This window comes from Equus przewalskii, chromosome 19 (assembly GCF_037783145.1).
Source record: "Equus przewalskii isolate Varuska chromosome 19, EquPr2, whole genome shotgun sequence".
Lineage (NCBI taxonomy): Eukaryota > Metazoa > Chordata > Mammalia > Perissodactyla > Equidae > Equus > Equus przewalskii.
This window is the reverse complement of record NC_091849.1, coordinates 25,853,654-25,925,742: the sequence shown is the minus strand read 5'-3', so window position 1 is coordinate 25,925,742 and position 72,089 is coordinate 25,853,654. Positions and strand designations below refer to the sequence as shown.

The 72,089-nt window shown below is 38.8% G+C and overlaps 7 non-coding genes across 7 annotated transcripts; 1 reads left to right on the top strand and 6 right to left on the bottom strand.

Moving 5' to 3' along the window:
* Positions 1–13,836: 13,836 nt before the first annotated feature.
* TRNAM-CAU (transfer RNA methionine (anticodon CAU)) lies at positions 13,837–13,909 on the bottom strand. The gene has a single exon. It is a non-coding gene; the product is annotated as a tRNA-Met (tRNA).
* Positions 13,910–30,185: 16,276 nt separating this feature from the next.
* On the top strand, positions 30,186–30,259 carry TRNAI-AAU (transfer RNA isoleucine (anticodon AAU)). Its single transcript has one exon. It is a non-coding gene; the product is annotated as a tRNA-Ile (tRNA).
* A 9,163-nt stretch (positions 30,260–39,422) lies between these two features.
* TRNAA-AGC (transfer RNA alanine (anticodon AGC)) lies at positions 39,423–39,495 on the bottom strand. Its single transcript has one exon. It is a non-coding gene; the product is annotated as a tRNA-Ala (tRNA).
* A 7,034-nt stretch (positions 39,496–46,529) lies between these two features.
* Positions 46,530–46,602, bottom strand: TRNAM-CAU (transfer RNA methionine (anticodon CAU)). The gene has a single exon. It is a non-coding gene; the product is annotated as a tRNA-Met (tRNA).
* Positions 46,603–50,679: 4,077 nt separating this feature from the next.
* On the bottom strand, positions 50,680–50,752 carry TRNAA-AGC (transfer RNA alanine (anticodon AGC)). The gene has a single exon. It is a non-coding gene; the product is annotated as a tRNA-Ala (tRNA).
* Positions 50,753–64,634: 13,882 nt separating this feature from the next.
* On the bottom strand, positions 64,635–64,707 carry TRNAM-CAU (transfer RNA methionine (anticodon CAU)). The gene has a single exon. It is a non-coding gene; the product is annotated as a tRNA-Met (tRNA).
* Positions 64,708–68,578: 3,871 nt separating this feature from the next.
* On the bottom strand, positions 68,579–68,651 carry TRNAA-AGC (transfer RNA alanine (anticodon AGC)). Its single transcript has one exon. It is a non-coding gene; the product is annotated as a tRNA-Ala (tRNA).
* Between the last annotated feature and the right edge of the window lie 3,438 nt (positions 68,652–72,089).

Here is a 72,089-nt window from a genome sequence, read left to right as displayed (position 1 = left end):
TCTCTCCTTGATGAATGAGATGGGTAGGGGAAGGCAGTTGGTCTTTTCACCATAGAAGTTCAGCCTCTCAGGATGAAATCTCAGGCCCACATTCAGTGCTGGCTCCAGTTCTCTGATGAGACTGACTAAATTGCCCAATGCAGTTTTTCCCAGATTTCATTTTTTCTAGGATGTCTGAAAGTATTCAGGGAGGTGAAGAGCCTTATGTCAGTCTCTATCACCAAGAAGACAGGGTGCCTGAGACAGACCTGTGTCCACACATAGAGTAGGGCTCCTCAGAGTAGTCCTTGCAACAAGGACAAGTCAATGCTTTTCAGCATTCAGCCATGGATGCTGGGGCAGGAGAAACACACAGTGGTGAGGGTATGCCACTGCAAAAGAATCCCATTGATGTCTGGGAATCTTTCATCCCTTTGTAGAGGGTTTGGTGCCAATTATGTGGCAGTACAACACCTTGGTGCTTAGACCAAAGGACCAAAGTAAGTACAGAAGAAGTTCAGTCTTCAAGTGAAGTGCATTTATAACTAGAGTGAACTCAGTATTTCACTTTCTTTAAAGAAAACTCTATAGAAAGGACCAATTGTGTTTATTTATTTAATTAATTTTTTAATTGAGGTATAATCAACACGCAAGATTATGTTTGTTTCAAGTATACTACATAATGATTCAATATTTGTATATATTGCAAAATGATCATCACAATAAGTCTAGGTAACAACTATCATCATACATCGTAATGGAATCTTTTTCTTACTTGTGATGAGAACTTTTAACATTTATTCCCTTAGGAACTTTCAAATATGCAATACAGATTATTAACTATAGTCACCATGCAGTACATTACATCCCCATGATTTATTTATTGTCTCTCTTTACCCATTTTTCCCACCCTCTACCCACCACCTCTGGCAACCACCAATTTGTTTTCTGTATCTATGAGCTTGGTTTTTTGTTTTTTTCTTTTAGACTCCACATATAAGTAAGACCATATGGTATTTGTCTTTCTCTATCTGACTTATTTCACTTAACATAATGCCCTCAAGATCCATCCATGTTGTTGCAAATGGCAAGACTTCATTCTTTTTTATGGCTGAAAAATATTCCATTGCATATATATACACCACATCTTCTTTATCTATTCATCCATTGATGGACACTTAGGTTGTCTCCATATCTTGGCTATGACAAATATTTCTGCAATAAACATGGGGGTCTATATATCTTTTTGAGTTAGTGTTTTTGTTTTCTTCAGATCAATATCCAGAAGTGGAATTGTTGGATCATATGGTTGTCCTATTTTTAATTTTAATTTTTTGAGGAATTTCCATACTGTTTTCCATAGCAGCTGCACCAATTTACATTCCTGCCAATGATGCACAAGGGTTCCTTTTTTTCCACGTCCTTGCCAACACATGTTATTTCTTGCCCTTTTGATAAAGCCATTATAACAGGTGTGAAGTGATATCTTTTTGTGGTTTTGATTTATATTTCCCTGGTGATTAGTGTTGAGGACGTTTTCATGTACTTTGTTGGCCATCTGTATGTCTTCTTTGGAAAAATATCTATTTAGATCCTCTGCCCATTTTTAAATCAGATTGTTTGCTTTTTGCTATTGAATTGTATGAATTCTTTATATGTTTTGGATACTAACCTCTTATCAGATATATGATTTGAAAATATTTTCTCCCATTAAGTAGGTTATCTTTTCATTTTGTTGATGGTTTCCTTTGCTGTGCAGAAGCTTTTTGGTTTGATGTGGTCCCACTTGTTAAGTTTTGCTTTTGTTGCCTTTGCTTTTGGTGTCAAATCCAGACTCATGTCAAGGAGTTTACTGCCTGTGTTTTGTTCTAGAAGTTTTATAACTTCAAGTCTTACATTCAAGTCTCTAATCCATTTTAAGTCAATCTTTGTGTATGATGTAAGATAGTGGTCCGGTTACATTCTTTTGCATGCTGCTGTCCACTTTTCCCAACACCATTTATTGAAGAGACTATCTTTTCCCCATTGTATATTCTTAAATCCCTCATCATAAATTAATTGATCATATATGCATGGGTCTATTTCTGGGCTCTCCATTCTGTTCCATTGATCTATATGTCTTTTTTTTATGCCAATACCATACTGTTTTGATTACTATAGCTTTGTAATATAGTTTGAAATTAGGGAGCATGATGCCTACAGCTTTGCTCTTCTTCCTCAAGATTGCTTTGGCTATTTGGGGTCTTTGATGACCAATTGTGTCTTTATTTAAAGTGATTTCCACTGTAACTCCTGTCTCCTATCTTTCAACAGGTATAATTGGGCATAACAAAACTTCAATGGTTCTGGGATGTGGCACAAATATGTACACTTTTTAAGAGTATTTTCTTGGAGTCCTCATTAATTATGCCTCTAAAATATCCTCATGGTTGGACTCCCTTGAGTCCAACTCCAGACACATTGGCTCCCTGAAATCAGTGCCAATTTTTCCCAAAAATATCCAGTGAAGAGATGTGTGTGAAGCAAATCCAGTTCCACCTTGAAGCAAGACTATTTACTATCCTGCTGTGTGCCTCCTTCCCCACAGTCCACACACTCCTCTTTGAATGATAAGCTATGCTCCATGGTAGCTATACAAAGAAAAAAGGGAAGTTTACTTTAAATTGGGGACCTCTTTTTAGGCATCCAACTCTGAAGATTCCCACTTGAATCTCAAGGGCTCTGGTCTGGATCTGTCCTTTTATTGGGACAAGTGGGATCACACCTTTTGCCCACATCCTGAAGCACTTATCTTAACTTCTCTCTCCTTGATTGAATTTCCATTAAAAAACAATGATAGTATGATGTCAGCAACATGGTGGAGGGAGTTGTTCCCTCTGTTTCTCCTCTCTAAATTACAAGCAGTAGGACATCCCTTAACCAGCAAAGAACTCTTTGCATAGCCCACTAGAATGCCTGAGAAATCCATACATCTATACATCTTAAGGTGGGTGGACTGGACCTCTAAGAGGCAGTGGAACTAGGGGACCAGCTTCCCTCCATCTCCTCCAGTGGTGGCAAGCCTAACACCAGCCCTCTCAGCACTGGGAGGCTGCATCCACAATATGGATAACCCTGGCAGTGGCAGTGGTGGCCTGACATGAGGTTTCAAAAAGTGCACTGGTGCCAGAGACCAGAGGTTGCAGGATCAACAATGGAACTTGCAACTCAGTCCCTATTCCTCCTTCAGCAGTGGTAGGTAGCACCTGCAACCTGAGGCTTCAGGAGTCATAGCAGTACCTATGACACAGCCACCACTGGCAGCATCCCTGTACCAGCTCTACCAGCAGCGGGAGTTGCATGCAAAACTCTGGGTCTCTGGCAGTGGCAGTGACACCCATGAATCCAGCACTCCAGCAGCAGTGCTGCCAGCACCCCCAGATAACCTGGGAGCAATAGTGCAGGTGGTGCACATGGCAGCAGCAACCAAACCTGTGGAGATCCTGCTGAGAGCCAGTAGGGAAACATGAGACCCAGGAAATCCTGGAACCAGCAGAGGTGTTCGCAGCCTAGTGACCCTGGTGGTGACACCCACAACTACGGTGACACCATAAGCAGCAAGGCACTAGCAACATTGGAGGCATATGCAATGCAGAGAGGGTACTGACAATGCCTCTGGCAGAGGCAATGGAGAGTGGAAAGGGTAGACTCTCAAATACAAGCAGAAGCAGCTCAGAATCAAGGTAACTAAAGTCTTACCAAAGTAAGAAAGGTGTTTACTACCACAAATGCACTGGCAGAGGGACAACTCATCAAGCAACATGAAAAACTACAATAACACAACAGCACAGAAAGAAAATGACAACTCTCCAGAAACCGAACTTGAAGTCACAGAAGATTGTGATCTAACTAACAGAGAATTCAAAAGTAGGTGTCATTGAGAAACTCAACAAGTTACAAGAAAACTCATAAAGAGTTCAATGAGCTCAATAATAAAATTAATGAACATAAGGAGTACTCCACCTAAGAGACTGAAATATTTAAAAAAAACCAGAAATTTTGGAGATGAAGAAAATAATTAATGAGATGAAAAAATAGAAAGCATTGGAATTAGGACAGACCTATGAAAGAGATAATTTGCAATCTTGAAGATAGAAATCTAGAAGTTATTCTTGTGGAAGAGGAAAGAGAACTAAGTTTGTTTTTTTTTTTAAAAGAAATAAGAAATTCATGTGTCTGTTGGCCATCCGTATATTTTCTTTGGAGAAATGTCTGTTCACGTCCCCTGCCCAGTTTTTGATCGGGTTGTTTGATTTTTTGTTGTTGAGCTGTGTGAGTTCTTTATATATTATAGACAGTAACTCTTTGTCAGATAAATAACTTGTAAATATTTTTCCCAATTAGTTGGTTGTTTTTTTGTTTCAATCCTGTTTTCCCTTGCTTTGAAGAAGCTCTTTAGTCTGATGAAGTCACATGAAAAGATGCTCACCATCACTAATCATCAGGGAAATGCAAATCAAAACTACACTAAGATATCACCTTACACCTGTTAGAATGGCAAAAATATCCAAAACAAAAAGTAACAAATGTTGGAGAGGTTGTGGAGAAAAAGGAACCCTTATACACTGTTGGTGGGAATGCAAACTGGTGCAGCCACTATGGAAAACTGTATGGAGATTTCTCAAAAAATTAAAAATAGAAATACCTTTTGACCCAGCCATCCCACTACTGGGTATCTATCCAAAGAACTTGAAATCAGCAATTCCAAAACTCCCATGCACCCCTATGTTCATCGCAGCATTATTTACAATAGCCAAGATGTGGAAGCAACCTATTGGATAAAGAAGATATGGTATATATACACAATGGAAAAAAGATAAAATCATCCCATTCACAACAACGTGGATGGACCTTGAAGGTATTAAGTGAAATAAGCCAGATAGAGAAACGAACTCTGTATGACTCCACTCACAGGTGGAAGTTAAACATAGAGACAAAGAGAATTGATTGGTGGTTACCAGGGGAAAGGGGGGTGGGGGGAAGGCACAAAGGGTGAAGTGGTGCACCTACAACATGACTAACAATAATGTACAACTGAAATTTCACAAGGTTGTAAACTATCATAATCTTAATAAAAAGTTAAAAAAATAAGAAATTCTATGAGCAGTGGCCAACTCAATTAGGAAAAGCAACATAATGATAATGGGTATCCCAGAAGGAGAAGAGAGGGAGAAAGGAACAGAGAGTTTATTCAAAGAAATAATAGCTGAGAATTTCTCAAGCCTGGGGAAGAAACTAAATATATAAGTACATGAAGTTAATAGAACTTGTGATTATCTCAATTCAAAAAGACCTTCTCCAAGGCACATTATATTAAAACTGTCAAAAGTCAATGACAAAGAAAGAATATAAAGGGAAGCCAGAGAGAAAATAACTTAGAAAGGAACCCTTATCAGGCTATGAGTGAATTTCTCAGCAGGAACTCTATAGGGTAGGAGAGAGTGGAGTGATATAGTCAAAATATTGAAAGATAAAAACTACCAGCCAAGAATACACCATCCAGCAGTCATCCTTCAGATGTGGAGAAGAATTAAAGTCTTTCTGTGACAAACAAAAGCTGAAGGAGTTCGTTGCCACTAGACCTGCCTTACAAGAAATGTTGACAAGAGCCCTCCTACCTGAAACAAAAAGTCAGAGGTATACAAAGCTTTGCATAAGCTGATAAATAGACAGACAAAAGCAGAAAATTGCAACTCTATATACAAATAGGTTAGTAAACACTTAATTATAACCTAAAAGCTAAAGGGAAAGAAAGCATCAAAAATAATTATAACCATTTCAACTTGGTAACAAACTCACAATACAAAAAAAAAGGATAATTTGTGATAACAAAAACATAAAAGGAAAAGAGAAAAAAGATGGAACCTGCATAAGCTATTGGAGATAAGATGCTATCAGTAGAAAAAAAGGACTATTTCATCTATGAGATCTTTTATACAAACCTCATGGTAACCACAAAGCAAAAAATCAGAGCAGAGTCACACAATAAAAAGAAGGAAACTCAGAAAGATATCACAGAAAGCCACCAAACTGAAATGGAAATACAAGGAAAAAGAAACAATGGAACTATAGAACAATAAAAAAAACTAAAGATAAAATGGCAGTATTAAGCCCTCATATATCAATAATCACTCTAAATGTAAACGGATTGAATTCACCAATCAAAAGACACAGAGTGGCAGGATGGATTAAAAAACAAGACCCAACAATATGCTGCCTCCAGGAGACCCACCTCAGCTCTAAAGATAAGCATAGCTCAGAGTAAACAGATAGAAGATCATACTCCAAGAAAATGGCAACAAAAAGAAAGAGAGTGTAGCTATTCCTATATCAGACAAAATAGACTTCAAGTCAAAAATGATAACAAGGGACAAAGATGGACATTATATAATGATAAAAGGGACTTTCTGTCAAGAAGACATAACATGTATTAATATATATGCACCTAATACAGCAGCACCAAAGTATATAAAGCAACTATTAACAGACTTAACAGAAAATTTGACAGCAACACAATAGTAGTAGGGGACTTTAACACTCCACTTACATCAATGAATAGATCATCTGGACAGAAAGTCAACAAGGAAACACTGGCCTTAAATGAAACACTAGACCAGACAGACTTAATAGACATATATGGAACATTTCATCCCAAAGCGGCAGAATACACATTCTTCTGAGATGAACATGGAACATGCTTAAAGATAGACCATATATCTGGAAAGCAAACAAGCCTTAATAAACTTAAGATTGAAATCACATCAAACATCTTTTCTGACCATGATGGTATGAAACTAGAAATCAACTATAAGAAAAATGCTGGAAAAGTCACAATATGTGGAGACCAAACAATGCTACTGAATAACTACTGGAGCAGTGAAGAAATTAAAGGAGAAATTAAAAAATATGTGGAGACAAACAAAAATGAAAACACAACATACCAAAACTTATGGAATGCAGCAAAAGAGGGAAGTTTATAGCAATAGAGACCTACCTCAAAAAAGAAGAAAAATCTCAAATAAAAATCTAACACTGTACCTAAAAGAATCAGAATAATAAGAAGAAACAAAGCCCATAGTCAGTAGAAGGAAGGAAATATAAAACATCAGAGGAGAAATGTATGAAATAAAGGTAAAAAAAGAAAAGAACAATATAAAGGATCTATGAAACCACAAGCTGGTTATTTGAAAAGCTCAAAAAATTGAAAAACCCTTAGCTAGACTCACTAAGAAAAAAAGAGAGAAGGCTCAAATAAATAAAATCAGAAATTAAAGAGGACAGGCCAGCCCAGTGGTTAAGTGCACACATTCTGCATCGGCAGCCCAGCGTTTGCTGGTTTGGATCCAAGATGCAGGCATGGCACCACTTGGCAAGCCATGCTGTGGTAGGCATCTCACATATAAAATAGAGGAAGATGGGTACAGATGTTGGCTCAGGACCAGTCTTCCTCAGCAAGAGGAGGATTGGCAGAAGACGTTAGCTCAGGACTAATATTCCTCAAAAAAAAAAATTAAAGAAGAGAAATTACAGTAGATACCACAGAAATACAAAGCATTATAAGAGAATACTATAAAAAGTATTTGTATGCCAACAAATTGGATAACCTAGAAGAAATGGATAAATTCTTAGAATCATACAACCTCTCAAAATTGAATCAAGAAGAAATAGAACATCTGAATAGATCAATCATAAGTAAAGAGATTGAAAAAGTAATCAAAATTCTTCAAAAAACAAAAGTCCAAGACCAGACAGATTCACTGGTGAATTCTACCAAACATTCAAAGAAGATTTAATAACTACCCTTCTCACTCTTCCAAAAAATTGAAGAGGATGGGAGACTTCCTAACTCATTTTATGAAGTCAACATTACCCTGAGATTACAACCAGACAAGGCAACACAAAAAGGGAAAATTAGAGGCCAATATCTCTGATGAACATAGATGCAAATATCCTCAACAAAATGTTTGCAAAATGAATGCAACACTATGTTAAAAGGATCATATACCATCACCAAGTGGGATTTATTCCAGGGGTGCAGGGATGCTTCAACATTCACAAATCAATCAATGTGATACACCACATTAACAGAATGAAGAACAAAAATTGCATGATTATCTCAATAGATATAGAGAAAGCATTTGACAACATTCAACATCTATTTATGATTAAAACTCTGCATAAAATAAGTGTAGAAGGAAAGTCTTTCTTGTCTCAGCACACTCAAGGCTGTATATGACAAACCCATAGCCAACATCATACTCAAAAGTGAAAAAATTAAAGCTATTCCTCTAAGACAAGAACAAGACAAAGATGATCACTATCATCACTCTTATTCAACATAGCATTGGAAGTATTAGCTAAAGCAATTGGACAAGAAAAAGAAATAAAGGAATTCAAATTGGAAAGGAAGATGTAAAACTGTCACTATTTATGAATGACATGATTCTGTATATAGAAATTTTAAAGAATCTGCGAAAAACTATTAGAAATAATTAACGAGTACAGTAAAGTTACAGGGAACAAAATAAACATACAAAAATCAGTTGCACTTCTATACACTAACAATGAAATAGCAAAAAAAGATACCAAGAATACAATCCCATTTACACTTGTAACAAAAAGAATAAAATACTTAGGAATAAATTTAATGGAGGTGAAAGACCTGTACACTAAAAACTGTGAGACATTATTGAAAGAAATTGAAGAAGATATAAAGAAATGGAAAGATATTCCATGTTCATGGATTGGAAGAATTAACATAGCTAAAATGTCCATATTACTTAAAGCAATCTACAGATTCAGTGCAATCCCAATCAGAATCCCAATGACACTTTTCTAGTGCATAGTGCTGAAAGAATCCTTGTATGTGAAGTATTTGCTTCTCAGGAAACTGTTCACAAGATCTGATGAGAGAATCTAGTGCAGGTCTTTTGCCACATGCTGATTTGTTTTCTCATTTAGTTTGTTGTAGCAGGCTTCTTGAAACATAAAAAGAAAGGTGAAAGAATAAAATATATTCATTGAAAATAAGATATGATTGTCCAGGCAAAATGGCTTTGTTCAAGGATCCAAATACAGTATTTGTATCTGGATTCTTTTGTCATTGCTTTCAATATTTCTTAGGCTGTATTCCAAGTCCCAATTATTGTCATCATTCTCACACAAGCTCAGTGAGATGACAAATGGAAAGAGAGAATCTCCCAGGAACCACTATGGTGCTTTCTGCAGCCTGTAGATGCCTCCTTTCATCCAACCTTCAAGGGGAAGCAGTAGCACAGTCTGAGCTTCGGAGAGCAAGCTAACCTTCAGAAGTCTATTTCTGGGGGTCATTTTGGTAACATGTAAATAAGAAATGAAACAGCACACCATCTCCCTTCTACCACTAAAAGAAAATGAAGGAGGCAAAGTTGGAATCCTACAGCCCAGCATCAGATATGTCAACATTTTGTCACTGGTCCACAAAGAATGTAATGTTCTCAAAGATACTTTATCCAGAAAGAGTTAATGCACTGTCTGCACTATCACCATTCTGGATGTGATTACTGTCTACTCTTCCTTCCTCCAACTTCCAAGTCTCAGAATGTTAAAGAATTTTGGTTTACCTAGCCTAAGAATGCTCACAAGCCTCATTAGTCAAATCCTCTAAGCCTCTGCATTCTGATACTCTCTTGAAGAAGGAAAAAGTAGAGGGTCCCATGTTAGGGCTTCACTGTTTCAGAACAGAAAGAAACTGGAAATTAAGGATACATGTGGAGAAAATGGTTAAAAGAAAATATATGCAAAAGGAACCAGGCTTTGAATTATTTTCTAGTTTTTATCCAACATTCAAATGACTATCAGCTGTGACTGGCTTACAAGGGGATTCCAAAACATCTGTGGTCGTTATACCTTTTTTTGTTGTTCCCTAATTATAAATAGAAAATTCTGTTTGGGAAAAATAAAAATTATGTATTATAAATAAATTGCCATTCATCAGTAAAATTCAAAACACTGGTTAAGGTGCAAAGAAAGAGAAAAATTAATTGGCAGATGCAGAATTTAACATTTTGCAAGTGTGATAGGTCAGTTTATTGAATTATTAATTTGTATTTGATTATCTATTCCCTATCCTTATCTATTACCTGCATTTCAAGGTAGAAATCATATCTATGGCCTTACTCTACGCACTGAGGATACAGTAAGGTCAAAACAGTGATATGAGCCTCATGAAGCTTATCTTCTAGCGCAGAGAGAGAAAACTTGGAAAGAGAAACTTCATAAGACACTTTCTAAAACAAATAGTGATTATGAGGAAGATAAAATAAGTTGATGTGGTAGATACTGAGTTTATGGCTTTCACTAAGGAAGTAGTCTCTGTACCAAAGTGACATTTGATTTGGGGACTAAGTGAAAAGAAGTAGACACTTTACTAAGTGTGAGTCAAGATTAGAAGAGTTATTAGTCAGTAGTTGGCAGCCAAAGAAAGGGTCTCTCAAGACAGCTGGAAAACTAGCCCACACGGAGCCCAGTTACCAGATACCCAAAGCAGAGCGAAAATATAAGAAATTTCTCATCTCATTTCAAGATCATGAACCACTGGCCTAACGAAATGTTGATTTTCTGAAGGAACACCCATACACAGGGTCTCCAAGAGCATCATCCATAGGACTGATGTCTGAAAGAGCTTTAGCTCAGGGAATTCTTCAGTGAAGAGGAAAATGCAAGGACTGTTTCATAGCTCTGCATGGCAGAATCACGACTCTTTCTCTTCCCTTCATGTTTTTGGGCTTCATCATGTTCTGATCACTAATGGGAATCAAATACATTTCTAACATTGCTTGCTGGGATATTTTCCATATTTTAATCAGATTTCAGCTGCCTTTGCAAAGAGAGAATTTTCCTCGGGTTCTATCTGTGGAAATTAGACACCACCTAGTTGTTTCATAATTGTGCAGGCACCTCTGAAGGTTTTGATCTGCGCTGTCATTACAGATACGTGATGGGTGGGTCCCAGCACATAGATAAGGAATGTCCTTAAGGAAGGACTTCATAAATATCTTACTTTTATTCTTCTTTCATGAGTTTTCTCTAAGAATTCCCCTGGTTTCTCAATATTCTTTTTTCTGACCGTCTGGGACTTTATGATCTACTTCCAGACTCATGCATCCCTGAGTTGTCAGACCTACAAATTGTCTTGTACATCTTATCTTTCTAGGTGTTTGTCTTCAGCTTTCCTTGTTTATTACCAGGCTAAATGACTCCAGGAATCTCAATTACAAAGAGGCCTTTTTTTCACCAGAGTGTCTCTGTTCAGAAAATAGTGGTGGGTGGCCCACTTTCCCACCAGCCGAAAACTGTGAATCTTGAGATGAAAATGCCCAACACAGCCCAGCAGAGATGATGCTTACTGTCTCCACAGCATTTTTCAGGCCTTGTTTTCCTTGTCTATAGCCCATTGACTGTGGAGTATTTGTCAAAGAGTGAGCCTGAGCTGACTTGTGTATGAAATAAGAAAAGGATCAGAAATGTAAAAATTGCTATTTTTTAAAGAGGTCTAGTGTTTCCTAGAGTTGAGTTTTGGAGAGAAGACCTGATGATAGCAGGTGCCTCTCAAAAAAGAAATGAAGAAGCAAAACTTGAGAAACCGGGTCTTTTCCACTAGCTCTGAGGGCAAAGAAGGTAGTGTAACATTTGACCTAATTCCCATGCTTAACCCACTTTTTGACCTGTGGTCATTCTAGACATGTGTCCAAACCAATTGCATGAGTCTAACCCTGTACCACAGGGTTACTTCACTGTCACTGAAGAGGATCTCACTGAGGGCAGAGCATCTTAAACAGGAACTCAACAAAAGCACAGTGAAAAACTATTGTTTCTGTCAGCAAGTGTGGGGAGAAGGAGACCTATAGTATGTGACCATGAGAAGGATCCAGGTCTGAAACAATTTCTCCATCTTGAATTGCCAGAAGGTAAGTGAAGGTCCCAGCTGAGTTGGGTTCCCAGTTGGAATTTTGGGACTGTTACACAGGTCATGTATCTCACCATAAAAATAAGGTTGCAATTGGTACTTGACTTTGGAAATATGGCCACTAGGAGGAGGAGGTGGGGCAGTCTCTTTGGGCCTCACATCTTTACCATTATTCCCTCCCAATGTGGCCTAGGTCACTTGGTAAGGCTTGGTACCTCCTCCTATCTTTCAGGAGAAAGGTGGCATTGGCATAGGAAGTCACTAGGCCCCTAGGAGAAGAATAAGGTAGGGTTAGCAGGAGAAAGAATTTTTCAGAGAACATTGGAAACTGGATACCAGGGGTTTTACTCAGCATTTCATTTTAAAAAAATTAAGGAATGATCAGGAAATATCAACAACAAAAACACTGATGCTCTAGGGATCAGAATCCCTTCTCATTCTGTCAGAAATTTTGAGGTTTTGAATCAGAAATAATGGGAAAAGACTTTTCTCCACCTTGAAAGACATGACAACTTTCTTTCCTTCCTTTCTTTTTTGAGTTCAACAGGCAACTCTGGTGCAAATGTGTTTCAAATCATGGATATGAAACCAAGTTATTTCTCTCTACCGTGGACATTCTGGTCAGATTCACTGCTTAACCCTTTTGATCTTCTGAGCACTCACCTGTGTACTGAGACTCTGCTGTATGCTCAGATTATGCTCTTCCACAGCAGGGGTTCCTGCTTTTCCCAGAGAACATTCAAGTTTTCAAGCTTGTTTTGAGTTCTTTTCTTACCCAGGTACGATGTAAAATCATAGAGGAAAGGCTACTTTTTCCTAGAAGAGAACTCTGGTGGATTATAACCTCAATCTGTAAATCCACTCTTCATGCTTCTGATGAACATCTATGACAGAAGCTCAGTGGAAGGGGCCATTCCACAGGGAAAAGGCAACTAGAACAGTAGCTAACACTTGCTACTCAGTTCCTATTGCACAGGCTCAGCTCCACATGCAGAATCCCTTAGTTTTCATTTTCCATATGAAGAAACATGTGAAGGATTTATAAGGTACCACTATTCATTCAACTAAGCATACCTGCCTTACGTGCAAAAAGCTTTCAAAACCTCCAGTTGCCTTGATAGGTGAAAATTTCTCTAGTGACAGTGTTAGAAATTTTTTTTTTTCTTTGGGCATAAGGACCTCATCGAGTGAGCAGGAAGGAGAGACTACTAGGTATCTTCAAGGTGACAACTTTCCTGACTCTTCTCTTGAAAGCTGAACATGCCACCTCCACATTCCAGATCCCTTTCACTATTTAATGATTACCTGACAGTAGGCATTACCACCTAGCATATTATGCATTTTTCTTATTAGCTTCTTGTCTGTTTCTCCCACTCTTTTCAACTGGGATGTAGCTCCAGGCAGGAAGGAATTTTTGCATTTTAATCACTCTTGAATTACTTTACCTGGAATAGTCCAATAATAAGATATGTGCCCAAGAAATATTTGTTGCATGATTAAAAGAACCAATGATTTTATACTTCCTCCACCCCCTAACTGTGGTTGACAACCTTCAGAGAACAAAGTTGGAAGAGAAATTTCTCCTGATTCTTCCCTCTGATGGAGAGGAAGAGCGAAAATATAGTATAGCTGGTAGTTTCTGACTAATGTAAATTTCTTCACCACTCATTTTGCTGAAAGTAGGAGGCAGCCCAACAAGGTACAAAGCTGATTTCTCCATCCTCAGCAAATATTGGATGAGTCTTCAAATCTTTATCTGGCACTTTTGATAATTTTACTTTGTGTTCCTTTTTTTAGTAATTTGAGCTATGCTTTCTTTTTACCAAGATAACATTATGCCAGGCCACTGTGAAAACACAGAAAAAAACTTCTGCCCTCTCTGAGGCTTGAACTCAGGACCTTCAGATTATGAGACTGATGCACTGCCAACTGTGCTAAGAGGGCAGCTTCCAAAGTTCTTTTTATATTTATAGGAAAATATGAAATATTGTTTTCCAAGTACCCATGCTTTGTCAATTCCCAACTTTTAGAGAATACAATCAATACTACTTGAAAATCGCTCAAACTCCGTGAACTTAGAGTATGAGAAATGGGGATTTCTGAAGAAGGTCATGGGGAAATGCCTCACTCCTGCTTCCCAATTTCACTTTCTTGATCTCCCAGAAGTAACGAATGCACGTTGCAGATGTGGAAGCCCCATCTGCAACTTCCTGGGTTGCTGGCACAGCTATTCTAACTTGCTCCAGAGTTGTGATCATCACCTGCTCATCGTAGGCATTGTTACCCAAGAGAAGCAGTGTGCTACCCTCTGCCAGCCAGGGCCTCAGGTTTCAGGCCATCCGTGCCACATCCTTGGGCCAGACATGTTCTCACCTCCTAGAAAAGCCCTGGAAAACCTAAGACCTAATTCTTCTCAACTTCCCAAAGGTGCAAACTTGAGGCCCAGTATGAAGATAACAGGAGAGGAGGGGAGAGAATTTTGAAGCCATTGGGTCTAAGTGAAAACACAGCTCTGCCTTAGTTGGACTGAATAATAGTTTTAAGGAAAGGTAGAGAAGGCAAATGCTGGTGTCAGTCAATTCCCAGTACTGAATATCCATTGGGATATTGAGTCTAAAGTAGCAGTTTACCTTTAGCCTGAAAGAATGGCCAAGTTTTTCCCCCTCTTCTCCTTTCTAAGTGAAATAGGCACTCTTCCACATTCCCCTCCAATTGTGAATAAAGAATCAACGCATTTTGGCCTTAGTATTTTGTCTACCACAAGGCTTTAGCTCTGATCCAAGTCTCCCATTTAGAGATCTTGACCTTCATCTCATCTTTGATCTAAGCCTCAATGTGATCCCCAGATATGCTTGCCTGTAGTGGAGATTTCTTGGATTTTCCAGTGAATGCACAGTTCCTAAGGCTACACACAGCGCTTTTCTCCCATAGGGCTCAGAGAATGATGAAGAACCTTGGAGGAGAGCCAGTGTTGTGGAGGAAGAAAAAGCTTGAGAATTTTATTCTTAATGTGTAAATTCATTCCTGAAGCATTTACTGAGCACCAGGCACAGTAGATGAGGCCACTGACCTATCCAGAAACTGACAACAGCAGTTAATATTTACTGAGCAATTACTGTGGTCTAGGCTCTGTTCTAGATGCTGTGCACGTGTTAACGCAGGTAACACGCCTAGAGATAGCTTACAGTCTTCATTTTTGATATGAAAAAACTTACGAAAATTTCTTGCCACCGACCTCTAGAATCTCATTGCCAAAAGGGAAAACAGATGGAGGTTATACATTGTTCTTTGAAGTCTTCTGCCTCCATCCCCACACCCCATTTCTCTTGGTCCATTGGGCAACCACACTCACCCTGGCCTTTCTTATGCCTGTCTAGACCTTTAATTCCCCAGGCCAACAGAAGAGGGCTTTACCTTGTGATTTCAGTGAAGGCTATTTTAGCTCAGTTATCTCAGAGTTGTAGTGGTTACTAGGTCTGTTTTCCACTCAAGCATGATTATTCTTTAAGATAGGAATACAGTTATTTCCTCTGAATATAACTAATATCAAGTAGGGATTTTGCTTAATTAACATTTGCTGAATGGAGAAATGCTATATAGGTAATTGGAAGCTCAAAGTAGAGAGTAGTTCCAGAGTGGTAAAGACTGAACAGAAAATGAGAAGCTTGAGCCAGGCCCTGACAAATCCACAGGAATTCCTTTGTGTGAGAAGGAAATGTGGTTGGGGGAGTTCAAGAGGGTGTTATCTGCAGAGAGACTGGTGGGTACAGGCATTATCCAATGGCTTTTATGGAACTACAGGTGGTTTGGGGCAGCTTCGGGATCCTCCTTCATGGTCCCAGTTTATGAGGAATGCACACCCGAAGAACTGGAATTCTCATATGGGACACAAATTCAACAAAATGCTTTATTATTTATAACATTTATTGTGTTAATTTCCAAATAAGGAAATGATATAGAAAAACAGATTTAACCAGTGTGTTTCTATCAATGTTTTTCTATTATGATCAATATAAGGCGATGCTGAGAGGAATCAAGTAGTGCCAGAGAGAGAGATTTGGGCAATGGAGAAGAAAGACAGATGAAAAGACAGGCAAATTCTGACAGTAGCCCGGGACCTATAGGATCTCTTAGAACCCAGTGCATACAAAGATCAAATGCCCCCTTCAGCATTTTAAGCTCTGCTCTGGGCAACTGATCTAAAAGCCATATGACCTGTGGTTAATAGAGAACCTCATACAGTTTCTCTGAAAAGGGGATAATATTGCAATTTCAAAAACACATTTTTTAATGTGGTTCTTCTGGGTAGTTAGAGAAAGATCTGATTCCCTATTTATTTTGAGCACATTTTTGTTAGAAAATGCAGGGAGATGAATAGAAGGAATGACTGTCACCTCCTTAGTGAGGGCATATCTGACAGTGAAGTTAACATGCTAGCCCAAATCTTCCCCCACCATCCTTCCAAATCTCTCATCTCTGCTTTGTTTTTCTTCTTCATACCTGCAAACTCTCAGAGAATCTGATAGAAGGAAAATTTATATCCGCTACCTGACCATGGGTTGGCAATGTGAATAAAATTAAAAAGTTGGCACATCCAGACTCTCATGCTTCTGCCTCCTGACACAATTCCCAGACTGTTCCTCATTCTTAGTACCCCAAAAAGGAAAGTTTGATTTTCCCACAAAAAAATATTTTTATTAACTTCAAGTTGAGGCCCCAAGACCTGTGTTTGTAAAAGACGTTTTTGACTAATCTGTTCCTTTTTTTGTTTTGGTATGTAATATTTCATTTCTTTTCTTTTTGGACATAGCATGGAGGCATGGAACAGGTGGCACAGAGGCAAAGAGAGGTAAATCTAGCGAATTTATCTCCTGAATACCATTGATATCCCAGGAATTGGGAGACAGAAGGGACAAGACTGGAGAATGCAGGCGTCAATCCCGCTACCTCTCACATGCTAAGCAGGTGCTCTACCACTTGAGCTAATTCCCCTTTACAGCCTTAACTTTTGGCCTATTTTTAGAACCTTGACACAAATCTCATTCCAGATTCCACCAGTTTCCAGGTTGCTCAAACTCTCCGGGAACTTCACTACCAGGGCGGAGCCAGAACTGGAATTTCTGAGAATCAGCCTCAGACCTGGAACACATAGATGATCCCCTTGCTGGGGAAAAGGGAGACTAGAAAAGATGGCGCTAGGAAAGCTCTAGCTCTGTTTCAATTTTATTCTCCTGATTAGATGAAAGAGAAAGGAATATGATCACTAATTAGCATAGTTACTCAATGCTCTATTGAGTGCATCATGTTTTAATAACACCTTCTCCACACCATCCCACAAATCTGGAAATAAAACCAAGTATGTTTCCATTTATTGTTCCTTCAAGTAACTCATCTTTTATCCAGTATCTGTGCTATTAATTGTTTCTCTGTTAGGGGAGCTGAGACGTGTTATCTACTTCCTCCTTGAGTCTGCAGTGCAGTGCTTATCTATTGAATCTTACATCATTGAATTTAGCAATTCTGGTTTTTTTTCTTTAGAAATAACTAGACTGAGGAACTCATCTATGCTAATTTATTTTTCCAGTGTTTGGTATTGTGATGCCTGTTGTTTAAACTGTCAACTTTATTGAAGCATAATTTATATACAATAAAATGCATACATTTTAAGTGAGTTAGTGCGTTTTGACAAATGTATACACACATGTAACCACTGCCACAATTAACATATAGAACGGTTGCATTGTATTCATTTCCTAGGGCTGCTATAACAAAATACCAAAAACCGGTTGGCTTAAAACAACAGAAATTTGTGGTCTTAGTTCTGGAGGCTAGAAGTCTGAAATCAAGGTTTTGGTAAGGCCATGCTCTCTCTAATGGCTGTTGGTAAGAATCTCTCCTTGCCTCTTCTAGCTTCTGGTGTTTGCCAGCAATCTTCAGAGTTACTTCACTTGTAGATGTGTCACTCACTCACGTGGCCGTCTTCCCCCACATTGTCTTCCCTCTTGGCCCTGTCTCTCTCTGTGTCCAAATTTCCCCTTTTAATAAAGACACTAGTCATATTGTATTAGGGCTCATCTTAATGACTTCATTTTAACTTGATTACTTGTGTAAAGACTCTATTTCCAAATAAAATCACATTTTGAGATAATGGAGGATTAGGATTTCAACATATCTTTTGGGGGGAATATGATTCAACCCAAAACATCCATTATCTCAAAGAGTTCCCTCAGGGCTTTTTGCAATTAACCTCCCACACACACCTCCACCACAGTTCCACGCAACCACTGAGCTGATTTCTATCAATACAGATGAGTTTTGCCTGTTCTTGAATTTCATATAGTTTGTAGTATTTAGTATCTGTTTTTTTTTCACTCTGCATGGTTTCGAGACTCACCCATGTTGTTACATGTATCAGTTGTTTATTCTTTTATTGCAGACTATTCCATTGCATAAGTATGCCAGAAAAGTTATTATGTACTTACCTGATGATACACATTTGACTGGTATGGATAAAGCTGCTATGAAAATTCACATAGAAAGACTTTGTGAGCATATGATTTTATTTCACTTGAGTAAATATGTAGGAGGAGAACTGCTAGATCATATATTAACCTTATGTTTAACTTTACAGTAAACTACCAAATATTTTTCCAAACTGGATGATCAAATTTCCACCACCACCATCAATGTGTGAGAGTTCCAATTTCTCCACATCCTGCCTACACGTGATATTGTGAGTTATCTTAGTTTAAGTGTCGGGATTTTAATTTGGATTTGGATTTACTTTGCATTTCCCTGGTGATCAGTGTTGCTGAACATCATTTAATGTGCCTGTTGGCCACGCATGCATCTTATTTTGTGAAATGCATGCTTGAGTTTTTTGCCCTTAGCCTTACTGGATGTTTGTCCTTGTATCACTGAGTTGTAAGAATATGTTTTATATTTTCAATGCAAATCTTTTGTTATATGTGTATATATAATAAATTTGCTTATAAAAATATGTTAAATATTTTCTTCAAGTCTTTGTCTTGTCTTTGTATTTTCTTAATGTGTTTCAGAAAGCAAACATTTAAAAATTTTGTGAAATCCAATTTATCTTCTTTTTAAATGTCTCATGCTTTTTGGGTCCCTCCTAAGAAAACTTTTTCTACATCCACTATATATGCAGATTTTTTCTTGTTTACATATGCAAATTGGATAGTTTTAGTGTTAACCTTTATCAATATGGAACATTTTGATTTAATTTTTGTAGAGAATGTGAGATAAGGATGGAGATTCATTTATTGCCATATGTATATTCAATTTCCAGAATCGTTTTTGAAAAGACTTTCCTTTTCCCCCATTAAATTACATTTGTACCTTTGTCATAAATCAATTGACCAGATGTGTTGGTCTATTTCTGAACTCTCTATTTTATTCTATTAATCTATGTAAGTATCCTTATGGCAATACCACATTATTTTGGTTTCTGTAGTTTTGTAATATAAAGTCTTAAAATCATGCGGTGTAAGCCCTCTAACTTTGCTTTACTTTTCCTAATTATTTTGGTTATTCTAGGTCCGTTAGAATCAGCTTGTCAATTTCTACAACAACTCCTGCTAGGATATTGATTAGGATTTCATTCAGACTATAGATCAACTCAGAAAAAGAACTGATGTCTTAATGATGTTGAATTTTTCAATCTTTGAATATGGTATACAACACCAATTATTTAGATTTTCTTTAGTTTTTCTCAGCAACCTTTTGTAGATTTTTGTGTACAGGCCTTTTGCACATTGGTAAATTTATTTCTAAGTATGTCATTTATTTTAATTGAAAATGGTAACAATGTTCCAATTCTTTGTTGCTTGTATATGGAAATACAATTGATTTGTGTGTATTATTGTTGTAACCCATGACCTAGCTAGACTTACTTTTAGATGTAATGCTTGTTTTGTAGATTTATTAGGATTTTCTATATACCTGATTATGTTGTTTGCATACAAATATGGTTTTATTTATTCTTTTAAAATGTATATGCTATTCATTCAGTCAGTCATTGCTTTTTTTTTTGTTTTTTTGCACTAGCCAGGACCAAAATGTAGAATAGAAGATGTGTGAACAGATATTTTTGCATTTTTTCTCTTATCTTATAGGGAACATTTAATCTTTTACTATTAAGTATGTTGTTAATCGTAAGTTTCTTTTCTTTTTTCTTTTTTTTTTTTGAGGAAGATTAGCCCTGAACTAACTGCTGCGAATCCTCCTCTTTTTGTGGAGGAAGACTGGCCCTGAGCTAACATCTGTGCCCATCTTCCTGTACTTTATATGTGGGATGCCTACCACAGCATGGCTTGACAAGCGGTGCCTTGTCCACACCCGGGATTGGAACCAGCAAACCCTGAGCTGAGGAAGCAGAAAGTGGGCACTTAACCGCTGCACCACCAGGCCAGCCCCTAATTGTAAGTTTCTTAAATATCTTTTATTCATTTGAAGAAGTTTCCTACTATTCCAAGCTCACTGAGATTTTTAAAAAATCATATATAGTGAATTTAGTCAAATATTTTTTCGTGTCTAATGAGATCATTATATATATATTTGTCTTGTTAATGTGATATGTTACATTTGATTGACTTTTCAATGCTGAATTAACCTTTCATTCCTGAGACAAATTTTCCTAATTCATGGTGTATCATCCATTTTATATATTGCTGGATTCAATTTGTTAATATTTTAAAACAATATTTGCCTCTACGTTCATGAGGAGTGTTAGCCTATAGTTTTCTTTCCTTGTAATGATTTTCTCTGCTTTTGACATCAGGGTTATGTTGGACTTATAAAACAAGATGGGAAGTATTTCCTCCTCTTTTATCTGACAAATGTTAAGATTTGATTGACGGATATTCCTTTTTATCAAAAATATTTAATTAAATATACCAGTGAATGAAAATATGCCAAGAATATTTAATGAAATATAACATCAGTGGCTTTGTGGAAAGTTTTTAAATTATAAGTCCAATGTCTTTAATAGGCTTTTCAATATTTCTATTTCTTCTTGTGCATGTTTAAGTAAGTTGTGTTTTAAAAGAATTTTTCTATTTTGTCTTTAGTGATGTCCTCTCTTGTTATTGATAAATTTTATCTTCTTTCTCTCTCTCTCTCTCTTTGTTTTTGACCAGCATATCTAGTTTATTAATTTTATGGATATTTTCAGAGAACCAGCTTTTGTTTTACTGATTTTCTTTATTGCCTGTCTGTTTCCTCTTTCATCGATTTCTTCTTTTTATTATTTCCCTTCTTTGGATTTAATTTACTCTTCTTTATTTAGCTTTTTAAGATAAAATCTTTTATCATTGATTTTAGACTTTTTTCTTTTCTAATATGAGAATTTTCTGCTATAAATTTTCTTTTATCATTGCTTTATCTGCATTACAAAAATTTCCCTAAGTTGTATTTTTACTAACATAAAGTTGCAAATATTTTCTAATTTGCCTTGTCATTTCTCCTTCGACCAATGGATTATTTAGAAGTATGTTATTTAATTCTAAATATTTGGGAACTTTCCAGATACCTATTTGTTATTGAGTTCTAATTTAATTTTGTTGTGATTAGAGATTATATCTCTATAATATCAATCATTTTATGTTTATTAAGACGGAAGATTGTCTCTCTCAGTGAATGAACTATTCACGTATCTAATTTTCTTGCTTACCTGCCCCATCTTAGTTCAAATCATCTAGCTATATTATTAACAGTACTGTTATTAACGCTTATCTTAATACCTACAAGATTTCCCCTGTCACTTTTTTTTTCATAGTACACACTCCAGAGTGTTTCTTCAATTCCTAATCTAGTTATGTGGCTCACTTCTTATTAGTGTTGAATGACTGCTTACTGTTATAACCATAAAGTCAAAACTCTTTTGCCTTTATTATTTCAACATGGAATTTATATCCAGCATCATTTTTTCTACTAGAATTCACACATAACTATTTCCAGCTCCTCAAAACAAATGAAAATCATATACTAGATCTACTCCAGGCCTTGGTGTTATTTCTTTATGCCTGAAACATAGCCCCACCATCCCCTCTCCTTGCTTGCTCTCCTTTACCTTGCTCTGCATTCAATGACTGGGATAGATTTCTCTCAGGTGTCTATGAGCTCACAGTCAATATCCAGACTGTCTCAAAATTGTAGTTTGTCTATTTATCTCTCTTATTAGGTTTTAAGTTCCTAGAGGGCAAAAAATTATATTCTTATTCATATCTGCATACATAACACTAATGCAGTGTCTGGCCCTTAATGATTGTGTGGTGTGCTGGTAACTGGATCTCAAAGATACGTGTACACACGGATACACAGACACACACATAAACATACCAAAAACCTGGTTTGTAGCATTTGCCAGTTCCCTGGTATAAATGAACCCATCATGGTTGATTTCAAGCTACCCATGGTTTTTAACAAGCGTCTTGGAAATTTTTGAATATCTAACAATCAGCTCGAATGAGCCAGTATGACAATATGAGAACATTTTCGTCACCCCAAATGGAAACATTGTACCCTTTAGCTATCACCTTCTTCACCCCGTATTTTGCACCAGGCCTAAGAAACCACTAATCCACTTTCTGTTTCTACAGATTTCTCTATTCTGAGCAATTCATATAAATGGAATTATATATTGTGTGATCTTTTGTAACTGGTAGATGTTTTGAAGTTTCATCCATGTTGTAGCATGTATCAGATCATTCCTTTTTATTGCCAAATAATATTCCATTGTATGGATGCATTACCTTTTGTTTATCCATTCTTCAGTTCGTGGACATTTGGGTTATTTCCATTTTTGGTTATTATGAATAATGATGCTTTGAACATTCATGGACAAGTTTTTGTGGGGACATATGTTTTTATTTCTCTTAGGTGTGTGCCTCAGGGTGGAATTGCTGAGTCATATAATAACTCTATGTTTAACCACTTGAAGAGCTGTCAGACTTTTCCAAAGTGGCTGCACCGTTTCACGTTCTTACTGGCAGTGTGTGAGGATTCTTGTTTCTGCATGTCCTCATCAACACTTGTTATTATCTGACATTTTTATTCTAGTCATCTTCGTGGATGTGAAGTGTTATTTGATGCTGGTTTTGATTTGCATGCTGACAGTTAATGATGTGGAGCACCTTTTCATGTGCTTATTGGCTATTTCTGTGTCTTTCTTGGAGAAATGTCTGTTGAGATCCTTGCCCATTTTTAATTGGATGATTTATCTTTTTATTGCTGATTTGTAAGAATTTCTTATATACCCTGGGTGCAAGCCCCTTTTTAGGTATGTGATTTGCAAATATTTTCTCTCAATCAGTGAGTTGTCTTTTCACTTTCTTGATTGCATCCTATGAAGCACAAAAGTTTTAATTTTCATGAAGTTTAACTTTTTTTTGTCACTTGTACTTTTGGCACAATGTCTAGGAATCCTTTGCCCAATCCCAAATCATGAAGATTTACCCCTGTGATTCCTTCCAAGAGTTTTATATTTCTTAACTCTTATATTTAGATATATGATCCACTTTGGGTTAATTTTTCTATATGGCATGAGTTAAGGGTCCAACTTCATTCTTTCTCATGTGACTATCCAGTTGTCCCAGCACCATTTGTTGTAAAGACTATTCTTTTTCTATTGGATGGACTTGATATCCTTGTCAAAAAACCAATTGAGGGCCAGCCCGGTGGCGCAATGGTTAAGTTCACATGTTCTGCTTCTCAGCGGCCTGGGGTTCGCCAGTTCGGATCCCGGGTGCGGACATGGCACTGCTTGACACACCATGCTGAGGTAGGCGTCTCACATATAAAGTAGAGGAAGATGGGCACGGATGTTAGCTCAGGGCCAGTCTTCCTCAGCAAAAAGAGGAGGATTGGCAGATGTTAGCTCAGGGCTGATCTTCCTTAAAAAAAAAAAAACCAATTGACCACAGAGCTATGGCTTTATTTCTGGACTCTCAATTCTATTATATGGATTTATATGTCTATCCTTGTGCCAGTGTACTACTGACTTAAATACCATTGCTTTGTAGTAAACATTGAAATCAGTAAATGTGAATCCTCCTACCTTGTTCTTCATTTTCAAGATTGTTTTGTCTACTTTGAGTCATTTGCAATGCTATATGAATTTTAGAATAGGCTCATCAATTTCTACAAAGAAGTCAGCTGGGATTCTGACAGGGATTGCACTGAATCTGTAGATCAATTTGAGACATATTGCTGTCTTCACAACAGTCAGTCTTCCAATCCGTGAACATGAGATCTTTTTCCATTTGTTTGGATCTTGTTCATTTCTTTAAACTAGCTTTTATAGTTTTGAGTACAAATTTTGAACTTCTTTTGTTAAACTTATTTCTAAGTATTTTATTCTTTTTGATTTTACTGTAAATTGAATTGTTTTCTTGATTTCATCTTGAAGGCATTCATTACAAATATATGGAAATATAATTGTTTTACATTGATCATTTATCTTGCAACCTTGCTAGACTTGTTTATTAATTCTAATAGTTTTTAGTGGATTCATTAGGATTTTCTACATATAAGGTCATGTCAGCTGTGAATAGCGATTATTTTACTTTGTCCTTTCCAATCCGGATACCTTTTATTTCTTTTTCTTGCCTAATTTCCCTGGTTAAAACATCTAGCACAATGTTGAATAGAAGTGATGAGAGTAGACACCCTCCCTTGTCTTGTTATTAGCGGTGTTTTTCACCATTAAGTGTGATGTTACTTGTGGGTTTTTCTTGGATGTCCTTTATCAAGTTGAGGAAGTTCCCTTTGACTCCTGATTTGTTGAGTGTTTTCATCACGAAGGGCTATTGGATTTTGTCAAATACTTTTTCTGTATCTTTTGAGATGATCACATGTCTCTGGTCCTTTATTCTAGTGATAGAAAGAAGTGAGAATCACCAGTCTGATTCCATGTCCCACCCTAAATTTACCTATCCTGAACCACACTAGTCAATCCAATTTTTGAGTACTGACGTGACAGGAATTGTGTTCAGCATAGAGATTCTGGTAGGGGGAAGGAGAACAAGAGACAGAAAGGAATGAAAAAATAAATGGGATGGTCCTTGCCCTCAAAATCATAAGTCTAGTAAGCTATATCACACAAGTTGTCTGTTTTTGTCTCAGAGACTCAAAGCCCTCAGTGTAAAATAGCAAAATGGAAAACAGCAACATATCCAATACCCTCAAGTTTATGCTTCAAGTCTAAAATTTCATTAGTTCTACCTCATAATTGGCTCACTTAGAAAGAATCTCAAGTATAATTGGACATAACCATAAAGCTTATGAATAAGAGAAATTAATGTAATCTTATGACTAGCAAAGACATTCAGCAAATAATTATTAAAATGTCCTTGTACCCAGGCAGTAAATGAGCATAAGAAGACTTAAAAGCAGCAGTTCAATTGGAATTTAAGGAAAATGTAAAAAACAAAACAAAAAACTGACATCTGATGTGGGAACTAACAAGTCTCTCTCAAATCCTCCGACATCTGTCAGCAAATATGTCAGACAAGGATCCCCAAGTATGGAACATGCAGTCCGCACAACCCAAACAAACATAAGGAGCATTGTGCTCTCTTCTAAGTGGTGGAAGCTTCAAAATGAAACAATGTGTCCTTTTCTTTGGAGGAAATGTCCCAGTAGGACACAGCCTACTGGGTGCCTAAAGACTTCATTCATAGGGCAGGTCTCTGAATTTTCGTTGGTTTTATCTCCCACCCTCTGGGGCATAGCGGTCTTAAGAAAATTTACAATTTACTTGTTACTTCTTGCTCATTCGGTTTTATTGAAATGAGGTTGTCGATAGAGTGGGCCAATGTTTTGCTGATGGTCCAGATCATCCAGTTCTCTTTGGACTAGATTAGGAAAAACAGACAGAATTGACATAGCCCTGGAGCAAAAATATAAACGTGTACTTTTATCTTTTCCATGTGAGTACAAACTGCTTCTGTTCCTCCTTCCTGATTTTGATAGCAAAGAATGCATTCCCCAAATCAGTGACTGCATGCCAAAGACCACGTCAATCTGCTCTGGCAAATGCACCTCAGGTACATTCAAGGGAAAATGTGTTTTGTCAGAAGCTTTTACTACCTCAAATCTCTCTGTTATTTCATTTTTAGATATAAATTCTGTTTAGTCACGATTCATGTTTAATTGTTAAATCTAAAAATTATTAACATTATATTAAAACAATGTATATATTATTGTGATTCATATTACAGTTTATAACCTGATTAATTTATTAATTTCACACTCTAATTATATTTTCTTATATGTTTAAATGGAAAAGTGTTCATTATGAGAAATTCTGCACTACAGAATTGTTTATATTGTGACCTATATTCCAGACTTCATTTTACCTGCAGAGGAAAGAATAGCTTCATCAATTTGTCACAAACAGAAGGGAGATGGGTTTATAGTGGGGTTAGTGACTTACTCTACCTGTCTATTAATTAATAGAAACGTGTTACACTCCTTTGGGCAGGCCCACTCTTAGAACAAAGGTGAACTGAGTGAAAAACATCATATTGTTTACCTTCCTGTTACCAAACTAATCATTCTTGAATCCACATTTCTGTCTTTTCTTGCTTTTCTCCTGGTACCTCCCAATGGAATCAACTGTGAGATGGCTAGTGTCACCTCAGACCCAAGAGGAGTAGAAGTGGCGCACCATATTCAGAATCTGATGGGAGGACTGTCAATAATCATTACCTTTGCTTAAAGATTCCAGAGGTGAGTTTGTTCAAATCTCCTTCCTCAAGTAATGGTACCATGTGGGTGTATTTAGGAGTAAGTTTAAATGTCCCCTCTCTTATTTTTGGATCACAGATGTCCTAGGGTAATTGTAGAGGCCCACTTTGATGAGATCATATTGAGACCAAGCGAATCTTTTGGAACAGCAGTGAGTGTCATATGCAAAAAATAAAATAAAATAAAATTGCAAATCCAACACTACTACATCCACTGGAACAGGAAGATCTGAGCACTGTTGTTAGATCAGTTTGCCTTTGGTTTTATCTTGGAATAGTGGGTCTGAACAAATTAGTGATAGCAAACAATGGGCTTGCTCTGCTCCCTGTGATCTGAGCCAATTACGAGTTAGAGATCAAGAAAGGAAGTTTAATTAGATTAGCTGGCTAATCGGAAGACGGGTGACTAATGTCTCAAAAGACCCATCTTCAAGGATTACCGAATCTTCAGGCAGTTATATAGGGAAAATGGGCAGTGAGGAAGGGGTCCAGGGATTCTGACAGGCTCCAAGCGTGACATTGTTCCATTCTTCTGTCAGCTGTGATGGATACCTTGTAAGTGTGTTTCCTACCTGTGGTCAGCCTGTTCCTGGAGAGAAACTCATAGAACAAGTTTTAATTTATCAAGGTATTGGGGAGTATATACATAGGTAGAGGCCATAAACCAGGAGAGCATGTGAATTCTTTTCAAGTACATGAAGAGCAGTGAGTAGTCACACAGAGGAGGGGCTGGGGCCATTTAGCGGAACAAGATGGCCTCACTTTTGCTCACTTACATTAGTGTTAAGATAATTTGAGCTTAGTTTGGGTTGTACAGCATCCTTTGTAGACTTTTCCTGTGTTGTGAGTCATTGGGCTTTGGTAAGTTCTCATTTTATCCTCTTTCCTCACCAATGGGACCACTCAGGAGACCAAGTTACAATACAGTTACGAGACCTTAGCTCTGAAAGGATCCTTAGAAAGTGTAGAACAACTGTCTCCTTTTACAAAAAAGACAGCTGAGGAATAAAACGACTTCTCTAACGGACACAAGCTAAAGAGAGATGGGATCTGCAACCAAGTCTGCTTCGTCAGTTACAGAATTAGGACGAATGCGGCCCTTTTTACAGCTTAGGGATTTGATGTGAGAAACGCGGGACTTAGCTGATCACGGTGTTAAGTTGTGTACGATTTTGCATTTGCGCCTTGACCTTGGGCACATGCAGAATCCCGCAGTTAACAAACGCCGGCCGCGTAACCCTTTTGCGTCAGAGGGCAAAATAAGGAGAGCTCAGAGCCCGAACATGAAACGGTCCGTTATACTAGCGGGAAAAACAACGAATCAGGTATAAACCCGGGCGTTTTGGGAGCTGTGAGGCCTCCATCCTCGCTGCCCATCTGTTTCTCAGGCCAGGCCCCTGTCGCGTTAAAGACACAAACTCTCGCAACTTCGCAATTCCACAGACCGTGAGCGCCGCCCACCAACCCTCCCGGCATTCTCCAGGTTGTAAAAGGCTCAGGGTCTCTTCCCGGGTCCCTGAAACCGTCTCCTCCAAGGCCTCCATGGTGACGAGAGAGAACGTGGGTGTGTCCTCTGACCGAGCAAGAATTCCGAGGGCGTCCCAGGCGGGCGGCTTGAGAGAGGGGGCTCCCAGCAGCCGTTTAGTTTCTGCATTCGGCCTGGAGGTTCTTGCTTTTTTTGACGACTTAAAAATACTTGTTTCAGAATTTTCACGTTCTAAGGGGCTTGCCCGTGAGTGGGTGGGATAATCGCTGCGGTCGGTCACGAAGTTCAAAGTTCGGAGGCAAGGAGAGGAAGAGTTTCCCTCAGCGCCGTGTTCGTCCATGGAGGAAATTAAGGGGGAAACAGATGATGATGAGGAAACGCAGTAAAATCCAGGATTCTCTGGTGTTTTGGGAACAGCCGTGGGAATCTGCCACATCGAAAATATGCTCATTCCACCCACCGACTTCGTGCTGAGTTTACATCCCTCATTATTAGGACTAAGGACTAAAGCAGAATGTTGCTCGCCGGTTTCTGGTGGCGCGGTGATCGTAGTGCTCTGCTTTATGGCCTGAACAACCTCAGAGATTTCCAGAGTTTTTTCTTTTCCGTCTTTTTCTTCTTTTCGGGCGCCGGCTTTCAGACCACACAAAAAGGCATAAAGAGGATATGTGTTATCCTCAACCTATTTTTCAGCAGATTTCTTTCCTTTTTTTCTTTCTCCTCAAGGCTATGTCCACGATGAAGCTCTGAGGAGGAGGACTACTCCAGCTGCCTCATCCAAGGGCATTTCCTGCCTGTGCAACGCGCGGGAGAGGACAGCAACACTGCGCGAAGGAGGATTAACAAGTGTCAGGCTGTGGGGAGGGCCGGTGGATAGAATTTCAGGAGTGAGAGCGGCAAGACAGGCCAGCCCCGTGAAAAATGGATTGGAGAGAGATGAGAGTCGAGTCCAAAAGCCAGGAGGAGAAACAGGACATTAGCAAAATGGTCGAGGCAGAGAAGCTGAACCTCTGTAATAAGGCAAGGCAGTGGGTTGAGACTCCTTTATTTAGTCAGTAATTCAGCACGTAGCTACCGTGGGTGTCCCTGGGGATTCACCTTCCCTGTGGACTCTGCGTGCTGCGAATCCACGTTACCCGGGATCCGGGACAGTTCCAAAACTGAATCCTGAGGAACCGATCTTCGCGCTACGAGAGAAATGGCCAGCCAGGCGGAAAAGCACGGCTCGCGGAGAGAAATTAGGTCTTCTCTTTAGAGCAGAATGTGTCAGCCTCGTCGGACAGCTGGATCCGCGGAGCTCCCAGCGAGTCTTTCAGTTTCAAGGTCATGAGTCAGAGCTTCAAAGTTGAGTCTTTCTGTGCTCAAGGTGTCAACCGCTTAACCTGTTTTAGGAAGAAGAAATGAAATGAAAAAAGACTGCAAATGGAACGTATTTATCTAAAGTGTCTTTTTCAAATAGGAATATGGGAATGGTTTCCAGAATTAGGTAAAAATGGAAAGGAGGGGGATGAAATTCTCGCTTTAGGGAAAAATGGGTGGAGAACCCTGGGAATTGTGCTGGAAGCCAGTTGCAGGGAGGCCTGAGTAGATGACTTATATCTGCCTTGACAGCAGGCTGAGAGCTAGTGGGGCTAATTGTCTTCTTTCAGTTTCTCAGGGGGTGCCTAAGAGGCAATGGGAGCGAAGTAGAAAAGAAGGAAAGAGACGCTCCAGAGGGCGGGTGAGGTTGCATTTTTAAGTAAGGTGGTCATGAAAACCCAACGTCACGAGACACCCAAGCAGGTGACATTTGAACTTTCTTCTTGCAGAATTTTATTTTAACTGAAATTTTGGGCTAAGAACAAATCAAGGATCTAACTTCTTCTAAGCTCTAAGATGAACCCCTCCAAAAAACTTCCTTTGGTGATTGGAATAATATTCACCGTTAAATAAGTGAGCAGAGATAGATAAAAAGCAGTGGTACTCTGGCCGGTTAGCTCAGTTGGTTAGAGCGTGGTGCTAATAACGCCAAGGTCGCGGGTTCGATCCCCGTACGGGCCATGTATGGGTTTTTGTGCCTACGTCGTTAAACGTGTCATGATAGGAAAACCCCTGAGAAAAGGAGAACGTAAATGCATGTGTACCCATTGATCTTTTGATGGGAGATAGAGCGGATAACTGTGGTTTGTGTGCTTCCATTGTTGTGTCCTGGGAGGATCATATGATGAAGGGAACATCATAGCTCTGAGATTCCAGAAGGAAACTGGAATCAGGGAGCAACGTGCAAAATAGAAATGAAAACACGGGCATAAGGACCTGGGCTTTTCATCTTTTTACATTTACAAAGTGTCCAAATATTTCTCAGCCATGACTAGCTCCTGAGATGGATTTTTCTAGTTATGCATCTGCTTACTTCCTGCAGGGCTGTCCTTGGCATGGGCAGGGTGAGTAAAGCCTTTCAGAGCAACTCAGGCCCTTGCCTCTGCCCCATTCTTCATTCCTATTTCTTCCCTTTTCTGTTCTCGCACTTGACTCCAGAGATACCAGACTTTAGGAAATATCCCATGCAGAACGTGCAAACTTCACTACACTTTGCTTGTCCAACTGTGTATTAGACCCAAAACCATCTTCTGGGAGATATTTGCTCCCTGACATTTCTCCCAGTTTTCTGAGGTTGGGTTCTGTCCCACCCAGCACTCTCAGATATCCAGGAACATATCTATTTTGTGGCATTTACCAAGTTGGGAATGTCTGTTGCTCAGCCATCTTCCCCATTAGACTGTAAGCATCTTGGGGGCAGGATGCTTATTTCCTAGTGCTAAACATTTTTAAAAGTCTGCATGAATTATTGAAGAGTGAGACAAATGTGTGCAGGCATGAAAGAAAGAGTATACCTTGTGCTTCAAATGGATCTCACGGGTCAGTAGGATCCATGATATCTCAACACAGCGTCGTTAGGTAAATGAAGGGTAGACTACACTATATAGTGATTGGTCCCATTTCTCTGAATGTATTTCCTAAGGCTCATTCAGAGTGGTTCTTTATGGCCCCAGGATCAGGATAGCGGTGCCAGGATCAGCAGAAAGCAAGGCAAATAAATACAATAGTCAGGGAAAGTCAGGAAGGTTGAACTGAGCTGAGGCTGCCAGATGGAAGAGAACAACTCCACTGATCTGTAGTGAATAAAACAGTGAGCCAAGTGTACCTGAAACCCATATTTTCTATAGCATTAAAGTGACTAGTTTTGAGATTTTAAAAATTCAAATGATCAGAACAATTTATAGTCAATGTTCACAAAACTAGTATTAATGAATTTTTAGTTTTAAGCAGACACACAAACACACAATAGTCATTTGCCTTTTACAATAAGTGAGATTTGTGGTTGCATACAACAATAATTACACAGGGAAGGAAAGCCACAGGGTTGGGTAATTCAATGACTCTATCCTCAATACATGGGCCTCATACTGCAGCTGCTTCCCCTGAAGGAACTCTTGGTCTCACAGTCACAAAGCGAAATCCAGAAAGAGAGATATGGAAATTGTGTGTGTATGAGACTTTATTGAAGAAAGCCTTTCTTAAATGTTCTCCCTAAGATTTATCCTTGCATCTCATTGGCCACATTTATGTTACATGCCTTGCCTAAAACAATCACTTGCAAGAGAATTAAGACAACTAGGTTAGACTTTTAACTCTGAGGTTGGGATCCACCTTCCCTAAAGAAGATGCTTGTGGAAAGAAATTCAAGTGCTGAATGAAATCTTTTTTGTTGTTGTTGGAAAAAAGAATGGAAATAAAGGTGATCAATCATTGTTGATTGCACGAAAAACAGTAGCTGCTATATCTTATTCTATCTCCATCTAGGAAATAAAGGGAAAATTATTTCATAAATTGCCTTACTCATTTCAGTAACGCACACGATGCCGTAGCCAGTATTCCAGATCCAGCTATAACGGAAATAACTTAAATTACAGCTCTAATTGGTTGATAGTGATAAAGATAACAATTACATTAGTTTGATATAATAATGTAATGCTTTTTAAATCAAAATGCCATGAATTTGTCTATTATTTAAAAAAAACACCCACTTTGCCTTCCCATAAGATTTACTCCTATGTTTTATTCTTATAGTTTTATCTCTTATTCTTGTCTTTGATACATTTTGAGTTAATTTTTGTATATGGTGTGAGGAAGGAGTGCAACTACATTCTTTTGCATGTGGATACACGTTTGTCTCAGGATCATGTGTTGAAAAGACTGTCCTTTCCCAGTTGAATTGTCTTGGTATTCTTTTCAAAGTCAATGGACTGTAAATGTAAGGGTTTATTTCTGGACTCTTAATTCTATTCCACTGATCTATATGTCTGTTCTGATGCCAGTACCATACTGCCTTCATTACTGTTACTTTATCATAAGTTTAAATTCAGACATTTGAGTTCTCCAGTTTTGGTCTTCCTTTTAAGGATTTTTGTTTACTTTTACTTTTACTTTTACTTTTGTTTACTGTGAGTACCTAGCTCTTCCATATGAATTTTAGGATCGGTTTGTCATTTTCTACCAAAAAAAAAGCAGCCAGTTGGGATTTTGATAGGGATTGCATTGAATATATTGATTAACTTAGGGAGTAGTGCCATCTTAACAACAGTAAGTCTTACTGTCAATGAACATGATGTGTTTTTCCAAATTTCTGGGTCTTCTTTAATTTCTTTCAACAATGATATGTAGCTGTAAGAGTATGAGCTCTTCACATGTTATTCTGAATGTATTCCAAAGTACCTTATTTTTTTTGAATAAAGAATATTGTAAACTAAATTACTTTCTTAATTTTATTTTCAGATAGCTCATTGCTAGTGTATAGAAATACAATCAATATTTGTATATGGTTCTTGTATCCTGAAATTTGCTGAACTCATGTATTAGGTCTAATTTTTTTTTAGTGGATTCTTTAGGATTTTTCTATATAAAAGATCATGTCATCTGCAAAATGAGAGTTTTACTTCTCCTATTCCAATCTGGATTTTTAAAATTTCATTTTATTGACTAATTGCCTTGACTAGAACCTTAGTACAATGTTGAATAGAAATGCTATTCATCTGTGTGAATCTGGAGTCTAAAATAACAGGAAAAGGCTTTTCTCTATCTTGAAAGGAACACATTTCCTTTCTTCTTTTCCTTCATAAGGTCACTAGGCAAAAGTTCTGGCCCATTCAAATTGGAGATTTAAAACCAACAAATTTGCATATTGTTTCTCTGTACTGTGGACTTTCCATTATGGTCAAATTCTATGCTTAACCATCCTTATCTCCTGAGCACTCTCCTGTGTACTGAGACCCTGCTATATGCTCAGATTAAGCCCTTCCACAGCAGGGCTCCCTGCTTTCCTCAGAAAACATTTAATTTTTCAAGCCCATTTTAGACTCTCTTCTCACCCAGGGACCATGGGGAAACTTAGACGAAAGTCTGTTCTTTCCAAGAAGAGAACCATGGTGGATTCTAATTTCAATCTCTAAATCCATTCTTTAAGCCCTTGATGAATATCTGTGATAAAAGCTCAGTGTGAGAAGCCTGCATTCCACAGAGAAAAGGCGACCAGAACAGTAGCTAATGCTTACTAAATGGTTCCCATTGCTCTGATCCTGCTCCAGGTACTGCAAATCCACCTAGAGAATTCTACTGTCCTCATTTTCCATATAATGAAATTTGTGAAGGATTTATCACCCCAGTCCTCAGGTAACACCATTTATCCAACTAACTAAACCAGTCCTGTGTGCAAAAAGCTCTCATAACCCCCAGCTGCCTTGATAGTTAAAAACTACTCTAGTGACAGTGTTAGAAAACCTTTGGGCACAAGGATCTCAGCAAGAAGGAAGGGTACTATGAGATATTATCAAGGTGAAAATTTCCTGGCTCTTCCCGAGAGCTGACCATGCCACTTCCACACTTGTGACCCCCTTTACTGCCTAATGATTACTCCACAGTAGACATGATCATCTGGCTCACTGACTGACTGACTGATGAACTGAATGAATGAATGAGCAAATAAATAGTCCTCAAATTTGTCTACAGCTCGTACTTCTCTGTCTTACTCTATATCTTACTTGCATCTACAGGACTGGAGGCAATTTTTCCTACAAAAACCACAAACTGAACTTAATAAAAGTTTCCCTGGATTTTTTTAGCCTGATGTGCCATTATATACTAAGAGACTTGTGGAGATTATCTCATATAGTCCAGTTGAATTTTGGAAACAAAACTATAGCATAATCTACACTTTCCAGTGTAATGGAGGGTCAGGTAAGTTACGTTCCTAAGGTCCCAGAGCTGTTAAGTGGCCAAGCCTGAACTGAGAAGCAAATTTTCAGATTCAAAACATGAGGTCCTTCTCTGTTCCAGCTCATAATCTCTCTGCCTGTTCTTTTCCACAGTAGCCCATCTATGTATACACCAGATATCAAATTCCTAACCTGCTCTCTGCCGGCCTTTTAGGTTTAGACTTCCAAGTCAACTTTGACTCATTCTCCTCCTTCAAACACCACATCCATGACTTGCCAAATACAGAACAGTCTTCCTGATAAATCTTTGAATCTATCACTTCCCTTCCATTCATTCAGTACATATTCATTGGAGAGCTGCTCTGTGCCAGGGACTGTAATAGGCTTAGGAGATTTAGAAGGAATCTGATAACCCCAGACCTCAAGAGATAGAAGGATAAGTATGGACAAGGGACCATCCACTTCCAGTTTCACCACTTTCAGTCTCTCTGGCATTTACAGCTCAATATCTGTTTCTAAAATATCAGTTTCATTAATGTCACTCATCTGCACTCTGATCATTTTTGATTTCTTAGTTTTGATACGATCTTTCTTTACTCTCAATCTCTGGCTCTTCTTTCTACCCACATTGTGATTTTGATCTATAAGGTCAATTAGATCCATGGGTGGATGATATTGTTTAGTTTCTCAACGTGTTTGCTGTTTTCTCTACTAGATCTGTCAATTAATGAGAGAGGAGTGTAGACATCTGACTAGAATTGTGGATTATTCTATTTTTCTTTTCAGGTTTATCAGCTTGTGTTTATGAGTTTTGAAGCTCTTAGTTCCAAGTACTGACCAGCCTTCTACATGTTGTGATTTCAAACTCCATTCCATTTTCAAAGCACTTATAATACTATTTGGAGATCTCTGGAGGGTGTGAAACTCAGTAGCCAGTGTGGACTTGGGCAGTGGGCTATCATTTCTTCGGTTCTCAAAGACTGTGGTATGTTGTTTAGGTTCTGAGCCACTTCTTCACAATTCGCAAGTGCATCCAGGAGTTCACAAACAAATTTATGCGTTTGTTTCCACAGTGTCTTTTCTGATATTTTCTGATTGCCTGGGGTTCCCCCTTTCACCACAAGAACAGGAACAAGAAAGCTGAGGCGTTGTTTACACTTCTCTGCCCTGCACTTCTCAGGACTGTGCTGTATTTAGGGCCAAGCTGCAGAAGAAGGAGGAAGAAACAGCCCACCTGGTTATGTTCCTGGAGATCATAGCTTCTCTGAAGGAACAGAAAACAGATTATAAATTGAGAGTAGAACTTCATCCTGAGGCCAGTAAGAGGCAGAGCAAGCCTGTCGTATTTGCCCACAGGTCACAAAAGAAGAGCGTCCAAACTCCTAATGCATTCAGAGGATCTAATATTTTATTATTTCTTTCAATAGGTTTGAAGATTTGAGGTTGTCTCCTGGAGATGTGAGGTGGAAATAGCAAAAGCTGGAGAATGTGGGCATCGATCCCACTACCTCTCACATGCTAAGCGAGCGCTCTACCACTTGAGCTAATCCCCCACCACTGTGCCTTTTATTTTCCTTCCTCCCAATTTTCCAGTGTACCAGTCTCCACTTTATCTGCTCTTTTGGGCTGCCCAAAGTACATGAAATATCAGGGCCATTAATGGGAATCTGAGACTCTGCTAAGGGAGCATCTTCTGAAGGTTGACCCCGGGCAAGAGTGCCATGGCTATCGATTCCCCTTCGAGGGAAAGGAGGAGAAAGTCGCCATGGGAAAACTCCAGCACCATCGCCACTTCCCATTTAGAATTTTTGGAGACAGAAGAAAACACATGCGGGTTGCGAGGACTCACCTAGAAAGTCTCGGCTAATGAAGCACAGCTATCTTGGGACGATTATCCGTTTCTTAAAAAGAAAACAAAACAAAAGAAAACAACATATAGTTCACGTTGCTCGGATCCTGCTCCAGGTGCTCTGAATCCACCCGGAGAATCTTAGAGCTATGATTTTCCATATAAAGAAATTTGTGAAGGATTTACTACCCCAGTCCTTAAGCAACATCGTTTATCCAACTAAGTCAACTAGTCCTATGTGTAAAAAGCTTTCATAACCCCCAATTGCCTTGATTGGTAAAAATTACTCTAGTGACAGTGTTAGAAAAACTTTGGGCACAAGAATCCCAGTAAGAGAGAAGGAAGGAGAGACTAAATAATATCTTCAAGGTGACAATTTTCCAGAATATTCCCTTGAAAGGTAACGTGCCACCTCCACACTCCCGACCTCCTTTACTGCCTAATGATTACTCCACAGTAAACATCATCACCTAGTTTATCATGCACTTCTCTTACTTGTTTTTTGTCTCTTTCCTCCCAGTTCACCCAACTGGGATATCCTATACCGCTACAAGGGAGGGATTTTTTTTTTCACTCTTGAAACACTGCGCTTAGAACAGTCCCAAACAGCATATGTGCTTACAAAAGATTTGTTAGATGAATAAGTGAATGAATGACTTTCACTTCCTTCACCCCACAACTGCACATTAGGTGACAAAACATGATACTGGAAGAGAAATTTCCCCTACTTCCTTCATCAGATGGAGAGGAAGATCAACCATGTAATATAGCATGTAGTTTCCGGTGTAGTCTAAATTTCTTCACTACCCATTTTGTCAAACCCCTGAGAGATGACTTAACCATTCTCAGTGGGGATAAAGCCAAATTACAAATGGTTTACTGATGGTGGCATTTTTGTTTGTTTGTTTTAATTTTTTTTTTTTTTTTTTTTTTTTGCTGCTTCTACTCTGTGTTCCATTTCACTCCTTTGTTTTTCAAGTACTACATAACCAATGTCATGTTAGATATGAACCCTCTCCAAATTTGGAGCTCCAGACCTTCAGGTTATGAGACTGACGTGCTGCTAACTGCACTAAGAGAGGAATCCCTTCTGACCTGATCATATGCAGAGTAAAATATCAAACTTTAGTCTCCAAGTGCAGCGGTCTTATCAATTTTTGGCACTTGAAGAACACAATCAATGCTACTTGAAAATCACTCCATACAAGCCAATGCTGCACTGGAAGGATTTCATACCCAGGAAGGGTGGAGTCCACATCTCTCCAGTATTCACCCAGCAGTCCCACTCTGGCCTGCAGGACCAGGGACAACTGTACCTGTCTTTTGCTGCCCTTTTCCCTCCCCTCTTGTGTTCCAATAATCTGGCTTTTCCCTCAGAGATCTCAGTCACTCTTACACTTTCCATGATACTCTTTGTTCAAAAGAAACACAGGATGTACCCAGTTCACGGACTGACTGATAGTCTTTAAATTTGTCTCTAGTCCATACTTTTCTGCCTTACCCCATATCTCCACTTGCGTCTAAATGACTGGAGACATTTTCCCTACAAAAAACAAAACTGAACTTATGATAAAAGTCGCCTTTTTTTCAGCTTTATGTGCTATTAATTATACAAGAGATTTATGGAGATTATTTCATATAGACCAATTGAACTTCAGAAACAAAACTATGTATCATAATCTAGATTTTCCAGTATAATGGAGGTTCAGACACATTAAGTATGATCCTAAGGTCTTAGAGCTGCTAAGTGGCAAAGCCTAAATAGAGACGCAGATTTTCAGATTTAAAACGTGACATCCTTCTCTGCTCCAGCTCACGATCTCTCTGCCTGTTCTTCTCCATAGTAGCCCACCTATCTATATACCAAATGTCTAATTCCCAACCTTCTCTCTGCTGGCCTTTTGGGCTTAGACTTCTAAGTCAACTTTGACTCATTCTCCTCCTTCAAACACCACATCCATGACTTGACAAATACTGAACAATGTTCTTGTCCAACTGTTTTGAATCTATCACTTCGCTTCCATTCATTCAGTACATACTTTTTGGAGAGCTGCTGTGTGCCAGGCACTGTAGTAGGCTCGTTTGACTGAGAAGGCCCCAGACCTCAAGAAATGGAAGGATAAATATGAACAAGGGACCACCCACTTCCGTTTTCACTGCTTTCACTCTCCCTGGCATTTGCCGTGAAATATTTGTTTCTAAAATATCAGTTTCATTTGTATCACTCTTCTGTACTTTGACCATTCTTGATTTCTTAGTTGTGATATGATCTTGTTTTGCTCTCAACCTGTGGCCCTTCTTTCTACCTACATTGTGATTTTGCTCTATAATGTCAACCAGATCCCCGGGTGGGTGATGATGTTTAGTTCCTCAATGTGTTTGCTAATTTGTTATCTACTAGGACCATCAATTAATAAGGAGTGTTGATGTCTGCAACTATAGTTGTGAATTTTTCTATTTTAATTTTCAGGTTTATCAACTTGTGTTTATAAGTTTTGAAGCTCTGAATTCCAAGTTCCAAGGTCCAACCAGCCTTGTGTGTGTTGTAGTTTCAAAGTCCATTCCATTTTCAAAGCCATTACTATACTATTTGGAGATGTCTAGAGTGTGTGCAACCGAGTGTCGAGTGTGGACGTGGGCAGTGGGCTGTCACTTACTTCAGTTCTCAAAGTCTGTGGTATGTTGTTAGGATCAGAGCGACTTCTTCACAATTCACAGGTGTATCCAGAAGTACACAAACAACTTTCTGTGTTTGCTTTTCACAGTGTCTTTCCAATATTTCCTGGTTACCTCTGGGGCTTCCAGTTTCAATCCGCTGACAAGAAAGCTAGAGTGTTATTTACCCCACTCTGCCCTGTACCTCAGGATGTACCACATGTAAGGCCAACCTGTAGGGGAAAAAGAGCAATTGAGCGTGTTGCTGGAGATCACAGCTCCTCTGAAGAAACAGAAAACAAATTATAAATTGAGAGCAGAGCAACATACTGAATGCCAGTAAGAATCAGAGCAACCATATGTCTTCCTCACCTATAGGTGGTTATAAGTGACAGAAGAGTCCAAATTCCCTAGTATTTTGGAGATCAAAGGTTTAAATGATATAGCCTGGAGAATGTGGGCATCGATCCCACCACCTCTCACATGCTAAGCGAGTGCTCTACCACCTGAGCTAATTCCCCACTGCCTGTTATGCACTTTCCCCTACTGTTTCCTAGCCATTTTTTGTTTCTTGCTTTCTCCTTCAGTTTTTCAGTGTACCAGTTTCCACTTTTTTATTCACTCTTCTGGGAGGCCCAAAATACAGGAAATGTCAAGTCTCTTAATACAAATCCAGCACTCCACTAAGGGCTCATCTTCTCAAAGATGACCCGGGGCAAGAACACGGTGGCTACCTATTCCTCTGCCAGGGAAAGGAGTAGAAAGTCTCCCTGGGAAAACTCTAGCTCCAACACTATTTCCCATTTCATATTTTCCCGGACAGAAGAGAACACATCCCACTGGGGAGGACTTATCCAGACGGGCCTTGATAATGTAGCACAGGAATCTCCTAATAGTTATCTGCTTTTTTAAAAAAAAAACAAAAATAGACATGAGTGGGACTATCACTAGTTCTTTTGACATGCGGCATCCTGGAAGAAGGAAGCGGGGTGATTTTTCCAGGATGACAAGCAAGCACTGTCTGTTTCAGCTTGATTTTGAACCAAGGACCTCTCACATGTTAGGCAAGCATGATAACCGCTATACTATGGAAACTCATGCCTTGAACTGTCTCTAGAGATACATGTTCCCTTCCTGGGAATGCATGTCATTTAGCAATTATATATCCATACCATATGAGAACGGCAAAAAATACAAAATATTGCAGACAAGAGCTATAGGAAATAAGAGGCGAGATCATATCAGACTGAGGGAATAAAAAATGGACATTGAGGGGTACAGATGAGAAGTGAACATGGGATGGAGTGAACATAGGATGTGAGAATTCCTGTTTTAAGAAATATACCTGTTCAGTTGGAGTGGTGTGTGCATATGTGTGTGTGTGTGTGTGCATGGATGCCTATGTGTGTCTGTGTGTAAAATAGACATGAGGGAAATAGTAAGTGAAAAGCCTGGACACATGGAGATATGTTGGGGAGAATATTGTGGAGTCTTAAGAACCTTTGAAAAATTTCCAGGTAAATGGTTTACATAATCAAAGTAAAATTTTAGGAAAGGGTTTTAGTTTTACATGCCAAGAGTTTGTAAATGAGTAAACTCGAAATGGAGACAAAAGAAAAGAAATTATAAAGATATTAAAGGGTTGAGTTGTATCCTGTTAGCTCCTGAGATTAGTAGTAGCATGAGTCTTTCTGCATCTCCAGCGCCCAGTACACTGCCCGGTACAGAATACATCTTCCATAAACATTATGGACTGGATAAAGGAATAGATGAATGAGAAGAAAGAGACAGGTTCTGGAGAGATTGTTCAGGAAAGATCTAAGGCATTTGTCTAGAGACTGAATGTATAGATTTGAGGGAGAAAAAGAAGTCCACGGCACTTAGAAATCTTGAACCAGGGTGGCAGACACAGAAGAGATTTTTGAATTAATATCTGATGAAAGGAAGAATAAATCCACTCATTTATAAGTATTTGTTATATGAATGAATGAGCGAATGAAGGAATAAACTGGAATGGAGAAAAACAGATTGTGAGACTATGAACCTCGTTAGAAGTAAAGCTCATATTTTTATTTTAGAAAAAATCAGCCTTCTGTATCTGGTTTTATTCCTTACAGCCTTGTGTTTCAGTCCCTTTGAGCTTCAGTTTCATCTGTAAATGGGAAGAACGATATTTAAGTTAGCTGCAAGGCTAAATCAAACAACTTGCATAAAATTAATCTCTTAGACAATTTCTAGCACATGGTGCTCAGAGTCTTTTTGTGTGGAATATTATTTGCCTTTCAGGAAACTGCTCTCAAGATCTGATAGAAAATTTAGTGAAAGTCTTTTGTCACCTGCTGACTGGCTCATTTAGTTTGTAGTAACAGGCTTCTGAAACACAAAAACAAAAGTGGAGGAATAGAACATATTCATTGCAAACAAGATATGATTTTCCAGGCAAAATGGCTTGATCCAAGGATCCAAGTAGGGTCTTTGTGTCTGGATTCCTTGTTCATTCCTTTTTAATCTTTTTTAGGCTATACTCCAAGTCCCCAGTTGCTGTCATCCTTCTCTCACAGGCTCAGAGAGATAGCAAATGAAAAGAAAGAATCTCCCATGAACCACTATAGGGCTTTCTTCAGCCTACAGATGGCTCCTTTCATCCAGCCTTTAAGGAGAACCAGTGGCAGAATCTGATCTTCAGGGAGCAAGCTCTGGACAAACTAATATTCAGAAATCCATTTCTGGAAGCATGTAAATAAGAAATGAAACAGTGTATCGTCTCCTTTCGACTCCCTAAGAGAAAATCAAGGAGGCAAAGTTGGAATCCTACAACTCAGAATCAGATATGTCACCATTTTGTGGTCACTGGCACCACAAAGAATAGAGTGTTTTCAAGGATAATTTATCCTGAATGAACTACTGCTCTGTCTACAGTGTCACCGTTCTGGATGTGTCTTCTGTCTCTTCTTCCTCTCTCCATCTTCCAGCCTCACAGAATGTTAAAGATTTCTGCTCTATCCAATGTAAGGATCCTCACAAGCCCTTTAGTCAAATCCTCCAGCCCTCTGCATCCTGGTACTCTCCTGAAGAAGCAGAAGATAAGGGACCATTTTAGGGCTTCACTGTTAGAGAACAGAAAGAAACTGGAAATTAAGGATCCATGCAGAAGAAAATGGATAAAATAAAATGTATGCAAAAGGAACCCTGCTTTGAATTCTGTTCTACTTTTCACCCAACATTCAAATGACTATCGACTGTGACTGGGTTATAAGAGAAGTCCTAAACATTCGTGATCCTTACACCTTTATTTCTTATTCCCTAATTATAACATAGAAAATTCTGTTTGGGAAAAAATAAAAATTATACATTATAAATAAATTGCAATTCATCAGTAAAATTCAAACATTGGATAAAACACAAAGAAAGAGAGGAATACGTTAGCCGATGCAGTGATTAATATTTTGCAGGTATGATAGGATGGTTTATTTTTATTATTATCTTTTAATTGTAATTTAATTTAATTTTATTGATTTGCTGGAAAAGATTCGCTCTGGGCTCACATCTGTTGCCAATCTTCCTCTTTTTTTTCCTCCTCAAAGCCCCCATATACACTTCTATATTTTAGTTGTAAGTTTTTCTAGTTCTTCTATGAGCTCTTACTACGGCACGGCTACTGACAGACGAGTGATGTGATTCCAGGCCTGGGAGCTGAACCCAGGCAGCTAAAGCGGAGTGCGCTGATCTTTAACTGGTAGGGCATCAGGGCTGGCTCTATATGATGGTTTATTGAAATATTAATTTATATTTCATCTGCCTATTCCCATCCTTACCTATTACCTGAATTTCAAGTTAAAACCCATATTTTATGGCTTAACTCTATGCAGTTAGGATATAATGAGGTCAAAACAGTGATTTGAGCATAAAGAATCTCATATCCTAGAGGAGAGATAGAATATTTAAAAAGAGAACCTTCATAAGACACTTTCTGTATCACAGTGTTTGTGAGGAGGATGGAATAATTTGATGCGGTAGATACTGAGTATATGGCTTTAGCCAGGGAGGTGGTCTCTGTAGCACAGTGACATTTGATTTGGGGAACAAGTGCCAAGAATTAGACATCTTACTAAATCTAGGTCAAGATTAGAAGAGATGTTATTCAGGAGCTGGCAGCTGAAAAAGGGCCTCTGTAGACAGCTGGCAAACTAACCCACACAGAGCCCAGTTGCCAGATACCCACAGTAGAACCAAAATGTAAGAAACTTTTTTGTCTCATTTCAAGACCATGCACCAGTGGCCTAAGCATATGTTGGGGTTGCTGAAGGACCACCCATTCATAGACTCTCCAAGAGCATCATCCGTAGGACTCTTTGCATCTGAAAGAGTTTTAGCTCAGGTTGAAGGAAAGGAAATTCTTTGTGAAGAGTGAAATGCAAGGACTGTTCCACAGCTCAGCATGGCAGAAGCATAACCCTCTGTCTCTTCCTTCCGTGTTTTTGGGCTTTATCAGGTTCTGCTCACAAATGGGGATGAAATACATATTCAAAATTATCTGGTGGGATTTTTTCCCAATATTTAGTCAGATTTTATTGGCCTCTTCAAAGAGGAAAAATTCTATCTTGGGTTCTATGTGTGGAAATTATGCACCACATGGTTGTTGCATAATTTTGCAGGTACCTCTGAAGGTTTTGATCAGCATTGTCAGCATTGTCGTTGCAGGCACTGTGAAAGTTGGGTCCCAGCAGATGGATAAAGAATATCCTGAAGGAAGAACTTCGCAGAGATCTTACTTTTATTCTTCTTTCATGAGTTTTCTTTAAGAACTCCCCTTGTTTCACAATATTCTTTTGATGACAGTCTGGGTCTTTTTGATCTCCTTCTAGACTCCTGCTTCTCTGAGATGTCAGATTCACAAATTGTCTTGTACATCTTGTCTCTCTAGGTGTCTCCCACCAGCCTTCCTTGTTTATTCCCTGGCTCAATTACAAAGCAGTGGAGAGGGCTTTTTTTGCACCAAAGTCTCTCTGTTCAGAAAACAGGGTGGGTGGTCCACCCTCCCACTAGCCATTAACTGTGAATCTTGAGTGAAAATGCCCAGCACAGTCCCATAGAGATGATGCTTACTCTCTCCACAGCATTTTCCAGGTCTTCCTTCCTTATCCATAGCCCACAGCCAGAGAGTATTGGTCAAAGAGAGAGCCTGAGCTGACTTGTGTGTAAAATAAAAAAGAACCAGAAATATACAATTGCCATTTTTTAAAGAGGTCCAATATTTCCTCTGCTGAGTTCAGGAGAGAAGCTCTGAGAATTGCAGGTGCCTCTTAAGAAGAAATGAAGGAGCAAAACTGGAGAAAATAGATGTCTTTTCCACTAGTTCTGATCGCAAAGAAGGCATCCTAACATTTGACCTAATTCCTAAGCTCTAACCCTCTTTTTGACCTGTGGTCATTCTAGACATGTATCCTAACCAATTGTATGGGTCTAACCATGTGCCACAGGGTTGCTTCACTGCTACGGAAGACAGCATCTTCTGATCTGACTGAGAGCAGGGTATCTTAAACATGAACTCAGCAAAATTACAGTGAAAACCTACTGTTTCCGTCAGGGTGTGGGGAAAGGTAGACGGATATGATATCATCCTGGGAAAGATCTAGCTCTGAGATGGTTTCACTATTTGAATTGCCAGGAGGCAAGTGAAAGTGCCAGCTGAGTAGGGTTCCAAGTTGGAATTTTGAGACTCTTCCACAGGTTGTGTATCTCACCATAAGAACAAGGTTGAGATTTTTACCTGACTTTGAAAATATGGGCACCTAGGATAACCTGGGTGGGCAGCTGTCTGGGCCTCACATCTGCACCATCATCCACTCCCAGTGTGGCCCAGGTGCCTGGGTACAACTTGGTCTCTCCTCTAATTTTCCAGAGAAAGGAAGCATTGGCGTACGAAGGCACTAGGATCTTTGGACGAGAATAAGGTAGGGTTAGGAGGAGGAAGAATTTTTAAGAGAACATTGGAAAGTGGAAATCAGGGCTTTTACTCAGCATTTAATTTTAAAGAAATTAAGGAATGGTCAGGAAAGATCAACAACAAAAACACTGATGGTCTAGGGGTCAGAATCCCTTCTCAGTCTAACTATCTGACAAAAAATTTGAGATTCTGAGTCAGAAATAATGAGAGAAGGCTTTTGTCCATCATGAAAGACACAATAACTCTCTTTTCTTCCTTCTTTTTTGAGGTCAATAGACAACAACTCTGGTGCATATGCCTTTCAAATCGTGGACATGAAACCAAGTTGTTTCTCTCTACAACGGACGTTCTGGTCAGATTCACTGCTTAACCGTTTTGACCTCTTGAGCACTCCCCTGTGTGCCGAGACTCTGCTGTGTGCTCAGATTATGCTCTTCCGCAGGAGGGGTTCCTGCTTTCCCCAGAGAACTTTCAGTTTTTCAAGCTTGCTTAGGGTTCTTTTCTTACCCAGGTACTAAGTGAAAGCTTAGAGGGAAGCCTACTTTTTCCTAGAAGAGAACCCTGGTGGATTCTCCCCTCAATCTGTAAATCCATTCTTCATGCTTCTAATAAGCATCTATGAGACAACCTGGGTGTGAGGGGCCAGCATTCCACATGGAAAAGACAGCCAGAGCAGTAGCTAATGCTTACTACTCTGTTCCCGCTACTCTGACTCTGCTCTAGGTGCTGAGAATCCACCTAGAGAGTCCCTCCATTCTCATTTTTCGCATGAAGATACATGTGAAGGATTTGTCAGGTATCACTGTTCATGCAGCTAAGCCCACTTGCCTTATGTGCAGTTTCCTTGATGGGTAACCTCCAGTTTCCACGATAGGAAAAAATTACTCTAGAGACAGTGTTAGAAATCCTCTGGGCACAAGGATCTCAGCAAGCGAAAAGGAAAGACTATTAGGTATCTTCAAGGCAACAACTTTCCTGAGTCCTCCCCTGAAAGCTGAACGTGCCACCTCCACAATCCAGATCCCCTTAACTGCCTAAGGATTACCCCACAGAAAACATTATCACCTACCTTATTATGCACTTTTTCTTATTTGCTTCTTATTTGTTTCTCTCACTCCTTTCAACTGGGATGTAACTGCATGAGGAAGGGAGTTTTTGCGTTTTCTTCATGCTTGAATTACTGCACCCAGAACACTCCATTCATAAGATATATACACAAGGAATATTTGTTGGATGATTAAAGGAAATAATGATTTCACACTTCCTCCATCCCTTTACTGTGGCTGGGCAAGCTTCAGAGAACAAAGTTGGAAGAGAAATTTCTCCTGATTCTTCCATCTGATGGAGAGGAAGAGTAAAAATATGATATAGCTTGTAGTTTCTGACAAACGTAAATTTCTTCTCCATTCATTTCATTCAAAGCATCAGGAAGCCCAACAAAACACAAACCAGATTTCACCATCCTCAGCAAATATTGCATTCAAATTTTTATCTGGCACATTTATTAATTTTACTTTGTGTTCCCTTTTTTAGTGCACTTCACCTATCCTTTCTTTTTACTGAGATAACACTATGCCAGGACAATATGAAAACACGGAAGAAAAGAACTGCCCTCTCTGAGGCTTGAACTCAGGACCTTCAGATTATGAGACTGACGCGCTGCCTACTGCGCTAAGAGGGCAAGCAGTTGCCTTCTCACTCTTTAGAGGAAAATGTGAAATATTATTTTCCAAGTACCCACACTTTATCAATTCTCAGCTTTTAAAGTAAACAATCAATACTACTTGAAATAACTCCATATAAGCTGCGGATACACATGAAAAATTTTATCCCCAAGTCCACGCCTTTTCTGTATCCACTCAAGGACAGGACCATCTGGGCTGTGGGACTAGGGACAATAATGCTTGCCCTTTTGGCTCTTGTGTTCTAACGATGTATTTTTTCTCCTCGCAACAAAGATTTCAGTCGATCTTACAGTTTCCGTAGTCTCTTTTGTTAAAAAGAAACATGGGAAGCGACCAGTTAATATGTGTTAGTTCACTGACTTACTGACCGCCTGAAGGAATGAATGAATGGGCGATTAAACAGTCCTCAAATTTGTCCACAGGCCATACTTCTGTCTTACTCTATATCTCTATTTGCATCTACAGGACTGGAGACATTTTCCCTACAAGATCACAAACTGGGGACTGCTAGTGGCACAGCGATTAAGTTCGCGGGCTCCAGTTGGGTGGCCCGGGGTAGCCCACTTAGGATCACAGGCACCGACATCCACACCGCTTATCAAGGCATGCTGTGCCAGGCGTTCCACATATAAAGTAGAGGAAGATGGGCACAGATGTTAGCTCAGGGCTAATCTTCCTCAAAATTAAAAAAATAAAAACAAAAACCCACAAACTGAACTTAATAAAAGTCTCCGTGGATTTTTTTAGCCTTATGTGCCATTAATTATACGAAGTGATTTGTGGAATTATTTCATATACTCCAACCTTTGAATTTTGGCAACAAAACTATATATCATAATCTACACTTTCCAGTATAATGGAGAGTCAGATATGTTAAGTGATTTTCCTAAGGTCCCAGAGCTGCTGGGTACAAAGCCTGGATTGAGAACCAGATTTTTGGATTCCACAACACGAGCTCTTTCCCTGCTCTAGCTCATGATCTCTCTGCCTTTTCTTCTCCATAGTCGCCCACTCGGCTGTATAGCAAATATCTAATTTCCAACCTCTTCTGTGTCCATCTTTTGAGCTTTGACTTCCAAGCCAACCTTGAGTCGTTCTCCTCCTTCAAACACCACGTCTATTATTTACCAAATACTGAACAATGTTCTTGTGCAACTCTTCGAATCTATCATTTCCTTTCCCTTCATTCGATACATACTCATTGGAGAGCTTCTCTGTGCCAGGCACTGCAGTAGGCTCAGGTGATTCAGAAGGAATCTGATGGCCCCAGACCTCAAGAGATGGAAGGATAAATATGGACAAGGGACAATCCCCTCCAGATACACCACTTTCAGTCTCCCTGGCATTTACAGCTAAATACCCCTTTCTAAAATATCAGTTTCATCCTTGTCACTCTTCTGCACTTTAACCATTCTTGATTTCTTAGTTTTGATAGGACCTTCTTTTCTTGAAATCTTTGGCACTTCTTTTTACCTACATTGTGATTTTGCTCCACAAGGTCAATTAGAGCCATGGATGGGTGGTGGTGTTTAGTTCTTCAGTGTGTTTTCCCAGTTGTTATCTGCTAGATCTATCAATTAACGAGAGAAGTGTTAACATATGCACCCGTAATTGTGCATTTTTCTATTTTTATTTTCAGATTTATCATCTTTTTAAAAAGAGTTTTGAGACTCCACGTCCAGAGACATACATATTTAGTATAGTTATTTCTTTGGTGAGCTGACACCTTATAATTATGTACCATCTCTCTTTGTACGTGGAAATTTTATTTGCTTTGAAATCTACTTTTTCTGATGTTAATATGTCCACTTCAGCTTTTTTTCATTAAGGCTTGTGTGGTGTATCTTTTCTCATTCTTTATTTTCAACTTTATGTAACTTTTAATCCCTCTTCTAACTATATTTGAAGTCAGTTTCTTATAGTCAGCCGATTTATTTTTAATATATTCTGACAATTTCTGATGGTTAATTGATGTGTTTAGATTATTTACATTTAATATTATTATTGATAAGTTTGCATATAGATTTACTATCTAATAATTTTTTAATAGTTTGTTCCCTTTAGTTTTCATTCCTCATTTTTCTCTTCCTATGTTTTTTGGCTTATTTAAAATTGTTAGTAGGTTGTCTGGTGATTACTATATACGTACTCAACCTTTCAAAGCATACTTAGAATCAATAAATTACCATTCATGTTTAATATAGAAACCTCATCACCATTTACTCCCTGTATGTTATGTGTACAGTACTTCTAGATACAATGAAATTCCATCAGACAATGTCACAATTTTCACTTTCAATCATCAAACATATTTTACAGAGAGAAGACTAGTAGTCCATCGTATTCCCAGATATTGCCTATTTCTCCTATTGTTCCTTTGTTCATGGTATTCTAAATTTCCTTCTGGTATCATTTTTCTTCTCTCAATAATAGACTCTTTTCTAGCACTTCTACTAGCAATGTATTCTCTCAGTTTACCTTTAATGTATTTCTTTCACTCTTGTCTGAAGCATATTTTACTATACTTAGCATTCTGCGTTAACAGGTGTTTCTTTCAGCATTTAATAAATGTTGTAATTTCTTTATGGCTCCCAGGGATTCTGATGAGAAATTCACAATCACTCAGATTGTAGTTTCCCTTTCATTTTCCTTTGACTGTTTTCAAGAATGATTTTTTCTTTTGCTTCCAGCAATTGAATTGTGATATGCCTGAGTGTGGATTTATTTGAGTTTATCCTGCTTGAAGATTGCTGAACTTCTTGAATCTGGTTTACAACTTTGCCAAATTTGGAAAGTTTTCAGCCATTATAATAATTCAAATGTTTACTTTTTTTCTTTTTCAAGGGTCTCTTTCTCCTCTTTGGGTCTCCAACGATGTGAATATAAGATGTTTGTTATTTTCCTATTTGTCTCTGAGGCTCTGTCCATCTTTTAAAATACGCTTTCCCTCTATCATTTAGATTGGGTAGTTAGTATTGTTCTATCCTCACATTTACTAACTTTTGCTCAGTCATCTCTTTCTGCTATTGAGGCAATCCTGTGGTGTTGTTTATAATTTGTGTTAATACATTTTTCAGTTCTGAAGCTTCAATTTGGATTTGTAGCTTTCCATTATTTGCTAAGACTTTCTCACATTCCATTCATATAAAGAGTTCATGCCCCTAATCCTTGGAGCATTTAATGATTTCAGTTTTAAAGTATTTGTCAGATGATTACAACATCTGTGTCATCTCACTATTGATATCTGTTGATTCTCTTTTCCAAGTGAATTAAGGTTTTCTCGGTATTTCACATGCTGAATAATTTTGGATAATACCCTGGCTGTCTTTGTTTTATGTTATAAGACTTTGTGTCATTCAAATCGTATGGAGAATATTGCCATTTTTGTTTTTGCAGACACTTGACTGCCTTGTGTTCAAGTTTCAAATACTGACCAGCCTTCCTTCTATGGTTTCAAAGTCCCTTGCAGTTTCAAAGCCTTTACAATATTTTTTGGGATCTCTAGAGTGTGTGCAATCCAGCGGTGAGTGTGGACTTGGGCAGTGGGCTAACACTTACTTCACTTTCCAAAGTCCATGGTATATTGTTTAGTGTCAGAGCCACTTCTTCACAATTCGCAGGTCTTTGCAGGAGTTCACAAACAAGCTTATATATTTGCTTTCCACTGTGTCTTTTCCAATATATTCTTGTTATCTGGGTCTCAGAGTTTCAACCCTTGAAACTGACAAGACAGCTGGGGCTTTATTTATCCCACTCTGTCCTGCACTTCTCAGGACTGTGTCACATTTCAGCCGAACTTCAGGAGAAAGAGAGAGAAATAGAGCAATGGAGTATGTTCCCTGGAATCACATCTTCTCTGAAGAAACAGAAAACAAGTTATAAATTGAGGGTAGAGCTCCATGCTGAAGGCCATTAAGTGCCAGAGCAACCCTAATTGCCCATAGGTCATAAACGAGAGAAGCGTCCAATTTCCTACTGCGTTCAAAGTATCTAACATTTTGTCGTTTCTTTCAATAGTTTGGAAGATTTGAAGTTGTCACCTGGAGATCCGAGACGAAGAAAATAACAGAGATTGGAGAATGTGGGCATCGATCCCACCACCTCTCACATGCTAAGCGAGCGCTCTACCACCTGAGCTAATTCCCCAGGACCCAATAACACTAGTCGCCCCTCCTCTGTTTCAGTACACTAGTCTCCACTTCTTTGTTCACTCTTTTTGGCTGCCTAAAGTATAGGCAATGTCAAGGCCATTAATGGGAGACCGGGACTGTACTACTGGAGCACCTTTTCAAAGATGACTTGGGGTAAAAGCGGCTACCTATTTCTCTGCAAGGGAAAGGGGGAGAAAGCCACCGTAGGAAAACTAGCGCCTCCACCATTTCCCATTTCAAATCTTCTGGGACAGAAGAGAACACAGCCCAGTTGGGAGGACTCATCCAGAACGGGCTCTCTAAAGTAGTACAGCTATCTCCGAATGATTACGTGTTTTTAAAGACGAAAACCGAAAAGCAACGGCACAACTGGGATTATCACTTGTTCTTTTTAAGTAGGGCCTCCTGGAAGAAAGCGGCGGGCGATTTGTCTTGAATTTCGGGAGGCCTAAGAAAACACTCCGAGTTTCTGCTCAGTTTCAAACCTGGCACCTCTCGGGAGTTAGAGGAGTATGATGACCTCTATCTACACTACTGGAACGCACGCTATGGCTCACCTCTGGAGATGAAGTCTCCATTCTTGCTAAGGCGTGTCCTTTAGCGATTCCGTATCAACACCATATGAGAACAGCAAAAAATACAAAATATTACAGACAAGAACCATAGGAAATAAGAGGCGAGATCGTATCAGTCTGAAGGAATAAAAAGTGGACTTTGAGGGGTGCAGATGAAAACTGTCCATGGGACGGAAAGAACATAGGATATAGGAATCCTGTGTTAAGAAATATACCTGTTCAATTGGGGTGGGTGGAGGTGTGTGTGTGTGTGCACGTGCATACATGTGTGTGTGTGTGTGTAAAATAGACACAGAGGAAAATAGTAATTGAAAAGCCTGGACACGTGGAGATATGTTGGGGAGAATATTGTGGAGGATTAGAAACCTTTGAAAAACTTTCAGCAAATGGCTTACATAATCAAAATACAATTTTAGGAAAGAGTTTTGATTTTGAATGCCAAAGAGTTTGGACGTGAGTAAACTAGAATTGGAGAGAAAGGAAAAGAAGTTATAAAGATATCAAAGGATTGATGTTTGTCCTGTTAGCTCCTGAGATCAGCAGTAGCATGAGTCTTTCTGCATTTCCAGCGCCCAGTACACTGCCTGGCACAGGATACATCTTCCATAAACATCACAGGATGGATAAAGGAACAGGTGAATGAGAAGAGAGAGAAAGATTCTGGACCGGTTGTGGAAGAAAGATATACACATACATCAAGACACTGAGTGTAGAGATTTGAGGAGAAAAAGGAGTGCAAGGCACTTAGAAGTCTTAAACTTGGGTCACAGACACAGAAGAGAGTTTTGAATTAATATCTGATGTAGAGAAGAATAAATTCACTCACTTATAAGTATTTTTTATATGAATGAATGAGTGAATAAAGGAACAAACTGGCATGGAGAAAAACAGATGGTGAGGCTATGAACTCGGTTAAAGGAAAAGCTCATATTTTTAATTTGGAAAAAATTGACCTTTGCATATCTGGTTTTGCTCTTTACAGCCTATGACCTGAGAAAAATGTTTCAGTTCCTCTGAGCTTCAGTTTCATCAGTAAAATGGGAAAGATGATATTTAGGTTAGCTGCGAGCTCTGGACAAGCTAATCTTCAGAAATCCATTTCTGGGGGTCCTTTTGTTAACATGTAAATAAGAAATGAAGTGGCACATCATCTCCTTTCCACTCCCTAAGAGAAAATCAAGGAGGCAAAGTTGGAATCCTACAACCCAGAATCAGGTATGTCACCATTTTGTCACTGGTCCCATAAAGAATAACCTGTTTTCCAGAATACTTCATCCGTGTCATCACAGGCAGTGTGATGATTGGGTTCCAGCAAGGGGATGAAGAATCTCCTTAAGGAAGAACCTCACCAAGATCTTACTTTTATTCTTCTTGCATGAGTTTTCTCTATGAATTCCCCTGGTTTCACAATCTTCTTTCTTCTGACAATCTGGGTCTTTATGATCTCCTTCTAGACTCCTGCATCTGTGAGATGTCAGACCCACAAATTTTCTTGTACATCTTCTCTCTTTTTGTGTCCCTCACCAGCTGTCCATGTTTATTTCCAGGAAAACGACCCCAGAAATCTCAATTACAAAGTAGTGGAGAGGCCCTTTTTAAATCACCAGGATCTCTCTGTTCAGAAAACAGGGGTGGGTGGTCCATCCTCCCTCTAGCCAAAAACTGTGAATCCTGAGATGAAAATGCCCAGCACAGCCTGTACAGATGATGCTTACTTTCACCACAGCATTTTTCAGGCCTTCTTTCTTTGTCTATAGCCCATTGACAGGGAGTATTGGTCAAAGAGTGAGCCTGAGCTGACTTGTGGTTGAAATAAGAAAAGAACAAGAAGTACATATATTGCCATTTTTTGAGAGGTCCATTATTTCCTGAAGTTGAGTTCAGGAGAGGAACTCTGATGATTGTAGGTGCCTCTTGAGAAGAAATGAAGGAGCAAACTCTAGAAAACATGTGTCTATTCCGCTAGCTCCAAGTGCAAAGAAGGGGTTCTAACATTTGACGTAATTCCCAAGCACTAACACTCTTTTTGACCTGTGGTCATTCTAGGCATGTGTCTTAACCAACTGTTTGGGTCTAACCATGTCCCACAGGGTTACTTCACTGCTACTGAAGAGGATCCGACTGAGGACTGAGCATCTCAACCATGAAATCAGCAAAAGCACAGTGAAAAACTCCTGTTTCTGTCAGGGTGTAGGGTAAGGGAGACCTATAGTATGTCACTAAGGGAAGGCTCTAGCTCTGAAGCAGTTTCACTATCTTGAATTGCCAGAAGGCAAGTGAAGGTCCCAGCTGAATGCGTTTCCCAATTGAAATTTTGCAACTCTTCCACAGGTCGTGTATCTCACCATAAAAATAAAGTAGAGATGTTTACCTGTATAGGTAAAAACTACTCTATTCATCCAACTAAGCCCACCTGCCTTATGTGCAAAAAACTCTCAAAACCCCCAGTTGCCTTCATAGGTAACAAGTGTTAGAAAACCTTAGGGCACAAGGATCTCAGCAAGAGAGAAAGAAGGAGAGACCAGTAGGTATCTTCAAGGTGACAACTTTCTTGAGTCTTCCCCTGAAAGCTGAATGTGCTACTTCCACACTCCAGACTCGCTTTACTGCCGAATGATTACCCCACAGAAAACGTTATCACCTAGCTTATTATGCATTTTTCTTATTTGCTTCTTGTCTGTTTCTCACACTCCTTTCTTCTGGGATGTAGCTCCATAAGGAAGGGAATTTTTCCATTTTCATCACTCTTGAAGTACTGCACCCTGAACAGGCCATTCATGAGATATGTACTCACCAAATATCTGTCGGATGATCAGAAGAGTCAATGATTTTACATTTCTTTCACCCTTTAACTGCAGTTGTATGACCTTCAGAGCACAAAGTTGGAAGAGAAATTTCTCCTGCTTTTTCCATCTGATAGAGAGAAAGAGTCACTTCTGGAGTAATATAACTATCTTCCCCAATCATTTTGGTCAAAGGACCAAGAAAGCCCAACAAAATACAGAACTGACTTCAACATCCTCAGCAAATATTGGTTGAGTCTTCAAATCCTTATCTAGCAGTTTACTTTGTGTTGTTTATTAGTGCACTTGAGATATCCTTTGTTCTTATCAACATAACATTAGGTCAGGTCAACCGTGAAAATATGAGAAAATCCTGCCTCCTCTGAGGTTTGAACTCAGGAGCTTCAGATTATGAGACTGGCACACTACAGCCTGCACCAAGAAGGCAGCTGGTAGAGCTTGTTCACATTTACATAGAAACGTGAAATATATTCTCCAAAGACTGCAGCTTTATCAGTTCTCTACTTTTAAAGAATACAATCGGTACTACTTGTAAATCACTCCATATAAGCCGCTGCTGCACCTGAAAGGATTTCACATCCAAGAGTGCTGATATCCACTCCTTTCTGGTAGTCACCCAATAACAGGACCATCCGGGCTGTGGGACTGGGGAGAATTGAGACTGTCTTTTTCGCTCTTGTGTTCCAATGATCTAGTTTTCCCTGCCCTCAGAGATCTCAGTTGATCTTATAGCTTCCACGGTCTTCTTCGTTGAAAAGAAACATAGGAAGTGTCCAGTTAACACGTATTAGTTCACTGACTGACTGAATGAATGAATGAGTTAATAAATAGTCCTCAAATTTGTCTACAGATCATATTTCCGTCTTACACTGTATCTCTATTTGCATCTGCAGGACTGGAGACATTTTCCCTACGAAAACCACAAAGTGAACTTAATAAAAGTCTTCCTGGATTTTTTTAGCCTCATGTGACATTAATTATACTGAGAGATTTGTGGAGATTATCTCATATAGTACAATTGAATTTTGGCAACAAAACTATGTATCATAGTCTGCATTTTCCAGTGTAGTGGAGGACCAGATATATTAAGTAATGTGCCTAAGGTCCCAGAGCTGCAAAGCGGCAAAGCTTGAACTGAGAAGCAGATTTTTAGATTCCAAAAGGTGAGCTCCTTCTCTGCTCTAGCTCATGATCTCTCTGCCTATTTTTCTCTACAATAGCCCACTCGTCCACACACCAAATATCTAATTCCCAACGTCCTCTAGGCTGGCCTTTTGGGCTTAGACTTCCAAGTCAACTTTGACTCGTTCTCCTCCTTCAAACACCACATCCATGACTTGCCAAATACAGAATAGTGTTCTTGAGAAATCTTTTGAATCTATCATTTCCTTTCCATTCATTCAGTACATATTCATTGGAATGCTGCTCTGTGCCAGGCACTGCAGTAGGCTCAGGTGATTCGGAAGGAATCTGACGGCCTCAGACCTCAAGAGATAAATAAGGACAAAGGACAATCCACCTCCAGTTTCACCACTTTCAGTCTCCCTGGCATTTATAGCTAAATATCTCTTTCTAAAATGTCAGCTTCATTAATATCACTCGTATGCACTCTGACCAGTCTTGATTTCTTAGTTGTGATATGATTTTGTTTTTCTCTCAATCTTTGGCCCTTCTTTCTACCTACATCATGATTTTGCTCTATAACGTCATTTAAATCCATGGGTGAATAGTATTTCGTTCCTCAATATGTTTTCCCATTTGTTATCTATTAGATCTATAAATTAATGAGAGAGGAGTATTGACATCTGCAACTGTAATTGTGGATTTTTCTATTTTTCTTTTCAGGTTTATCAGCTTTTGTTTATGAGTTTTGGACTTCTGCGGCCAGAGGCATACACATTGAGGACAGTTACATCTCTTTGGTGAATAATTATATAACATCTCTCTTTATGTGTGGAAATTTTCTTTGCTTTGAAATCTACCTTGTCTAATATTAACATGTCCTATTCAGTTTTTATTCTTAGTGCTTGAGACATTTAACTTCCCAATTCTTTTACTTTTACTCCACCTAAACCACTATATACAGAGTATTTGAGGTTAGTTTCTTATATTCAGCATGTATTTGAGCCTTGGTTTATTTTAATACATTCTGACAACGTCTATTATGTAATTCATGTGTTTAGACCATTTACATTTGATGTTATTTGAATATGTTTGTACAGATATCTATCATTTTATACTTTGCTTATGATTTGTCTCTTCTGTTTTTCATTCTTCGATTTCTGTTTTCCTACTTCTTTTGGCTTTTTAAAACATATTTAATACTCTTTAATAATTTATCTGTTGTGTTTTTTACTAAATCTATTTGTATGGTTATTGGTCTAGGTAACTTATGGCAAACAGTATATGTATTCCCATATACATACTTAACATTTTACAGTCTATTTTAGAATCAATATTATACTATTCAAGTTGAATATAGAAAACTCATCAACATTTAGTTCTCTTTACCCTGACTCCTTTGTGTTATGTATATAGTATATCAGATACAATGAAAATTAAGCCAACGTTATACTTTTTGCTTTCCATCATTAAGCATACTCTAAAGAACTCCAGGGAATAAGTCTGTTATGTTTACCCAGATGTTTCCTATTCTGCTATTGTTCCTTCATTCTTGAAGTTCCAAATTTCCTTCTGTTAGCATTTTTCTTCAGCCTAAAATCTTTGCTAATTCTTTTTCAGTAGTTCTACCACTGAAATGTTTCAATCTACCTTCAAATGAGATTATGTTTTATTTCATCTTTATCTCTGAAGGATATTTTTGTTATACATAAAATTTCTGATTGACAATTATTTTCTTTCAACATTTAAAAAATATTCTTCCATTTCTTTCTATGGTTTCTGATAAGAAATCCACAAACATATAAATTCTAGTTTCTCATTTCCCTTTGGTAGCTTTCAAAATTTTTATTTTCTTTAATTTTTGGCAGTTTGATTGTGATGTCTGGATGTGGATTTCTTTGGGATTATCCTGCTTGAGCTTTGCTGAACTTCTTGAATCTGGTTTGTATGTTTAGCACATTCTAAGACTATGCCAAATTTATGGCAAAGCTGCAGAAGGACACATGGAGAAAAACTGCAATTTGGTATGCCTCACACTTTGGGGATCACAACTCCCCTGAAGAAAGAGAATGAATTATAAAATGATAGATCTATATACTGAACTTTGGTGGAGCCATCGTTAGCCCTGTCTTGTCCATGCCCATATATATCAAAATCCAAAGAAATGGCCAAATTTCTATTGCATTCAAAATGTTTGCTATTTTCTCATGTTCTTCAAGGGTTCAGAAGATTTGAGGTTGCTCCCAGAGAACCAAGGTCAAAAATACCAAAGTGTGGAAAACGTGGGCATTGACCCCACTACCTCTCACATGCTAAGCGAGTGCTCTACCACCTGAGCTAATTCCCCACTCCCTGCTGCATCTTTTTCCCTACTGCCTTCTTAGCCTTTTTTGTTTCTTTCTTTCTTCAGTTTTTCAGTGTACCAGTCTCCATTCTTTTATCCACTCTTCTGGGTGGCACAAAATACAGGAATGTCAAGACTCTTAATACAAATCCAGGACACCGCTAAGGGCGCATATTCTCAAAGATGACCCGGGGCAAGAGCGTGGTGGCTACCTATTCCTCTGCGAGGGAAAGGAGGACAAAGGCACCTGGGAAAACTCTAGCGCCAACACTATTTTCCTATTTCAAATTTTCTAAGACGGACGAGAACATGTTCCAGTCGGAAAGACTTATCCAGAATGGCCTCGCTAACGCAGCACAGCAATGTCCGGATGATTATCTGTTTTTAAAAACAAAACCCCAAGAGACATGAGTCAGATTATCACTAGTTCTTTTTATGTGGGGCCTCCTAGAAGAAGGAAGTGGGGTGATTTCTCCTGATTGGCAAGAAAGCACTGCATATTTCCGCTCAGTTTGGAACCAAGGACCTCTTGCATGTTAGGCGAGTATGATTAACACTGCACTACAGAAACTCATGCCTTGAACTGTCTCTAGAGAAACATGTTCCTTTCTTGGGAAGGCATGTTGTTTAGTGAGTCTATATGCACACCATATGAGAACAGCAAAAAGTACAAAATATTACTGACAAGAGCCATAGGAAATGTGAGGTGAGATCATATCTGACTGAAGGAATAAAAAATGGACATTGAGGGGTACAGATGAGAAGTGAACATGGGATAGAGTCAACGTAGGATGTAGAAATTCCTGTTTTAAGAAATAGACCTATTCAGTTGGAGTGATGTGTGTGTGTGTGCTCACATGAGTGCCTGCATGCCTATGTGTGTCTGTGTGTAAAATAGACATGGATGTAAATAGTAATTTAAAAGCCTAGACACATGGAAGTATGTTGGGGAAAATATTGTGGAGGCTTAAGAACCTTTGAAAAAATTCCAGGCAAATGGCTTACATAACCAAAGTAAAATTTTCAGGAAGAGTTTTAGTTTTGCGTGCCAAGAGTTTGTAAATGAATAAACTAGAATTGGAGAGAAAAGAAGTTATAAAGATACTAAAGGATTGAGTTGTATCCTGTTAGCTCCTGAGATTAGTAGTAGCATGAGTCTTTCTGCATCTCCAGTGCACAGTTCACAGTCTGGCACAGGATGCATCTTCCGTAAACATCATAGAATGGATAAAGGAATAGACGAATGAGAAGAAAGAGAAAGATTCTGGAGAGATTGCGCAGGAAAAATCCACAGCATTTGTCTAGAGACTGACTGTAGAGATTTTAGGGAGAAAAAGGAATGCAAGGCACTTAGAAGTCTTGATCCTGTGCGGCAGCTACAGAAGAGATTTTTGGATTAATAAGGGAAAGAAAGGAGGAAGAATAAAGCCACTCATTTATAAGTATTTGTTATATGACTGATTGAAGGAATAGACTGGCATGGAGAAAAACAGATGGTGAGACTATGAACTTGGTCAAAAGAAAAGCTCGTATTTTTAATTTAGAAAAAATCAGCTTTCTGTATCTGGTTTTCTTCCTTACAGCCTTTTTTCAGTCCCTCTGAGCTTCAGTTTCATCTGTAAAATGGGAAGAATGATATTTAAGTTAGCTGCAAGGCTAAATCAAACAACTTGCATAAAATTAATAAAGTCTTAGACAATTTCTAGCATGTGGTGTTCAAAGAGTCCTTGTGTGTGGAGTATTATTTGCCTTTCAGGAAACTGCTCTCAAGATCTGATAGAAAATTTAGTGAAGGTCCAGAAAATTTCTCACCTGCTGACTGGCTCATTTAGTTTGTAGAAACAGGCTTCCGAAACACAAAAAGAAAAGTGGAGGAATAGAACATATTCATTGCAAATAAGATGTGATTTTCCAGGCAAAATGGCTTTATCCAAGGATCCAAGTAGAGTATTTATGTCTGGATTCTTTGTTCATTCCTTTTTAATCTTTCTTAGGTTACACTCCAAGTCCCCAGTTGTTGTCATCCTTCTCTCACAGGCTTGGAGAGATGGCAATGAAAAGAAAGAATCTCCCATGAACCACTGTGGTGATTTCTCCAGCCTGCAGATGCCTTCTTTCATCCAGCTTTAAGGAAAATCAGTGGCACAGTCAGATCTTAAGAGAGCAAGCTATGGACAACCTAAACTTCGAAAATCCATTTCCAGGGGTGATTTTGGTAAGCTGTAAATAAGAAATGAAGCAGCACATCTTCTCCTTCCACTCCATAAGAGAAAGTCAAGGAGGGAAAATTGAAATCTTACAACCCATGATCAGATATATCACCATTTTGTCACTGGTCCCACAAAGAATAGAATGTTTTCAATGATAATTTATCCTGAATGAGCTACTGCTCTGTCTACACTGTCACCATGCTGGATGTGTCTACTGTCTCTTCTTCCTTCCTCCAGCTTACAGCCTCACAGAATGTTAAAGATTTCTGCTCTACCCAATGTAAGGATCCTCACAAGCACTTTAGTCAAATCCTCTAGTCCTCTCCATCCTGGCACTCTCTTGAAGAAGAAGATAAAGGACCATTTTAGGGCTTCACTGTTAGAGAACAGAAACCGAAAATTAAGGATCCATGAATAGGAAAATGGTTCAAAGAAAATGCATGCAAAAGGAACCAGGCTTTGAACTCTGTTCTACTTTTCACCCAACGTTCAAATGACTATTAGCTGTGACTGGATTATCAGGGAAATCCTAAACATTTGTGGTCCTTACACCTTTATCTTTTGTTCCCTAATTTTAAAATAGAAAATTCTGTTTGTTAAAAAATAAAAATTATACATTATAAATAAATTGCCATTGATCAGTAAAATTCAAACATTGGATAAGGAAAGAAAGAGAGAAATAAATTGGCCAATGCAGTGATTAATATTTTACAAGCATGATATGAGGGTTTGTTTTTATCTTTTTATGTTTATTTTATTTTATTTACTTGCTGCAAAAGATTTGCTCTGAGCTAACATCTGTTGCCAATCTTCCTCTTTATTGTTTTTCTACCCAATGCCCCAGTATATAGTTGTATATTTTAGTTGTAAGTCCTTCTAGTTCTTCTGTGAGCTATTACAATAACATGGCTACTGGCAGACAAGTAGTGCGGTTCCAGGCCCGGGAACCAAACCCAGGCCGCTGAAGCGGAGAGCACCAAACTTTAACTGCTAGGCCATCAAGGGTGGCTCAATACAATGGTTTATTGAGATATTAATTTGTATTTCGTCTGCCTATTCCCTATCCTTACCTATTACCTGCATTTCAAGTTAGAAACCATATTTTATGGATTAACTCTAGGCAGTGAAGATATAGTGAGGTCAAAACAGTGATTTGAGTCTGAAGAATCTAATATTCTAGGAGAGAGAGAAAATTTAAAAAGGAAAACTTCATAAGACACTTTCTGGATCACATAGTGTTAATGAGGAAGATGGAAAAAGTTAATGCGGTAGATACTGAGTATATGGCTTTAGCCAGGGAGGTGGTCTCTGTAGCACAGTGACATTTAATTTGGGGACTGAGTGTCAATAATTAGACACCTTACTAAATATGGGTCAAGATTAGAAGAGATATTATTCAAGAGCTGGCAGCTGAAGAAAGTGCCTTTGTAGACAGCTGGAATACTAACCCACACAGAGACCTGTTACTAGATATCAAGAGCAGAGCAAAATGTAGGAAAATTTTTTATCTTATTTCAAGACCATGCACCAGTTGCCTAAGCAAATGTTGGGTTTGCTGAGGGACCACCCATTCACAGAGTCTCCAAGAGCATCATCCATAGGACTCTTTGCATATGAAGGTGTTTTAGCTCAGGTTGAAGGAGAAGAAAGTCTTTCAGTGAAGAGTGAAATGCAAGGACCGTTCCACAGCTCAGCATGGCAGAATCACGACCCTCTTTCTCTTCATATTTTTGGGCCTTATCAGGTTCTGATCACAAATGGGGATGAAATATATATCCAACATTACTTGCTGGGATTTTTTCTAAAATTTAGTCAGATTTTAGTGGCCTCTGCAAAGAGGAAAAATTCTATCTTGGGTTCTATGTGTGAAAATTAAACACCACATGGTTGTTTCATAATTTTGCAGGTACCTCTGAAGGTTTTTATCTGCACTGTCATTGCAGGCACTGTGATATTTGGTTCCCAGAAGATGGATAAAGAATCTCCTTAAGGAAGAACCTCACAAAGATCTTACTTTTATTCTTCTTTCATGAGTTTTCTTTAAGAATTCCCCTTCCTTCATAATATTTTTTTTATGACAATCTGGGACTTTAGCATCTCCTTCCAGACTCATGCATCTCTGAGATGTCAGATCCCCAAATTGTCTTGTACATCTCTTCTCTCTAGGTGTCCCCCAGCAGCCTTCCTTGTTTATTCCCAGGCTAAAGATAACAGAAATCTTAATTACAAAGTAGTGGAGAGGCTTTTGTTTGTTTTCACCAGGGTCTCTCTGTTCAGAAAATGGTGGTGGTGGTGGGGGGGGGGGGGGGCGGTGTCCACCTTCACACTAGCCACTCACTGTGAATCTTGAGATGAAAATACCCAGCACAGCCCAGTTGAGATGATGCTTACTCTCTTCGCAGCATTTTTCAGGTCTTCCTTCCTTGTCTATAGCCCATTGACAGGGAGTATTGGGCAAAGACTGAGCCTGAGCTACTTGTGTGTGAAATAAGAAAGAACCAGAAATGTGTAATTGCCTTTTAAAGAGGTCCAATATTTCCTGGAGTTGAGTTTAGGAGAGAAGCTCTGAGCAGCGCAGGTGCCTCTTGAGAAGAAATGAAGGAGGAAAACAGGAGATAACAGGTGTCTTTTCCACTGGCTCTGAGAACAAAGAAGGCATTCTAACATTTGACCTAATTCCCAAGCTCTAACCCAGTTTTTGATCTGTGGTCATTCTAGACATATGCCCTAACCAGTTGTATGGGTCTAACCATGTTCCACAGGGTTACTTCACTGCCCCTGAAGAGGATCTGACAGAGGGCAGAGCATCCTAAACATGAACCCAGCAAAAGCGCAGTGAAAAACTACTGTTCCTGCAGTAGACCTATAGTATGTCACCATGGGAACGATCCAGCTCTGAGACAGTTTCACTATCTTGAATGGCCAGAAGGCAAGTGAAGGTCCCAGCTGAGTGAGCTTCCCAGTTGGAATTTTAGGATTCTTCCACAGGTTGTATATCTCATCATAAAGACAAGGCTGAGATTTTCACCTGACTTTGAAAATATGTCAACCTAAGATGATGAGGTGATGCAGCCTCTCTGGGCCTCACATCTGTACCATTATCTCCTCCCAATGTGGCCCAGGTCGCTGAGTAGGACTTGATCCCTCCTCCAGTCTTCCAGAGAAAGGTAGCATTGGCGTAGGAAGACACTAGGATCTTGGGACAAGAATAACGTAGGGTTAGAAGCAGGAAGAATTTTTAAGAGAACATTGGAAACTGGAAACCAGAGCTTTTACTCTGTATTTAATTTTAAAGAAATTAAAGAATGGTCAGGAGAGATCAACAACAAAAACGCTGACGCTCTAGGGGTCAGAATCCCTTTTCAGTCTAACTCTCCATCAGAAATTTTGAGATTCTGAGTCAGAAATAATGGGAAAAGGCTTTCCTCCACCATGAAAGACATGACAAGTTTCCTTTCTTCCTTTCTTTTTTGAGGTCAATAGACGACATCGCTGGTGCATATACCTTTCAACTTGTGGATATGAAGCCAAGTTGTTTCTCTCTACAATGGACATTCTGGTCAGATTCACTGCTTAACCACTTTGACCTCCCGAGCACTCACCTGTGTGCTGAGACTCTGCTATATGTTCAGATTATGCTCTCCTATAGCAGGGCTTTCTACTTTTCCCAGAAAACTTTCAATTTTTCTAACTTGTTTGAGGTTCTTTTCTTACACAGGTACTATGTAAAACCTTAGAGGGAAGGTTATCTTTTCCTATAACATAGCCGTGGTGGATTCTAACCTCAATCTGTAAACATTCTTCACGTTTCTAATGAGCAGCAATGACACAAGCTCAGTGTGAGGAGCCAGCATTCCACCCAGAAAAGACAACCAGAATAGCGGCTAATGCTTACTCCTCAGTTCCTATTACACTGACTAGAGCCGTCTAGGTACTGAGAATCCACCTAGAGAATCCCTCACTTCTCATTTTCCACATGAAGACACATGTGAAAGTTTTATCAGGTATTACTGTTCATGCAATTAAGCCCATCTGCGTTACGTGCAAAAAGCCCTCTTAACCCATATTCGCCTTCATAGGTAAAAATTACTCTAGTGACAGGATTAGACAAAACCTCTGGGCACAAGGAACTCATCAAGAGAGAAGGAAAAAGAGACTACCAGGTATCTTCAAGGTGACAACTTTCCTGACCCTTGCCTTGGAAGTTGAACGTGCCACCTCCACACTCCAGACCTCCTTTACTGCCCAATGATTACCTCACAGTAAACATTATCACCTAGCTTATTATGCATTTTTCTTATTTGCTTCTTGTCTGTTTCTCCCACTGCTTTCAACTGGGATTTAGCTCCATGAGGAAGTGAGTTTTGTGTTTTCATCAATCTTGAGTCACTGCACCCAGAACACTCCATTAATAAGATATATACACAAGGAATGTTGTGTTGGATGATTAAAAGAATCAAGGATTTTGCACTTCTTCCATCGCTTTACTGTTTGGGCAACCATTAGAGAACAAAGTTGGAAGAGAAATTTCTCCTGATTCTTCCCTCTGATGGAGAGAAAGAGCAAAAATATAGTATAGCTTGTAGATTCTGACTAACATAAATTTCTTTTCCACTCATCTTATTCAAAGCCCCAGGAAGCCCAACAAAGTACGAACCAGATTTCATCATCCTCAGGAAATATTGCATGAACCTTCAAATCTTTATCTGACACTTTTGCTAATTTTACTTTTTGTTTCTTTTTTTAGTAACTTGACCTATGCTTTCTTTTTACCAAGATAACATTATGCCCAGCCACTGTGAAAACACAGGAAAAAAACTTCTGCCCTCTCTGAGGCTCGAACTCAGGACCTTCAGATTATGAGACTGACGCGCTGCCAACTGCGCTAAGAGGGCAACCTGCTCAATTCTTTCATATTTACAGGAAAATATGAAATTTTATTTCCCAAACACCCATGCTTTATTAATTTCCAGTTTTTGAAGAATGCAAGCAATTGTCCTTCAAAATAATTCAATATAAGCCACCGATGCACATGAAGAATTTTACCCCCAAGTCCACGCCTTTTCTGTATCCACTCAAGGACAGGACCATCTGGGCTGCGGGACTAGGGACAATAGTGCTTGTCTTTTTTGCTCTTGTGTTCTAAAAATGTGCTTTTTCCTATTGCTAGAGATCTCAGTTGATTTCACAGCTTCCATGGTCTCCTTTGTTGAAAAGAAAGATAGGAAGCGCCCAGTGAGTACATATTAGTTCACTGACTGCCTGCCTGAATGAATGAATGAATAAATGTGCAATTAAACAGTCCTCAAATTTGTCTACAGTCCATACTTCTGTCTTACTCTATATCTCTATTTGTATCTACGGGACTGGAGACATTTTCCCTACAAGAACCACAAACTCAACTTAACAAAAGTCTCCTTGGATTTTTTTAGGCTTCTGTGCCATTAATTATACTAAGAGATGTGTGGAGACTATTTCATATACTCCAGTTGAATTTTGGCAACATAATCTACACTTTCCAGTATAATGGAGTGTCAGATACATTAAGTGAGGTTCCTAAGGTCCCAGAGGTGCTGGGTAGCAAAGCCTGAATTGAGAACCAGATTTTTAGATTCCAAATCATGAGCTCTTTCCCTGCTCTAGTTCATGATCTCTCTGCCTTTTCTTCTCCACAGTAGCCTACTCGGCCATATACCAAATATCTAATTTCCAACCTCTTCTGTGTCCATCTTTTGGAGTTAGACTTCCAAGCCAACCTTGACTTATTATCCTCCTTCAAACACCACATCTATTACTTGCCAAATACTGAACAATGTTCTTGTGCAACTCTTGAATCTGTCATTTCCTTTCCCTTCATTCAGTACATATTCATTGGAGAGCTGCTCTGTGCCAGGCATTGCAGTAGGCTCATGTGATTCAGAAGGAATCTGATGGCCCCAGACCTCAAGAGATGGAAGGACAAATATGGACAATTGACCTACTTCCAGTTCACCACTTCCAGTCTCCCTGGAATTTACACCCAAGCACCTCTTTCTAAAATATTAGTTTCATTCATGTCACTCTTCTGCACTCTGACCATTCTGGATTTCTTAGCTGTGATATGATCTTCTTTTCTCTCAAGGTTTGCCCTTTCTTTCTAGCTACATTGTGATTTGGCTCTATAAGGTCAATTAGATCCATAGATGGGTGCCGTTGTTTAGTTCTTCAATGTTTTCCCGCTTGTTATCTACTGGATCTATAAACTAATCAGAGGAGTGTTAACATATACACCTGTAATTGTGGAGTTTTCTCTTCTTATTTTCAGGTTTACCAGCTTTTTAAAACAAGTTTTAAGGCTCTATGTCCAGAGACACACATTTTTAGGGTAGTTATTTCTTTGGTGAGTTGGAACCTTATAATTATGTACCATTTCTATTTGTATGTGGAAATTTTCTTTGCTTTGAAATCTACTTTGATATTAATCTATCCATTTCAGGTTCTTTTGTTTAATGCTTGTGTGGAGTATTTTTTCCCGTTCTTTATTTTCAATTTTATGTAACTTTTAATCTCACATATGACTATACTTGAAGTCAGTTTCTTATAGTCAGTCTATTTATTTTTAATACATTCTGACAATTCCTGATGATTGATGTGTTTAGATTATTTATATTAATATTATTATTGATAAGTTTGTATGTAGATTTACTATTTAATCATTTATTAGTAGTTTGTTCCCCTTGTTTTTCATTCTTCATTGTTCTCTTCCTACCTTCTTTTGGCTTAATTAAGCATTATTTGTAGGTTGTCTGGTGATTACTATATACATACTCAATCTTTCACAGCGTACTTAAAATCAATAAATTATCATTCATGTTTAATATAGAAACCTCATCACCATTTAATCCCTTTACCATAACCCCTTTATGTTATGTGTACAGTACTTCTAGATACAATGAAATTCCATCAGGCAATGTCACAATTTTCACTTTCAATCATCAAACATATTTACAGAGAGAAGACTAGTAGTCCATCATATTCCCAGATATTGCCTATCTCTCCTATTGTTCCTTTGTCCATAGTATTCTAAGTTTTCTTCTGGTATCAGTTTACTTGTCTAGATAACAGACTTACTAACTCTTTTCTAGTACTTCTACTAGCAATGGATCCTCTCTGTTTACCTTTAAATGAGAATGCATTTCTTTCACCCTTGTCTGAAGGCCATTTACTATATTTAGCATTCTGGGTTAACAGGTCTTTTCTTTCAGCATTTAATAAATGTTACATCGTTTCTTTATGGCCCCCAGGGATTCTGATGAGAAATTCACAATCATTCAGATTGTAGTTTCCCTTTCATTTTCCTCTGACTGTTTTCAAGAATTTTTTTTCCTTTGCTTCCAGCAATCGAATTGTGATATGCCTGAGTGTGGATTTATTTGGGTTTATCCTGCTTGAGGATTGCTGAAATTCTTGAACCTGGTTTATATCTGTGCCAGATGTGGAAAGTTTTCAGCCATTAATAATTCAAATATTAGCTTTTTTTTTTTTTTTCTTTTTCAAGGGTCTCTTTCTTCTCTTCTTTGGGTCTCCAACGATGCGAATATAAGATGTTTGTTATTTTCCTATTTGTCTCTGAGGCTCTTTCCATCTTTAAAAATACACTTTCCCTCTGTCATTTAGGCTGTGTAGTTAGTATTGTTCGATCTTCACATTTACTAACTTTTTCTCTGTCATCTCTTTCTGTTATTCAGGCAATCTGGTGTTGTGGTTTATAATTTGGGTTAATACATTTTTTCAGTTCTGAAGTTTCAGTTTGGATATATAGCTTTCCATTATTTGCTAAGACTTTCTCATATTCCATTCATATAAAGAGTTCATGTCCCTAATTCTTGGCGCATTTAATGATCGTAGTTTTAAAGTATTTGTCAGATGATTACAACATCTGTGTCATCTCACTATTGGTATCTGTTGATTCTCTTTTTCAAGTGAATTAAGGTTTTCTTGATATTTCACATGCTGAATAATTTTGGATTATATCCTGGCTATCTTTGTATTATGTTATAAGGCTTTGTGTCATTCAAATCCTATGGAGAATATTGCCATTTTTGTTTTTGCAGACACTTGACTGCCTCGTGTTCAAGTTTCAAATACTGACCAGCCTTCCTTCTATGGTTTCAAAGTCCCTTGCATCTTCAAAGCTTTTACAATATTTTTTGGGATCTCTAGAGTGTGTGCAACCCAGAGGTGAGTGTGGACTTAGGCAGTGGGCTAACACTTACTTCACTTTCCAAAGTCTATGGTATGTTGTTTAGAGTGAGAGCCACTTCTTCACAATTCGCAGGTCTGTGCAGGAGTCCACAAACAACCTTATGTATTTGCTTTCCACAGTGTCTTCTCCACTACCTTCTTGCTTTCTGGGGCTGGGTGTTTCAGCCCATTGAAACCGACAAGACAACTGGGGCTATATTTACCCCATTCTGTCCTGTACTTCTCAGACCTGTGTCGCCTTTAGGGCCGAACTGCAGGAGAAAGGAGAAAAAGAGTAATGGAGTATTTCCTTGGAATCACAACTTCTCTCAAGAAACAGAAAACAATAAACTGAGAGTAGAGCTCCATACTGAAGGCCAGTAAGAGTCAGAGCAACTCTATCTAATTGCCCATATGTCATAAACGAAAGAAGCGTCCAATTTCCTACTGAGTTCAAGGTATTTAATATTTTGTCGTTTCTTTCAATAGTTTGGAAGATTTGAGGTTGTCACCTGGAGATCCGAAGTGAAAAATAATGAAAATTGGAGAATGTGGGCATCGATCCCACCACCTCTCACATGCTAAGCGAGCGCTCTACCACCTGAGCTAATTCCCCACTGCCCGCCCACGTCTTTTGCTCCTCCTATTTTTCAGCGCACTCGTCTGCACTTTATTCACTGTTTTGGGCAGCACAAAGTACAGGAAACGTCAAGGCAGTTAATGGGAAACCGGGACTGCACTAACGGAGCACCTTCTCAAAGATGACCTGTGTCAAGAGCGCGGTGGCTACCTATTCCTCTTCGAGGAGAAGGAGAAGAAAGTGGCCATGGGAAAACTAGCACCGACACCATTTCCCATTTCAATTTTATGGACAGAAGAGAACACGTGCCAGTTGGGAGGATTCACCCGGAACCTTCTGTCTAACACAGGCGCAGCTATCTCGGAATGATTATCAGTTTCTTCAAAACAAAACAAAAAATAGTTCCCACTGCTCTAACTCTACTCCAGGTACTGTGAATCCGCCCAGAGAATCCTACAGTTCTCATTTTCCACATAAGGAAACTTGTGAAGGATTTACTACCCAAGTCTTCAAGTAACACCATTTATCCAACTAACTCAACCAGTCCTTTGTGCAAAAAGCTCTCATAACCCCCCGTTGCCCTAATTGATAAAAATTGCTTTAGTGATGGTGTTAGAAAAACTTTGGGCACAAGGATTTCAGTAAGAGGAGGAAGGAGAGACTAAATAACATCTTCAAGGTGACAATTTTCCTGATTAATCCGTTGAGAGCTAAACACGCCACCTCCACCCTCCTGACCCCCTTTACTGCCTAATGATTATTCCACAGTAAACATTATCGCCTAGCTTACCATGCATTTTTCTTATTTGCTTTTTGTCTGTTTCCTCCCAGTTCCCCGGACTGGGACATAGCTCCACAAGGGAGGGACTTTTGTGGTTTTCTTCACTCTTGAATCACTCCTCCTAAAACAGTCCCAGACAGCGCATGTACTCAAGAAAGACTTGTTAGATGAATAAGTGAATGAATGACTTTCACTTCCTTCACCCCACAATTGCAGATTAGGTGACAAAACATGAAATTGGAAGAGAAATTTCCCCTACTCCCTTCATCAGGTGGAGAGGAAGATCAACGATATAATATAGCTTGTAGTTTCCAGTGTAGTCTAAATTTCTTCACCACTCATTTTGTCAAACCCCAGGAGATGATTTAACCATTCTCAGTGGGGATAGGGCCACACTACAAATGGTTTACTGATGGGGGGAGGGGTGTTGATTGTTTCTATCTTTTGCTTTTTTTTTTTTTTTTTTGGCTGCTTTAACTCTGTGTTCCATTTTCAATGTCCTCCCCCCCTTTTTTTTCAGTGTGCTACGTAACCAATGTGATGTTAGACATGAACCCTCTCAAAGATTGGAGCTCCAAACCTTATGAGATTGATATGCTGCCAGCTTCACTAACAGAGGAATCCTTTCTGATGTGATCATATTCAAAGTAAAACATCAAATTTTATTGTCCAAGTGCAGCTGCTTTATCCTTTTCCAGCATTTAAAGGACACTATCAATGCTACTTGAAAATCACTCCATATGAGCCAATGCTGCCCGGGAAGGATTTCACACCCAGGAAGGGTGGAGTTCACATCTTTCCAGTATTCACTCAGCAGTCCGACGCTCTGGGCTGCTGGGCCTGGGACAAGTGTACCTGTCTTTTGCTGCTTTTTTCTCCTCTTATGTTCCTATGAGCTGCGTTTTCCCTCAGAGCTCACAGTAACTCTTACACTTTTCATGATACTCTATTCAAAAGAAACATAGGTGGTGCCCAGTTCACAGTGACTGGGCACAGTGGCTGACTAGTGAATAAATAGTTCTTAAATTTGTCTCCAGTCCTTAATTTTCTCTCTTACTCTATATCTCTATTTGCATCTACATAACTAGAGAAATTCACTCTACAAAAAACACAACTGAGCTTATACTAAAAGTCTCCTTGTTTTTTCAGCCTTATGTGCTATTAATTATACAAGAGATTATTTCATATAGTCCAACTGAACTTTGGAAGCAGAACTATGTATTATAATCTGCACTTTCCAGATATCATGGAGGTTAAGATATGTTAAGCAATGTTCCTAAGGTCCCAGAGTTGCTAAGTGGGAAAGCCTGAATAGAGAAGCAGATTTTCAGATTCAAAATGTGAACTCTTTCTCTGTTCCAGCTCATGATCTCTCTGCGTGTTCTTCTCCACAGTAGCCCACTCAGCCATATACCAATCCATATCTAATTCCCAACTTCCTCTGCATTGGCCCTTTGGGCTTAGACTTCCAAGTCAACCAAGACTCATTCTCCTCCTTCAAACACCACATCCATGACTTGCCAAATACTGAACAGGGTTCTTGTGCATCTCTTTTGAATCTGTCGCTTCCTTCCCATTCATTCAGCTCATATTCATTGGAGAGCTGCTCTGTGCCAGGCACTGCAGTAGGATCATGTGATTCAGAAGGAATCTGATGGCCCCAGACTTCAAGAGATGGAAGGATAACTATGGACAAGGGACCGTCTACTTCCAGTTTCACCACTTTCAGTCTCTGTGGCATTTACAGCTAAGTACCTGTTTCTAAAATGTCAGTTTCATTCATGTTACTCTTCTGCACTTTGGTCATTTGTGATTGCTTAGTTTGGCATGATCTTGTTTTTCTCTAAAACTTTGGCTCTTCTTTCTAGTACATTGCAATTTTGCTTTGTAAAGTCAATTAGATCCATGGATAGATGATATTATTTAATTCTTCAATGTGTTTACTGATTTATCTACTAGATCTATCAATTAATGAGAGAGGAATGTTGACCACTAAACTAGAGTTGTGAATTTTTCTATTTTTATTTTCAGGTTTATCAGCATTTGTTTAAGAGTTTGAATCTCTTAGTTTCAAGTATTGAGCAGCCTTCTACATGTTGTAGTTTCAAACTCCATTCCATTTTCAAAGCCTTTATGATGCTAATTGGAGATTTCTGGAGTGTCTGCAACTCATTGGCCAGTGTGGGCTCGGACAGTGGGATGTCACTTACTAAAGTCTACGTTATGTTGTTTAGGATCAGAGCCACTTCTTCACAATTTGCAGGGGCGCCCAGGAGTTCACAGACAACCTTATGTGTTTGCTTTCCACATTTGTGTCTTTTCCTACATTTTCTTGTTATTTAGTGCCTGTCATTTCAGTCCACTGAAACTGATAAGAGAGCTAGGGTGCTATTTACCTCTCACTGTCCTGTACTTCTTAGGACTCTCCCATTTTAGGGACAAGCTGCAGGAGAAACAGGGAGAAAAAGAGCAATTGGCATGTCTCCTGGGATCACAGTTCCTTTGAAGAAACACCAAACAAATTATAAATTGAGAGTGTATCTCCATACTGAACGCCAGTAAAAGCCGGAGCAGCCCTGTCTTATCCTTGCCCATTGGTCATAAGGGAGAGAAGCGTCCAATTTCTTACTGCATTCCAAATGTCTAATATTTTGTCATTTACTTAATAGGTTGGAAGATTTGAGGTTGTCACC